This window comes from Acartia tonsa, chromosome 1 (genome assembly GCF_053477335.1).
Source record: "Acartia tonsa isolate MP-2025a chromosome 1, ASM5347733v1, whole genome shotgun sequence".
In the NCBI taxonomy this organism is placed as follows: Eukaryota; Metazoa; Arthropoda; class Copepoda; order Calanoida; family Acartiidae; genus Acartia; species Acartia tonsa.
This window is the reverse complement of record NC_137260.1, coordinates 43,607,635-43,679,723: the sequence shown is the minus strand read 5'-3', so window position 1 is coordinate 43,679,723 and position 72,089 is coordinate 43,607,635. Positions and strand designations below refer to the sequence as shown.

The following is a 72,089-nucleotide window of genomic DNA, read 5'->3' as shown; positions in this document are numbered from 1 at the left end:
AAATTTTGGGGTTCTTTTATCTAAAATTATAACACAATTTGCATGTTTATTTAATGGGTTTGAAAATCCTGCCTTCTTTATTAAAGCCATAAAAACAAAAATGTACATATGTATTGTTTATAAATTACTAAGTCATAAAATAAGATTTTGGGGTTCTTTTATCTAAAATTATAACACAATTTGCATGTTTATTTAATGGGTTTGAAAATCCTGCCTTCTTTATTAAAGCCATAAAAACAAAAATGTACATATGTAATGTTAAGAAATTACAAAGCCATAAAATAAGAATTTGGGGTTCTTTTCTCCAAAATTATGACAAAATTTGCCTGTTTATTTATTGGTTTTTTAATCACGCCTTCTATATTAAAGTCATAAAAACAAAAATGTCAATAAGTATTGTTTATGAATTAATAAGTCATAAAATAAGAATTTGGGGTTCTTTTATCCAAAATTATGACAAAATTTGCCTGTTTATTTAATGGGGTTTTAATCACGCCTTCTATATTAAAGTCTTGCATAAAACCCAAAATGTACATATGTAATGTTAAGAAATTACAAAGCCATAAAATAAGAATTTGGGGTTCTTTTCTCCAAAATTATGACAAAATTTGCCTGTTTATTTAATGGGGTTTTAATCACGCCTTCTATATTAAAGTCATAAAAACAAAATGATGTAAGTATTGTTTTAGAATTGATATGTTGTAAAATAGGAATTTTCTAACCAAAGAAATAATAATTACAGCACAATGGTTAAATATTTCTATCAGGTTATATTTACCTGAAATATATACATATATATTTGAGGTAAATAAGGTATACAACATTTCGGGGAAAAAAAACAAGGTAGAAGTGGGAAACTTGGACTGTGAATTACAGATACATCTTATTCGCTCAAAAATCTTAGGTATTTGTTATTGAATTTTTTTCATAGTTTTAAACCAACTCTGAATATTTTTTTTTATTATATATATTAATGATACAGAAAAGTTATAGCGAAAAAAGTAACGAAATAAAGCCATATTTTTGGCCGGTATTTTGTCGAGCATAGCCTTGTTTTATAAAAGCTATGCTTCTAAATACTATACAACCGTTGACCGACGTCCATTTAATCACTTTATCCCCCTCCCTGCTAGCCCTGATTTTATCAAAGTGGGCGGGTTTGTTTACAAACAAAGTGATAGAGGTTTGAGATTTGGTATTTCAATGGATATAGAATATATGGATATTATGACAGCAGAAAAATTGTCCTCAATTTAAGTTCCTAACATGGACATCGCTAATTGGTCAGTCTTTCATCCAGTAGAAGGGAAGGGGATAGGTAAAAGGTGATGTATGGGCGACCGTTATTTTAGGTAGCTACAAGTTTTATTTCATTGGAGTACATTATAAACTGGTGTGACATCCAAATAATAATAAATCCATTGTATTACATCTTTTGTTTTATCTATAATTAACACAATATTAATTAAGTTGGTATTTTAAAATGGCGAAGGTTTTCTATATTTGTATTCTGAACGTTAAGAAATCAAAATTAATTTGTTCTTTTTTATTGGCGGATTTAAAATCAAAGATAGCTTGAAATAAATGAGCTATTTAATAAAATGTTAAAATAAAAAGGGTTGCAATAACTCTATCTTACTAACTTTTTTCTTCTTTTTATTATGACAAGCAGTTTCGCCCGAAACTCATAGGGGCTCTGAATTCAAAGGGTAAGAAAAGGGCAGATATATATATATATAGCATGAAACCATCCCAAAGTTTAAATCTAAAAATGGACACAAACACATAGAAGCAAAAATACAAAACAAACACACACACATAAAGACGAACGCTCACGTTTCATAGAGTAACTCATATGACTGATTCAGTGTTTATTTCAAAATAATTTTCTTGGTTTCAAAAATCTTAACCAAGAAAAGAATTTGTTCTGCATTAAAATATTTCATAATTCTAAAACAATTCTATCAATAACCCTTGTTTAGATTTTTAAAAAACAATAAAATTTCATATGGTTTTCAACATGAGGCTATTTATAGAAATAATTTTTCTTGGATGGAATTGTTAATTTTGCACGCTCGTATTTCTTCAAACTATTATTTATGGATTTAACATTCTTGATTTCATTAATTTCAGGATTAAAAGAAATGGTAAAATAATCAACAAAAGTGTAACCTTACAAAATGTCTGAAAAATCAGCCATTTAATGTCATAAAAATGATTTTAGTGGTTTTCTTTCTCTCTTCTCCTCTCGTCTCCCACATTTTTATGACGTCACATGGCTGATTTTTTAGACACTTTGTAAAGTTACATTAAAAGTTATTTTATAACTATTGTTGCTAGTTGTTAGCTGCAGTATTTAGAAGCTAAGCTACACAATAATTCACTTTGTCAGTACGTCCCTCCGTCTGTAACGCTATGGGGAAATTGTGATTTTCTCAGCTGCTATTTAAGATATACTGTTATTTTTTTTTTGTAAAGATACCCCTTAGCAACGATCATCTAGTAAACAACTTGCTACGTGATTTTTTTTTATTTGCTACTTTTAGATGTTGTCATCCTTGTTATTTATGCAATGAACTAGCTCGAGGAGAAAAAGACTAACTTGTGAATCTTTGTTAAACCTGTTTATGGGACAAGACATTCTTATAATCACACATTTTAACTAAAGTTTTTGAGCTATTCAGTATGAAGTGGGGCTTGCCAAAAACCAAACTTCTTTTGTTTTTAGAATTCCACCAACCCATCCGTACAATCCTGTATAATCCGGACCATAAACGTATAATTTTAATACATTCTTTGATTAAAGAATGGTTTATTGACAACACTCTATAAAAGTCACACGCCTGGCACAAATAAATTCTCCCCCAACCGTATAAATTAAATTATTTATCTTAAAATGTTTAATTATTCATGCTTGATTTAGCAAATATTTGTATTTTATACATATATTAAGATTATTTTAAGAAAGAAATTAAAGTTACAATGAACAAAATGTTGAAGTTTATTTATTTTCTGATAGTTACTTTTGTTTTAAATTTATGTTAAAACTTAAAGGAAAAAGGTTCAATTGGCATCAATCCCCGTAAAATAGCTTAAACCCTATTTGGATTTTCTGAAAAATTTTTATTGAAAGATTTTTGGGAAGACTTACATATGTTTATAAATACATTTTAAATATATTTTTAATTGAAATATAATATTTTTGTGATCTATACTTCATACAAAAAAGATAGACAGACAAACGGACAAAGTCGGCTATAAAGAGGCATTGTTATTAGTAATCATAAAAGCAAAAATATTTTTGTACGTTAATATTATTATAAATTATTATGCACGTTTGAAAACCATTGGTCAATTCAAACATGCATAAATGACAAATGCAAATGACGTACGGACGGACCGACCCTAAAAGTATAAAAGCTTCGCTATAAAAGTTATTAAACACATGTAAATATATACATTCTTATCTATAATTACATCTAAAACCTATAAAAATAACGCCTAAATCCTTTAACATTGGTTGTCATAGTTGGGGGCGGGTAAATCATTGATGGGCGTGGCTAAAGAAAACAATTGACCGCTAAGTTGTGCCCCTCCCCCTTCCCCTCTTCACATAATAATTATAAGCTAATATGAAATATACTTAATCTGACATATAGGTTTTTTAAGGGGGGAGGGGTTATTTATAGCTCTTAATTAAACTATTTGAATATTACAACAGGCGCTATGTAACAGATATAAAGATGGATTATGATATGGATATTATTTTTATACTTTACACATATTTGCTTAATTTAATTCGTCTGAAATAGACACCTGAATATTAGGAAAATGGATTTATTATTACGAGGATCTTACACCAGATTATCATGTACTCTAATAAAGTGAAACTTGTAGCTGGCTAAAATAACGATCTAAGGCCACCCAATCCTTTTACCCCATCCCCTCCCCTTCTACTGGATGATTTAAATAAATGATGTCAATGTTAGCAACCTAAATTGACGACAAATTTTCCGCTGTCATAATATCCACGCATTTTCTAATATCCATTATTAGGAAGGCCTAATAAAAAATGACGTCATACAATACAAATGACCAATGTTAGGCCAGTATACATTTTATTATTGGTAAATATCACTATTCAATATATACTGGCCTATCATTGGCCATTTGTTTTGTATGAAGTCATTTTTATTAGGCATGCACTATAAGCTGCTTCGTATTGAAATACTCTAGACATGTAATCAAACATTTTGCCAAAGTCAAGCTGCAAGTAGTGTTTTTTAAAGATCTACGAGATTAATTGCACTTTTAAGGAAAGCTTTATAGATGTCTTGGTGTGGTTTTAGGCTATATTTATGACCTCCCCCACCCTCTCCTAAATATTAGTTGTGAAGCAACTGGTGGTTTATATTGACCTTAAAACATATAGGAGATTTTGATTTAACATTTCATGGTTCAGTATTTAACATTTAGACACATAACTTTTCCGGATATTTGGTGAAATATTTTATTTTCAAAAGTTTTTAATTCCCCTCATTCGTTGAATAATCCCCTTTTCTATAAACTCAACAAAAGTTTTCAAAGATTTGAGTTCTTTTTTCATGAAAGCTTTATTAAGGTTCTACGACAAATTACAAACTTTCCCGATTTTGTATTACTTTTGAGGAACATGATTCCAGTTACGTCATATTTTTCTTCCCGAAAAAGGGAAGGGGGAAAGAAGAAAAAAGGGAAGGGGGGAAGAAAAAAGAGATGGGAGAAAAGGGGGTTTTCCCCATCTCTTTTGAAGAGATTTTCTTCCCCCCTTCCCTTTTTCGGGAAAGAAAAATATGACGTAACTGGATTCATGTTCCTCAAAAGTAATACAAAATCGGGAAAGTTTGTAATGTGTCAGGTTCTGCGAAAATAATTCTAATATTTGGTTTTTGATTCTTCTCATTTTGATATTAAAAATTAATGTTTTTTTTCTTTTAATACAAGAAAAGGGAGGGAGAAGGAAGTTACCATGTGAAGAAAATGTATTTTTCCGATTGTTTAGATATTGATATAGTTTTGAGGAAATATATTCCCAGAAACATAAGATAGAACACTTATCAAACTTGATTTTATATCTACGCAATATTTTCTATCTTTACACAGTTTTAAAATAAACTGTTATGAAAGCAAAGATTTTCTATATTTACGGGTTGTCAATATTTACATCTGTAACTGTTAAGACAAGGGCTCGGCATTAAATTAGAAACTGTTTGAATGCTGTGATATTTCTGAAAAGAAGGATTGTCATATTTAGGTCAGGTTTAGACTTCCAGCTCAATTTTAAAATTGTAAAAGGTTTATTTCCCTGAGGCTAATAGGCGACCGAAGCATGGCTGCCGAGCCCTGGTTTACACTGATCGTGAATAATGGAGATGTCTTTCAATATAAGACCTATTATAATCTTTATTAGGGCTCAGAAACTTAGCCACGGACCCCTCTCAGCTGTAAGCAAACAAGCCTTTCAGCAAGCCACAGCCACCAAATTTCAAAATTGCCACACCCAGCCATAACCACCCTGAGTCGGCATCAACATAATCATTTAGCTTTAGCTACAACCAGCAGCCAGCACCCTCAGATAGTACCTTTATAGCAGATTTGTCGCTTCCATACTCTAATCTACTATAGTTTTGACTGAGGCTTCCTAAAAATAAAAAATACTTCGACAATTCTACATATATCTTGTATAACTGAAAGGAATAATAGTTATATCGTATCGTATTATAGACAGCTTTCCGCAGATATTGAAATGAAAAATTATAAGTTTAAAATCAGTTTTATTAGCCCCGGGAGTCCGAAAAATATGATTGAAGCCATATTGGAAGTGTTTATATATATTTTGCAGAAAAGACAGGAGGTAATTTAATTGAATTAATCTTAACCCCTTTCTCCAACTTAATAATTGTCATTTTTTAATACAAAACTTTTAGTATAACACTTTTTTTCCATTGAACTATCTCTTTATCACGGAATAACATAAATAGGGTGAACTTTTAGATGATATTTAGCGAGCACTTAACATTTAAGAATCTTGCATCTACCTACAACATACAACATTGTTTACTAACAAATATATTTTAACAAACTGATATTTGTCTACTTTATATATTTTTAGATTTAATTGAGGAAAAATTATACTTAATCTTCTATGTATTTCAAAAATAGCTGTTATTCAAAAATTACATAAAATTTGTTTATGATTAAATGTTCAGTAAATAAAAGTTTAAATTCCTTATGGAAATTTCAGTAACACAGTTTCTGTAAGCGTATGTGTTGGTATGTGTGTATGCTTGTATCAGCCTGTATAGGTTTTTGTATTATTGGGTATGCTTACAGGACTAAATGGTAGAAGGCAGTGGTAAGCGATTGTACGTAAGGAGGAAGGGGACATTGGTCTGTTTATTACACTAGTCCTCAAAGTTATATAAAAATTTATTTTATTTTTTGGCTCAATAACTTTTGGGACTTTAACTGAATTTTGATTGGTTGGTTCATTAAGATTAGAGTCCAAAGTTTTAAGGGGTAATTTTGTTTATCATCAATTCATCTGCCATTGGCTTATCCCTTTAACCCTGGATAGTACGACTTTGTGACGGTTATATATAGCAATTGCATAATACCATAGTTAAAGAGAAGCTTTAAAAGATGCATACAAAAAAACTTCCTATGATGGAGTGTCGGATTTATGGACATACCCTAGTTTTAGAACAGCTGTACTGTACTGACAGGCATTGTAGAAGGTTTTAGTAGCGAAGATACTCTATAATTCCCTTTCCTGGCAGTCCGTAATGATACGTGATATATAAAGTCATTTTGTAGGCTACTATTTAAGATAAACTGCAGATTTTTTTCAAGAAAATACCAAAGAGCCTCCAGTATTAAATTTACTTATTCCGTTCGACTGTCGGCCATGCTACAAAATAAATTTATTTGTATATAATAGAAGGTTCCCTGATTTTTTATTATATCTTAACCTTCTCTATTTGTTTTTTTTTCTTCTTTTACGCATATTTTGATCACTGAATATCTGCTCTATAACTCATTATATCCGTTTGTACATCTATATTTTGTTTGCCTAGCTACTTGTCATCCTTGTTCTTATGTTTTTTTTATTTATATAATTTTATTTGTCTTAGATGTGTTTAGGATTTGTCTAAAATTTCATCGTAAAAATCAAGGTCACTAAAATTTGGGTTGACATTTAGGATTGAGCAGAAAAAAAGGTTTTTTTCTCGCAAATTCCGACGAAAAAAATTTTGTAAGATAATTTGCCAAATCTGTAATTTATTGTCAGATTATTATAAGCTGCATCTACATTTTAATTTCTTTATAAAAATAATTTGCAAAATAAAATAGACTAAAACTATCCCGGGACCTGTCGAAAGATTTCAAATAATTGAGAACTTAATCAGTTCAATAATTATCCTTACAGAAATAGAAAACCGTACTACTTCATAATAGGTTATGTAATATCAATATATAAAAAAGACAACTGAAATGATCGTTTGCATATTTATATAGGTTTACATTCAATGTCAGAAAATCATGAATCAATAATGTTCATAACCTGAGGTTTATTTCCATATTGATTTTAAAAACCTTTGCTTAATGCTTTGTAGTTTATAGTTTCTGCCCTTATACAATAAACAATTAAATGTCATTAAATTAAGTATGGAAGAAAAATTGCAAATTGTATTGCAAATATAAAGCATACCTCAAGCTGTTTAAAACTGCATTTAAAAACTAAAACCAGGTCATGAATAGTTATTTATTGCATCATATTATAGACAACTTTCCGCGGATATTAAAATGATAAATATAAGATTGAAAGCAGTTTTTTTTCAAGAGGTGGAAGGACCAGTCTATCAAAACTGGTTTTTATTTTATGATTTGCATTTTAATATTCGTGGAAAATTTCTGTAATACGATGCTATACATGAATTTTTAGTTTAGCTGAGAACCGGTTCTAATCCAGCGGATATGTATGGGTTTCGAAGTCATACTGGAAAAATAAATGTACTGTTGATACTGCTAGTAAGTATACAAGGACTATTAAATCCATAATTAGCGATAAAGTTAATTATTTGAAAATCTCGCAACCTTTAATCCTAAAATAAATAAAAACGTATGATTTAGGGTCCATACAAATAGATAAGCTACTACTACAGTATTTTCAACAACAAAAAAGTAACTTTATATATGTAAATTGCTTCAAATCCGATTTATTTCCGCTTTGAAAATTCCTGTCTCGTATCGTATTATAGACTGCTTTCCACACATGGTAAAATAAATAGTTAATTGCTAATTTATTTGGATAAATATCTATTCTTTAAAGCAGAAAAATGTACATTATTAAAATAAGTTTATAGTGAACAAAATACATTGCAATGTTATCCTATTTATTTTGCATTTAGCTTTCATGTTAAGGTATTTGAAGTGGCTATAGCACTTGTACATCCAGCAAAAGTACACTAGATGTATTTTTCATGTCATAAAAGAATATAATTACTTATTGACATAATTAATAAAAACAAACCACATTTTTTCAAATATACTTTTTTATGTAAAAATGGGTGTACATTTGACAGGTCTATAGATTAGGTTTATTATGTATTATTGACATTAGAAATAATCTATTTGATGTACATTTGCCAGAAGTTTTAATACCTTTTTCCCAGGGATCTTAAGGGATAAGACAATGGCCTATTAATTGCTGTACAATCCCAATAATCATAAACAAAATTACCCCTTCTGTAGTGGTTGAAACGTTTGACTCAACTATATGAACCAACAATTGAAACTAAAAAGAAGTCCTTTAGGTTGTTAAGCCAACGAATTAAGGAAACGTTAGTATATAAGACTTTGGGGACTAGTGTAATAAACAGCCCTATTTCCCCTCCCTCCCTACTTTTTTTCCAAAATAAATCAGTTTGCCATAAATACATCCTTACTTTCCAAATTACACTGGCAAAAATACATCTACTGTACTTTTTCAAATTGTCCCAATGGCAGTCCTCCAATTTTACAATCTTATAGATTATTTATTTGATTGTTAAAACTTTTGTCAATTATACAACTAAAATTGATAAAAGCACCAATACTTTTAAAATTGCAAAAATACATCTACTAACTTTTGACGGTTGTCCGAATGGTAGCCCCCCTATTTGGACTATCTTAGGGGAAATAATAGGGAAATTAAACAATAGTAAGTATTAACAAGGACAATTGCATACATTAGTAAAACAATATCAATATGAAAACTTGAAAAGAATTTCACAAGCATTTAACTACACTATTGCATAGAAAGTAATTTTTTTTTTCAAATCATTTTACTTATTTTTGACATAATTTTTGTTTTCATCGATTTTCTTTTCATCAATTTCACCTTTAAAAAATGCAGTACACAACTACCTACAGGCAGACACAAAATACTTTTTTAAAGTTTTGCTACTTTTAAAAATCTCCTTTAGTCATCGTAAGCTATTCCCATTTCCTCTAAAACTGGGCTATCCGCCCACCTCTCCCTCCAGACAACTAAATTAACGATGTGTTCTCTAACAAATATCTGTAAGAGGGCCATACAATCAGGATTTTTGCATAAGAATGATTAACAGTAACAGTATTGGATGTTTTCATTGGAGGATTTTTATGATATTATTGCAACATTGAAAAACATGGAAAAACACCGAAAACAATTAAAAAACATTTTAACATTTGAAGATATTTAATTTTTGGTTTGTAGATTTCTTTTTCAAAATAATTTTTTTAAATCACTAACATTTTCTTGTCTGTTTGAAAATGATAACAAATTTAAATTAATTAATGATCAAATCCATTATAATGTTTGAATAAAAGGGTAAAAATCAATATGTTGTAATATTTATAAAGAAACCTATTATTATTCAAATCAATTTAAATAGTTGAAAATATGTATCTTTCCTTCAGTATATTGTCAATTTTTTCCAAGTTGAATGGATAAGTACATGTAAGACAAATTTATTTACATCCTCTAAAATGATTCATTTCTACACAGAGAAACAATTTATTATTTTTTGATAAATGGCGCAAACATAAATTTTTATCCTTCCTTAACCTATTCCTTTATCCCTGAGATGTCCCTGTTTATCCGGCGATACGTTTGTTATGTGTGTGTACTATTATACCTGGAGCGTGAAATACTAAAGATGACCGGGCAGGTAGCTTATTTCGTCCAGGCTAGCCAGTGAGATTAAAGAGTTGCAAGGTGCTATATACATATATCTACTAGCGACTACGTCCCTAGCAAAGGGCTAGGAGTGAGCTAGAAAAATAGCTTAAAACCATGCCAAGACTAAAATCTATAAAAAAAAATAGCTTCCCTAAAACAAAGAATCCAGTCGGTTCAGTGGTTATTTAGATCTTAAGACAAAAACTCTTACTACTTTATATAATAGAAGTATAATAGGAATGAAAGCTTAAAAACATACAACGACTTATTTTATCTAAAAATGACCAGCCTAAAACCATCCTGGGACCTATAAGAAGCTTCATTATAAAGGTTATTGAGATCTTAAGCGTCAGACAAAAAAACTCTTACTAATTTATATAAAGGATATACTATATCTATATTATTATTCATTCACAAGCTGTGACACAATTGTTTTTATTTTTAATTTTAAGAATAGTTAACTTGGGTAAAGAAAAACCTCATTTAATGGTCGAAATATTTAATCTACTTTTTCTTTTATGTAAAAAATTCGATAATGATTTTCTTTTTTATCTGTTGTGAGTTTTCTAGTGTGTTTCTTTTACCTATGAAGTTATTTGAACTGGCAAGTTAACTTCGGCGGGGATAAGTCAAGGCTTTCTATGTCCATGGGGGGAGAATTAATATGTTGGGGGGTGCTCTAGGGGGGCGCAGGGGAATGCTCCATGGGGCATGTAAGTGCATGCATATGTTCACATAGCCCACAAACTTATTATTATTTCTTTTTCTCCAGTCTTAGTCTGACTTTTAGAGTTCGCGGGCTAAAAAACTAATATACATTTATATATATTTAGCATATGCTTTTCACAGCTGTAAGATAATTAGTTTCTGTTACTGTAATTTTTCTTTTAGTTTACTAATAGACAGACACAAGGTCAATGTTAAGCCACCGCAAGCTTTGACAGATTTTTCAACTTGAGACAAAGTGAATTTCTAACAAATATAATTATAACATTGTAAGTGAAAAATAAACAGTAATGTCGAGTTTCTTTTGATAATTGTGATTCTTGTTTGCGTTGTTAGTGCTGTAAAATATTATGTAAAAGTAATTAAAGTGACCGCTTCAGTTTATTTAGTGAATTTACATGCCTAAGCTGGATGTACGTATCTCTTAGCTGTGACAATATGATTTTTTTCTTCTAGTTGTTTTCTGTTTGAAATAATGCATTATGCCCTAACACTGCCGCATTTGGTAATTAACTAAACTTTTTTTCATTTTCTCAAATTTTTTCTTTCTTTAAACTCTAAATCCTTACAATATTTAAAGTACAGGGAAAACTTAATTAAGAAATATCTCAGAACATTAAAATATTGACTAAAATTCAATTTCTAAACTAAAAAAAATTATATTAACGTTATAATCAAATTAAAATTGTAAAATATGTTTTCTTGAATTTAAACAGTTTATTTTATAAATTTATTAACTTCCCCTAGTTTTTTTTTAAATTGATTTTGTTTGACTTTTTAAATTTAAACTTAAATTAAATCGTTCCCTTGCCCTAATTATATTTATCTCAAAATCAAATCACACAAAAATTTGATGAAATTGGTGAAAATATTTTTATTTCAAGTGAAGAAAATGTACAGTGAATATATCTATTGTGCCAGCAGTAAACAGCTGAGTAGCTGGTACGGCGGCTCTACGCAGCTGGAGATAGATCATAATGATGAGCCGACAGCGGCCGATCATGGTGATGTTCTGTACACTATAGGTAATTATAATTTTTCCATTTCGACATAGAAACTGATTAATATCGGATGGAGTAGAACTGGTTCTAAGCCATACTGAAAAACCATGTACCGTATTGTATTCAAGAAACTATTCCACGATTAATAAATAAAAACATAAAATATGCTTTCGTCCTTTTCGAGCCAACAAAATTAAGGTTATGATTTTACATTTTACTATACGCGGAAATCTTTCCATAATACGATAATATAATTCTATCTATTTATGTAAACAGGCTTTGAACCAAAATGTAGTTTTTAATTTTTTAGTAATTCATTTGATATATGCTTTAAATTTAATAATTGTAAAACTTGATAACTTTATAAAAAAAAAAAAACATAAAAAACACCACAGTTGTTGACAATTTGACATTAACAAAGTATTTGATTAATGGATGGAACATTGTGTATTTTACGTGTCCCCAAAGTTTTATAATCACGTTTTCCAAATTCCTTGACTTAACAACGTTGGGGACTTTTATTGAATTTTGATTGCTTGATTCACTAAGTTTAGTGTCCAAACGTTTCAACTACTAATGGTAATCTACAGAAAGGGTAATTTTGTTTAGCATTATTGCAGATTTACATCAATTTATCGGCTATTGTCATATCCCTTTAGATCACTGAGTACATCCTACACCTAATAAATTCAATGCCATAAGGAACGTTTCTCTCAACCCCTCTTGATGGACACTGCATTTGTTATAATTTGAAGCAATGACATAGCAAATGTGGAATTTTCTTGTGTGGATTTACCATTTATAAACCAAATTCTTACCATACATCTCTTTAAAAAAAATCTATTTTTATCAATAGAAAGATACTAAATTTGCAAGAAATTTTTAACCAGTGACGTACATACAAAAATTTATTTTTATTAGAGCAGCTACTTTATAAGTAGAGTCTGTTATAAGTATATAAAAAAATGTCTACTTGTCGAACTTAAAAACTTAACGTAGTTATCTTCCTAAAATAAAATGTAATTGTTACAATTGTGCATCTTTTTTACCAACATCCATAATTTTGTGAAATTTTATCATTTTATATATAAACAATTGACTCTTCCCTTAGCATCTACGGTGATGGTATAAGCAGTAAAATAACGTGAAACCATCAAAAGAATTTAATTTTAAAGAAAATAGGAAGAAAATATCCCAAGAATATTGTGTAGCTTCCCTAAAATGAAAAACTCAATCGGATCGGTTCAATAGTCAAATCTTAAGCTACAGACAAAAAAACCTTACTTCTTAACAAAATGTGATACTTTTCCTTGTTAGTTAGATTTTCAACACAAAAAGAATACGGTCCAAAATCAATTGAGTCTAGGATTTATGTTGACAAAAGAAAAAATCTGTTTTATCTTTCTTTGATTATTTCTTTAATTTAGTGTTGAAAAGTTCTCAATATAAAAGATGTTAATGGAAAAATTTCAACAATTTTTCTGATTATTTTTGAAGCGAAACTTCTTTTTAGCTTTTAATTTCAAAAATTGAAGAAAGCGGTAGAGTCAGGGATCTTAAGGGGTAATACAATTGAAGATAAAATGATGTATACCTCTAACTATATAAACAAAATAATATTTTTGCATATCATAGTTTTTCCTGACGAATGAAAGAACGTGTTTATAAAACTTTGGGGACCAGTATAGTTTACAGTCCAAATAAAATTATCTATGTATACAACAAGGCAAAATTCATTTTAATTAAACTATTTTTTAATTGTCTTCATATCGTTGATAGTAATGATCATATGAAGGTAAATATGTCGATGATATAAGCGCTATTGTTATTGTTATTAATTCATCATAGCAATTATCATAATCATTCTTGTTTAGTTTGTCTGGGATATAAAAATACAACACAATAGTGTGAAAAGAGTCTAATATCAAATTCATTCCAATTATTTTCACAACAATGATTCTTGCACTATATAATGTACTTTTATCAAGAAAAAGAGGTTAATAAAAATGCACTGGAAACAAAAATGCGCGAGAAAAAAAAGTATTTAAATATATGAGTTTTTTAGATCATTCAATTTTGCTCCTATTGAGACTGTGATGACAGCCGTTGGGCAACTAGCATCATTCAAAGTTATTTTGTCCAGGGATAAGGGATAGGAAACCTGGCCATTAATTAGGTCCCGGCCTAGATTCTAAAAGGATATTGCAACTATTATTAATTACTATCAAACTGGCGGACGCTCCCAAGTAGCTATCGCTCTAAACCAATAAGAATCGGTCTGTTTTTGTCAACCAATCACCAATTGGGGGAAGTTTTAGAAGCAGACAATTCTAGGAAAAAAAAATGATTCGTCTGCTATTAAAAAATAAATATAAATGGTGTTAGATCACATTAGCTTAATCATTAAATCTGCTTAGAGTTAAACATTAAAAAAGGGCCATATAGAAAAAAACAAAAATAACGGGATTATTTTTTAGGAAGTGCGTAGCTAAGAATATTCAATTGGCAGTTTATAAATGAAGTGTTGTATTTCAAATTTTAAAAATTCTATACGGAATGGATAAAACACATTAACCTTAATTTTTGTACTATTAGTCAATTTGTACACAGTACAAATCTATAATTACATAATAGTATCCATAGAAGTTGATAGAATGTTACCCATTGCTTATTTATTAATTTATTCATTTTCGATTTTAATTAGCAATGATATTTTCAAATAAAATGTTTACTCATGGATAAAATTAAAAATAACACAACCTAAAATCTGTCAGCGACAAACCCAATGATAGCTTTCTGAAAAATTCAAATTACTAGAGTAAAAGATAAAAAAAATTATGGGAGAAAAAAATATCAAAACATAATTTTAACAAACGCCATTTATATATTGGGTAAAAAAGATATATTTTTACTTATGGCTAGCTACCTGAATTTATTCTATTATCTTCTTTGAACTTATTTAGCTATTTCATTATTCTAGTTGATAGTTGTCAATACTAACTACTGCAGCATCCCGAAACTGGTTTTTTAGGCCTAGTTGGAAAATAGGCCTGGAATAATATTTTCTTACGTTTCCCATCCCTTATCCCTGATTTTGTCAAATAAATTACCTTGAAATTTGGTCTTGATTCTTTATTATTTCAAAGGACTAAAAACTCAAAAACTTAAAATATTTTTTTCTTATATAAAACTCTTTGGGTTAATAAGGAAAATAAGATATTCATTATTAATTTCAGACAAGGGTAGGTGGGATAAATCAGGCAATACTTATGTTCAATTAGTGAGGTTTTATGATTACTTAATCTTCCTCAAATTATTTTTTTTTCAGTATGGCATAGAAACTTTTTAATATCCGCTGGTTTAAAACCAGTTCTACAGGGTGCGCCACATAAATCCGGACTTTTTTAAAACGACCATAGCACCAAAACTACTTGACCAATCAGGACGTTTGACCCTACTATAAAAATCTTAGGTAATGACCTTTTTGCCAATGAAAATCTTTGGACGGTGGAGGACGTGTACGCCAAGCTGGCCGCGCTTATGTTCAACAAGGCAGATTCGAATTGCGCAAATAAATTACCGTGGATCTATGACTTGGGCCTACTAAATCTAACCTCAGCCCATCTGTAGGTGAGATGGACTAATGAAACTTGCTGGAGATACTATCAGATACACACAAAGACACTAGAAAAGACTAGTGCTCTCTTTCTCAGCTTACTTGGCTGTAGTACTCCGACAAAGTGGATCTTTGTAGATCTTAAGATGTCAAAAACGTCAAAAATCTTTAAAAATTTCTCGGTTCTTGACTTCAGGGGCCCATATGGAATCTTGAAACTCGTTTTAGACTATGTATTGCGCTGATAACCCAATTTTAATCTTCGTGCCATTTTTAAAAAGGTATAAAACGTTGTTCTAGCTTAACTGTGGCCCAAATGAGAGCCGCCGTGTCAAAGGTTAGCTTTAAAGATGGGTTAATTTGGATCCTGCTGTTACTCACTCTTTAAGGAGATGTGGCCTCCCAGCAGCCCCGATGTTAATCCAATGGACTTTTGGGCCTGGAGCGCCATTAGAGCATGAACCAATAGACGCGCCCATACCAAAAAGACCTCTCTCATTGCTCCTGTCATGGAGAACTTCGCCTGCTTGAACAGGGACATGGTGACTAGGGTCGGCGGGCGGTTCAGGGGGCGGGTATAGGCGGTGATTGAGGCTGGTGGCGATTTTATTAAATAATCTAATAGTCATATACCTAGGCTGCTTCCCAGTTTTTAAAATTCAATAAAATCTTTAAAATTGGCGATTTTATGTTTATTTGTTTAAAAATAAGAAAAAGTCCGGATTTATGTGGTGCACCCTGTACTTGGGTCTTCGTTCCCTCTGGGCCAACAAAACTGAAATTAATCTTATATTTTTTTTCATTTACAATTTAGGTAAATCTGACACAATAGGAAGATACATGGTGGCTAAACGTGATATAAACCCGGGAGAAGTCATATTCACTGATCAACCAGCAGTTATAGGTCAGTATTATCTCTCCAGTATGGCTTTTGAACCGATTAATATCCGCTGGATTAGAACCGGTTCTCGGTCATACTGATAAAATATGTATAGCATCGAATTATAGAAAATTTTCTACGAATATTAAAATAAAAGTAGTTATAAACCTTTCCAGGACCTATAACAAACTTCACTGTAAAGAAAAAACATATCATACCTGCAGTTGAGACGAGTTATTAGGTTACAACTGAAAATAAAATTGTCAAGACATTGATGTAGAAAATACTATAAATAAATTTTGAGAATATTTTTATTTCTAGGTCCAGATAACAATGCCAAACCAATGTGCCTTGTCTGTTGGAGGTTAGTACAATAGAAACTAATAAATAACTTGATTTTGTTATATAAATTTGGTATGGTTGAAAAATAGTCTAAAACCAAACCCCGACTTTTTATAAAAAGTAAAATAGCCTATAACCATCCTAGGACCTATTTATGAAATTGATAGGTTATACACATGTGTAGACTATTATATATAAATACTAGCGGCTACGCTCCCTAGAGGCCTCTAGGGGCACTTGAGGAGGGGGGAGTCGAATTTGATAACCCAATTTCTTATTTTAGATTTTAAAATAAAAAATAAAATAAAAAATTTTTCGTGGGGGGAAATTTTTTTCTTTTTTTGGGGGGTGGGCCTCCCCCTCATTTTTGATTTTAGTTAAAAAATAAAAAAAAAATTTTGGTGGGGGTATTTTTCATTTTTTGGGGCGGTTGGGGGTGTCCCCCCCCCCCCTCAAGAAAATAGTTATAAACCTTCCCGGGACCTATGAGAAGCTACCCTGTTAAGGAGAACCCGATCGGTTCAGCGGTTAACGAGATCCTTCGGTACAAAAACACAGACAAACAAACAGACATTCTGTTACTTTAATATAAGGATATATTTAGGAAAGTGATAAGATACTACACATGTGTATACTATAATATATAAATATATATTTAGGAAAGTGACAGGATACTAAAAACATGTGGTGTAGACTATTATATATAAATATATATTTAGGAAAGTAACAGGATACTACACATGTGTAGACTATTATTTTATAGTAAAACAATGTTTTTTACTTTAATTTTATTTATCTTTAATATAAAGTTTCATGCTTTCGCAATCTTTAGAAAGACTATGTAGACTATTATATATAAATATATATTTAGGAAAGTGACAGGATACTACACATGTGTAGACTATTATATATAAATATATATTTAGGAAAGTGACAGGATACTACACATGTGTAGATTGTGGCTGGCCATTATGTGGGGACAAATGTAGAGAAACTAAAAGTCACCAGCGAGAATGTATTTTCTTCCAAGTAAGAATTTAGATTTAGAATTATTTGGCTTCAACTTCAAGGCCTTCAAGGAACATTTGACATAACAGTTAGGGCGGATGTTAACCCTCCACTTTCAACTTTAATTTAAAGATATAAAGTAAAAAAGAAACTAACTAGGGTCGGTGTCATTATTTTCTATGAGAGATTACTCTTGGGGGAGGGGTGGAGAAAAACCTTCCCTGGCCTCTACAAAAAGGTTCACTGTAAAGGAAAAACATAAAGGTTCAGTGGTGAGTGAGATCCTTTGCAACAGAAAAACTATTCTTTTTTATATATTAGGATTACATCAACAACGACAAAAAGAAGAAAAAAATAGGGCGGGAGGGAATTTTCCTTAAGGGTCTTATCTCCAATAGGGAAAGTTGTACCCACTTTAAACACCTCAATGACCAATGAAAACTTTCTTGAAGATTGTGTAGGGTTCGATCCAGCCGTTTAGGAGATATTGGTGGACATACAGACATCCTTTATTGTGTGTTTATCAGGAATCATCAGGAATCAGAATATAGCAGGCCTCAGGAACTTGGGCGGCTTCGCCATCTCGTCCAAGGCAGGGACCAAACTCATGCTTCGTTCTTGTCCACAGCCCCTTTGCTTTGTTTCCACTGATCTTGGCTAGCAATTGTGTGTCTAAAGTAGCAACTCCTCAAAATTCCTCAAAAATGTCCAGAATTAAGCTTTGGAATAGGAAAAATACATTAAAATCTTCAAATAATATCTATGAATTCTTACAAAACACAATCATTCTAAAAGTTTTTAGAAAACTTATTTTATTTGAATAAAAGTTATGAAGTATCAAATTAGATCAAAAACTTCCACAAATCTTATTTTCAATACCATGTTCATTTATATAATCAAAATTTGTATCTTACTAGCAATAGAAATATGGTTTTTTAGTACCTCTGATATCCTGTTATAGTTTATTTGAACAAATTTAGTTTAAATGTATGTAGATACTAAATGAAGAGAAATAGAGAGGGGGGGGGGGCAATGGACTATCAATGAAATTTCTTTAAAAACTATTTTCTTTCTTTTGTAGCTGGTGTAAAGATATAAAGAGAATAATATTCTCCAAACTGTCCAACTTTAATGTAACAAAGGATACTTATAAGTTCATCTTAAGTTACTGTATAGTTTTTTGTGCTAAAATTGATTCATTGGTTTCTAGAATCTTCACAAATTTGCAGCAAGGTATAAATCAAATTTCTTAATAAATTAATCGATTTTACTTATAAACTCCACCCTAGCCATTACCTTAACCTGTGTATATATATAATGACTGTTTTCTAGGTGGGTTGCAATACTATATATGCTTTTTCTAGTGGAAGTACCATCTCCAAACTTGTAAACCTCTCCTGAACCATATAGGTCCAGTGGCTAGCGAAATCTTAAGGTTATAAAAAGCATGAAAAATACTGAAATAAAACTATGTCTCTTCTTCCGCTTAATGCAACCTATAACAATTACTTGTATGTTGCACTAGAGTTTCATGTACTATAATAAAGCGGTACTTACAACTGACTAAAATAACGATACCATTTTCACCCACCTTTACCACACCCCCTCTCCCCTACTATTGGATGAACGAAATATAAATAAGGTCTATTTTAGGAACCTTTCAACATATCCACGTATATTATATTTATTTCTGTAACACTTTTGTTTTGTTACTTTCAAAGAGAAACTTTGTTTGTCTGCAAGTAAAAAAAACTTGGAAAAGTTTTCAAATGATCTGTTTATACGTGTCTGCCAGTTGTGGGGTAGTTGTCAAGCATAAGCACGTAATCGGGAGCGTAATAATAAAGAAAGTTGGGTACCTATTGCTGCTACGTCAGACTCGTGACATTAAAAGTTTTCAGCCTTGATTAACTTAAGGAATAAGACAATAGTCGAAAGATTGTTGTATATCTCCAATATTGCCTCTTCTGCAGATTCCTTTATTAGTGAAAAAGTTTTGACATGGCTAGTTTGAAGTTTTTAAGCCATTGAATTAAGAACGTGTATTAAACTTTGGGTACATTGGGTACATTGGGTACATTGGGTACCAGTATAATTTCGCTCTCTTATCTATATTACATTATCTACAGACTAAATTAAACGACACATTATCTAGAATCACAGAGTAGCTTCAAAATTAAAACTCGATAAAAGTTAGATAGGATCAGAAAGTTTAGTTTCGCGAGTAGCACTTGATTTTGGTTAACTATAGACATAACATTCACGCCCCTCCCCCCACCCCCTCCCCCCACCCCCCCCCCCCCACCCCACCAACCTTGTGAATTTTTTAGCCAAATTTCTAAATATGCTAAAATGGAATATTCTGTTTGTATTTCTAACTCAAATATTAATTTAGGAAAGAAAGAAGAAAGTGAAGATCACTGGTTTTGGAAAACCAAACAGGTTAAACAAAATTTAGATTTTATACGTACGAGATAAAATAGATTCAGATTAGCTGCAATATCAAAACCTATTAAAATAAAAGGTAGACAACATCCATAAAACGAAGCTTGAGAAATAAAAAAAGCCAGCAAACAAATAAAATAAATATAGAGTAACACAGCATTTAATATTTTATATTATTTAGAACTTTGAAGTTTAAATTTTTTTTGTTCGAAATCTTAATATGTGTGCTTAGAATAAGGATAAACATTTTATGACTTAATATAAGGGATGCCCAATGGTCCTAGGAATCCATATTCCAAAGTAAAAAAGGTGATCGTATTATATAAAATAATGTTTTTAAAGAGCCAATAATCACTATGTTTAAGATGGACGTGTGCATTTTTTGCCATTAATTTTTAAATTGTACACAACTAATACAAAAATTACCTTGCAAAGGACGACAGGAAAATAAATTACTGAATAGAACTATTTATTACAGACAGACTAACGTAAGGATGGACGTACCGAACCAAAATGTAAAGAGCTTTGCTTTTCGGAACATTTAAAATCAATTAAAGAACAGCTATACTGCATACTTCGCTGTTTTTCTTGCGTAAATGATATATCAAACGGATTTTTAAGCATCAGCACTTTTTATCACTAGCTAGTAGCCAGCTTAAAAAGAACCTGACAATTCTATTTTTACACTAAAGAACTGCTTAACACAGATTGATTAGACATATGAAACCTATTTACGTAAGACAGGATGCTTGATAGGGTATCACCACTCACCTCACCCAACCCTTCCTTTTTTTTGAAGATTGAAAATGAAAATGGGCGGGGGTTGACTCTCAAGGGGTTCTATAGGGCGAGTCCGCTAGTTAATAATATTTTAAGTAAATTTGTGCATCTATTGACGCGGTCGTTCTTGTATAAACTTAATTCAAAAAGAAAATGTGCCACTTTGTGAGAGTACAGATAAATCTAGATATCTGGAAAATTTACGCAAATTTGATAATCAGAACTAATGCACGTTTTATAGGGTGGGATAAGGGCAGATATCAAGCAAATTAAATTGTGTAATACTAGCTGATTCGCCACAAGTATCTAGGGACTCGCAGGGGGAAGGAAATAGCCCAAAACCACCCCGAGGATTAAAATTTTATTTTTTATGAGATGCTTCCCTATAATGGAGAACTAAATCAGTGGTAGACAAGATGGAAAGACTAAAAACCTTACTACTTTTTCAATTAAAAATTATATCTTATTAAACCATATAATTAATTAATCTGGGTTTTAGGAAAGAAATTTTAAGAGAGCATAAGAATTTAAATTACAGAATTATATATTACACGATTGAAATCGTTTAAAATCTGTCTGTTTTTGCTATACTGACTTGCATATAAGTTTTATTCAAACTGTCAAAATTATGCACGTATCAAAGATAATTTTATACAGATAAATAGGCAGGTAGTCCATGATACATATCGAGTAACTTCTCATTATTATCCTTTTATAAAAGTAACATGATGTCTGTCTGTGTGTGTGTAGCAAAGGATCTCGCTGATTCCATATCGTTCTTCTTTAAAGTAAAGCTTCTTACAGATCCAGGGAAGGTTTAAAACTATTTGGAGGGAGGGTGCTGTAATGAAAGTTTACTTTCTTTCGTAACAGAGAAGTCTATCTATCGATTCTAAGTATTTGAAAAGGATTAAAAAAACTTTTAAAGAATAATGATTTTTTCAGCTGTTTTTATTGTATTTTCACAAAAATAAAACGTAGATATAATCCCATGACTGCATTACTTTTATTAATTACAAAAATGCATTTTCATAATTTTAAAATATTTTTACTTTTTCCAGGATTTTTTTTTCCATGGAAAAACTGAAATATTTATTCACTAAAAATATTTGATGTAATTGTCTATTTATTTACAATCCACCTGACTATGATACACTTGTATATTAAAACACAGCCCCAAAATGTTAATTATTATGTTAATTGTGGGACCATAATTAGCATTGCTTACTCTTTATAGCAGAGCATGGAACTGTTTATTCAAAGTGGTCAAAAATATAGCCTTAAACCTTCCAAAGACTTAAATCTGATAATGAAAAAGTCTAAAATCATCTCATGACTATTTAAAGCTTCCTTCCACTGAAGAAATAAATTAATTCAATTTTACAGTTTTAACTCTTCTTTTATCCGTGATTCCTTTCAGCATAATTGGTAAATAATTTTGCTCAGCTAGAGCTAGGTGTCTGAAAGCATTACCGTGTTTTTATATAACTCATAATAACACAGGGTGTTTGCTAGAAAAATGGAATAACCAAAATTAAGACATTCTATTATTTGTGACTTTAATTATTTAGGAAGACCATCCCTCCTCTCCTCCCGGTAACAAATTGTCTTAAAATTCTAAACATAAATGCATTGCATATATAAAGAAAACAATTTTCTATGTGCCATCTATATTAAAAAAAGTTTTTATCTGGGACCTTGTACACAGAGCAGTGGCGTGCACGATATTTGCCAGGGATGTGTGACCCTTAAAAGATTAAGAAAAGAGGGAAGGCAGTCCTTTTATTTGTATTTTAGAAGGGTAGTTAACACCCCCCCCCCCTTTCGTACGCAACTGACACTCTGTTAGTGTTATGTATGTACAGTTTTGAGTAATATTTAAATTTGCATATATTCATAAACTTTATTTTATGTTTATAAAACAAGATTATATAAAGATTAAATGATTTTTTTTCAACGTTTCTTGCAATCTTTAATTACGTCTAACGTCTAAAAGTGGACTGAAATTAAGGGCAAACCGTCAAAAAATACTTACTCGGTAGGTTTGATAGAAATCAATCAATTTGAAATGTTATATTAATTTAAACATGTAAAATTATTTTCAGGACGTATGATGCTGTTCTGCCCTTGAGACTTCTCCTTCTAAAGCTTACAGACAAGGAACACAGCTAAAATTGAAAACAAAATATTATAAATGGTGTCAATTCACATCCGCATAATGTTTTATATTTGCAAAAGACATAAAAGCAAAGAGCCAATATAAAAGACAATGTCGTTAATAAAACTTTGAAACAGCGTATTTAACATTTTTATGTACCCTAGTTCTCTGAATAATGTGCAGTTCTTATGATTTTACAATGTAGTATATTTGCAGAAGTGATGGTTAATTGACAGGGTTAATTTAGCGTTTCTCAAAAAGATTGAAAGTCCCAAAAATAGGGGGTATCGTGAAAGAGACAGTAAAGTTGCATTTACAAGCAGTGGCGTGCGCAGGGTTTTGCTAGGAAGGTGTTTTCTTATCTTTAAAGCAAATTTGTTTGTTTAATTTAAACATGTAGACTTAGACATTACATAATTATTGATTTATATTATACTAGCGATTCGCCTGCAGGGAACCTAGTAGGGGAGGCTATATTGTAAAGAAGAACCATATCGGTTCGGTGGTTAGTAAGATTCCTCAGTTGACAGAAACACAGACAGACAGATAGACATCCTGTTACTTTTATATAAGTATGATGTTTGTCCTAAAACCGAACTAAATTTATTGTTTAATGAAGAACTGTAAATTTTGAATAATTATTAATTTTGAATTTTAATGCTTGTTTTAAATTGAAACTGCTGGTCAGAAAGAGAATAATCAGTTATAGCTAAAGAGTGCGGCTAAAGGTATTTTCTGTTACTACCCTCTTCTTATTTGAGACAGGGAGAGTAATTCATTACTTTTAATCCATCTTCAGTTTTTTTTAATTTTTCTTTATACCTGAGTTTATACATACAACTCCAAAGAAAACATCTTGTTTAGATAAATATCACTGGTGGAATAGGTTGGACACATTTATCTTGTATATCTACCTAGACCCAACTTAATTTGTCCAATTATTGATAGAACTTTATATGAAATTTATGGAAGCGTTGGAAAGTGTTATATGTGACGTAATAAAAATACATTAAAAAGGAGGGATGAGAGAAAAGGAAACCCATAAAAAAGAGATGGATAATTGACGTGTTTTTATGACGTCACACATGACACTTTCCAGCGCTTCAATTTAGGTATCAGTATAATTTACAGTCCAATGCCCCCCCCCCCCCACCCACCCCTCCCTGCATAATTCACTTTCGTTGAACCCAGTTATTGTATTGTCTGTCTCTGTTTGTGTTATTCCTATAATATACAAGGATCTAAAGGGATAAGACAATGAACGAAAAATTACATCACTAATAATAATTAACAATATTACCCCTTTTGTAGATTACAATTAGTGGTAGAAAAGTTTTGACACCCAACCTAACCAATCAAAATTAAATAAAAGTCTCCAAAGTTTTAAGCTAACATTTAAGAAAACATTATTATAAGACTTTGGGGACTTGTGTAAAAAAAAACAGTCCAATATCTCCTCCCTTCCTGTATGATATCTCTATATATACAATACCGTGAGTGTAATTATTACGGTCAATACTTTGCCGTGCGTCATTTTCACGTTTTACGAAGCGCAGCAACTCTACACAGTTTGTCAGTCGGTCGTTAGATCAGAATCACAAAGTGACTATGGTGGTATGTTAAATAAGCTTGACTTCCCGTACGTTTGTTTTAAGTGAAAAATGTAATTTATTCGGCTGCTATAAGCGATAAACGTTACTGGTCAAAGTGTCTCAAAAATCAGCCATGTGACGTCATAAATATGAAGGAGATGAGGAGGAGAAGTGGGAATGAAAACCCCTAAGAAGAAGATGAATAATTTCATTATTTTTATGACGTCACATGGCTGATTTTTTAGAAACTTAGTCCCGTTACAAACATACAATTTTTTTTGTAAAGATTTGCCTGGTTATTATCTATCGTATGTAGGATATCTAATTTCTAAAGGAGAAATGTGTTTTCATAGCTAATTTTAAAGATAGAGGACTGAATTTTATGATAAAAGCTATGATGCTATCAAATCATTAGTGCTTGTTTGTTTGATGTGTAGAGGGAACTTTTACATTATATTTTAAGATTTTTCCCGTCAAAAATGATATATTTATGTCTGTTACTAACAATTTCAATATTACATAGAAATACTAAAATCATTAAAACTCTGACTTTCCACACCTTTAAATATTATTGATTTAATAAAGGTCAATTTGTGTAGCTTTGACTTTACCAAGGCATTTGACTATTATTACATTTAATACATTCCTTTTTATATTGACAATTAGTTCATCTCATTGTGTTTATGTTATTAAAGAGCTCTAAAATGGCATTATTCAATCTTCTCTATTTTTCAGAAAAGCTTAATATTGATCCAAAACATGTGTTTGCCTATTTTCTAGGAGAAAAAAATAAAAGATAAGGTTAGCTTACGCTGAATTACCAAATGATCTTCAAATTGAATATTTGACCTTGTTAAACTAATTTTGGGCATATATTTGATTTTTTTTCTGTTTTACTCACAAAATTTCAACAATTGTATTTAAAATGACCGTAGTACTATTGCAAGAAAGTACACTTAAGATTAAATAGAATCGTCATTATGCAGCTAATATTTTTGCACTGTATAGCCTGCGCAAGATTAGATACTTTATTTAAACAAGGATTTCACAAAAATAAGATAATATTACATATATGTACATATACAAGATTTTTCAGAAACAAAAAAAAATTGTAATTTTATAAAAATTCTTGAGGGAGGCAGTTAACACCTCGACCCTAAAAATGGCTTTAACCCTGCCCAGACCCAATGAAAAGCTGGAACTTCTTTACAATTAACGTCCAAGTCCTGTTTGAAATGTGATTCATATTCTAAAGTAAAAATTCTATGCAGTACACCTAGTTTTTGCTGTTAATTTTAGCAACTCAAAATTTAAATAAGCCTGCAAATTTAGAAAGTCATGAGTTGCCAATTTTTGCTGCAATTTTTTTCCATCCTCAATACTTGTGTTGTGTATATTATTACTTATGATTTTATAAAGCATTACAAGTTTACAAGTCGATATGTTGGTAAGTCAGCCAGCTTGTATTTTAATTAAAGTACGAATTACTCTTCAGTATTTTTCGATTTTAGAAACAAATGTACTGTCAAGTTTGATTCAATCGATAAATATTGATTTGGTAGTATTAGCCGTGATTTAGCAAATTTATTTTATTTGAAATTTTTTAAATATTTGTATATTTAAGTGGCGATTTGTTTTGTGCTGTAACAAAAGGGAAGATAGTAAGAGGGAGGGGGAGAGGAAGTAGGTTGTGGTGAAATTTTTACCCAGATTCCTGGTCCCTTGTACTTGAATAGTAGTAGCTTTTTCATACTTTTATTTAAAAATAAATGAGTAAAATTCATATAAAATATTTCAGACACCTATTGCATTAATTAAATAAATCAACACATAAAATTGGAATATGAAAGAAGTAAGGATTTTAAGTGCATTAAATATGATCCTTAGATCAAATAACTATTTTTAAAAATGAAGCTTTTTTATAGTTAGGGTCCGTAACGGTTAACTCTTTTCGTGGATTAAGACATTTTATAATTGTTCTAATTATTTCAAACATTGCATGCTAATTTGTAAGCGTTGCAACTCTTTAATCGTATATAATAGTTGTTATTCCTTTGTTTTTCCTTCTGATTTTGGAGCTTTTATGGATCTTTTATGGATTTCATAGTTCATCCTTGTTTTTTTTTAATTGTTAAAACTTCGCATTTTATGACACACTTATGCTTATGTGTGTAATTTATGATTTTAGGAGTTGTTTATGCAATTAATGGATACTTTACACTTTTTTGCACATTTAATTTTCCTATTGACATATCTTAAACAAGAATAGACAAGGATGTCAACATTTAGAAGTGCAAAGTAAAAATCGTACAAGACAAGTGTTCTACCTCTCTAGTAATAGTTACAGAGTTGATGAATTTATAAGCTGTTATTTAACTAGCGGTTACGCCGCAAGCATCTAGTAGCTCTGTATTAAGACGGGAAAGCTAAATGACTTAAAACCATTACAGGGCTTTTATCTAAAAATAAATCAATGAAAATCACTGGACCTAAGTGAAGCTTACTTGAAATAGAGAACCCAGCCGGTTTATAAGTTATTGAGATCTAGGACTTCAAAAAAAAACTTAATACTTAATATAATAGGATTATTTAAAGAATCAAATAGTAAATCAATTATATTTACACTGAGCTATCCTTGTCACTACCGTTTAATTAGATAGACAGACCGCTAAACTCTAATGATACTATTGTAGATAAGTTTCGGTTTTTTATGGTAAAAGTGTGAAATGGAAAGTTGCGTAAAAGTGCATTTTATTTTCCTATTTTATTTTCTACAAAACAATCATTTGTTTCTCAATTAGTAAAGGTGTGCTGGGCAAAATTCTGCATTTCTAAATTGGAGCCCTAGCGAACATGCCTTCCGACAAATAATTTATTTTGAAAATGCAGTTGCGATTCTCATCAGGGATCCAAAGGGATAAGACAATGGCCAGTAAAGTAAATTGATGTACAAATCTATGATGAAATACAAAGTTGCACCTTCTGTAGATTACAATTAGTGATTGAAACGTTTGGACACTTCAATTAATGATCCAACCAATAAAAATGCAACAAAAGTCACCAAAGTCCCCAAAAAGCTAATACTTTGGGGACTGGTATAATAAACAGCCCAATGTCAACCACCTCGCTGCGTTCTTGTGCTAAATTTAATATTGAGCAATAAATGGATTTTTAATCATTAACTTGAAAATTTGAAATAAGGCGGGGGGGGGGGGATATTTTTTGTAGACTTTATAAATACTGGATGTTGAGCCATTGTTTTATTTTTTTGTTTAAATAAAATATCTTAAGATTTATGGTGTTTCCTTTTCCTACATCGCAACTTGTCGCCAGCTAAACAATCTTTTCTTTTCTTAAATGTTATTATGCTTGACAGGGGAAACGTTTGCTTTTTCTAATAGTTATTTATCGCATCGTATTATAGAGAGCCTTCTGTGGATATTAATATAGAAAAATTATAAGATTGAAATTAGTTTTAATCCCGAGAGACAAAATTTATTTTAACATCATGTTTTTTATTTTAATATCTTTAGAAAACTAGCTATAATACGATACGATACATGGTTTTTCAGTGTAGCTGAGAACCGGTTCTCATGCAGCGGATATAAATTAGTTTTGAAGCCATACTAGAAATAAGATTTTTTCACAATAGCTTTTTAAAATGTATAATAATAAATATATAGAAAGTCTGGATTAACAATATCTTTAGATTTACCAATTTTAGGAACAATCCTACAATATTATTGTTTTGAAAAGGAACACACTTAACAATTAAATAAAGGTTTTCTTAATTTAAAAAATTAAATTTTATTGGTCAAAAATTTCGTCGCTCGTATTATGGAACTAAATCATATGTGACTAAATATAAGGCTCATTATTAACGAAAAACAAACATTTTTCTGCATGAGGTCTCAGATTTTGATAAAAACTTCCAGCCCCCTTCATTTGGTCATAAAACTAAGGGCTGGGTGATTTTTCATATTGGATAGATTATTTGTATGATAGTCCATCTAGATTACTAAATCTATTTAGTATAAAACAAATCGAGAACATGATAGCACCAGTTTTTTCCAAGAAAAAAATTGAGTAAATATGTAAAAAAGACATTCACGCCTGAAAGAAAGTTAATGAAGCTCATACTACTAGTGACTATTTCATATTTGTAATATAGACTTACATGGAAACATAGATACGATTTTGTGCATTTTTACGTATTTTGGCGCATTTTTCACTTCTTATCCATTATTTTATGCTGGCTCTCTTTTATGGTATTGGACAATGGATCTAACATTCATTCTTTGCGAACTGTAACCAACGCAACTTTTCTTATTTTGGCTATTTTCAAAAACTTTGGATACAAGCGCAGAATGCCGCAAAATAGTTGCTCTTCTAGCAGACAAAGTTATTTGAAAATATTCAATGTAATTATGTAATATCACTGACTGTAATATTTAAAATAAAAAAAAATTCAAGACAAGATTATTTTTTAATTCCTGCTTTTTTATAACAATTACTCACTTTCTCAAATGTATGTAATTAATTACCAACACACAAGACTTATTGAATAGTAACAATAATAGAAAAACAAGAAATTTTACAGTAAAGATTCTCATGTTCTAAAATTTAACTGTGTACGCCTGTAGAGAATATATCGGCTTGTTTGTCTGCTAATGGACCATGTAGAAAACCAGTCAAACTATCAGAAGAAAAGGTTTCAGGTATGTTTACTCCTTAATATCTCTAAAATATCTAGAAAATTGGGTGGTTTCACTCAAACTTATTTCATGGCTACAGATCCCTCAGCCCGGTATTTTATCTTTTAAAATACCGTATTTTTTTCTCTTGATCAGTCTCTCGCTCCGGAGAATCTTCCCCATTTATGGGTTTACTATTTCTTAACTTTACCTAACCTTTTTAAAAACAAGCATAAAAAATACAATCTTTTCAACAAAAAAAAGTTTGTTTCTGGTCCTGAAATATGAGGTAAACTGTCGAATATTGAAGTTCAGTAGTATTTTTGGAAAGCTTTTCTAAGAATTTTTGAACTTAATTTAATCCATGATATTTTGAAAATTATATATATAAAACTTTGTATTTGCGTCTTAATTGTCTACAAGGAAAAGATTTTAAAAGATAATAGGTATTAAACCCAGATTATATTGTAGATTATGCTTATGTATTAGAATTTTGTATTTTTGTTAAATTTTCTCGGAAATAAATATAATTTGGAGCCTTAATTAGGTAAAATATAAGGATAAGAAATTGTTCTTTTGTAACACACCTTGCTTTGCTCCTAGCTTCAATAAGCTCTGTATTCTAAGGTGAAAGGAAAGTCATAAAGGCCTAAAACCAACCCTTCAGACTTTATAAAAATACTCTCGAAACAGAATTTATATGAAGCCCTCTTAAATTGTTTTATAAATTGAAGAGGGGGGGCTATTTTAAAGAAAGGAGTATTCTACCCACCCACTCCTAGAAAATAGCATAAAATTTCCAAAGGACCGATTGTGGTATTTTAGAAAAATATCACTAAAGTGTTTAAAGAAATTAAAAATAACAATAAAAAATAAAGTTTGATAAAGAATGAAACCTTTTAAAATGATTTAAATGTTTGAATATTTGTCTTTGTTTCTGGAGAACTAAATGTAAGAGTTTGCCTCACGCAAAGTGTTAATTACTGAAATATCTCTATTCTCTATTGGAGCTCAAATTACTCAAATTTCCTCAATATTTCAGATAGTAGGGAGTTGCAATCTAAACGGTTAGGCTGCTACTTTAATAACTACTGGGCCTATTGAGTTCTTCATTTTACCAGGATGGTTTTATGCCTATTTAGTTTTAGATTTAAGTCTTTTAATGGTTTTAGTCTATTTTTATGCAAATTATTATATCATCAAATAGAAGACTCTTATAAAGGGTGTGCATAAAAAATGCGGACATTTTTAAAATTTAAATTGCGCGGCTTGTGTTAATAGTAGAAAATTCTTATGCATATCGTTAGAACCGTTATGAACTCTAGTTTTTGAAAATATAAGAATGAATCCTGTGCTACGTATAGTTAGTGAGCTACGTGGTGAAATGTTCCTATTGCCTTAAAACTTAACTTGCGAGTAAATTATCAAATATCAAAGTATAAAAAGATTGAATAAAAAAATTGCAAAACAAGTTTATATTTTATTTTCAAACAATGAATTCAAGAAAAATTTTAAAATTAACTAATTTATTAACAAACTAACAACAAACAAAAAAGTTAACAAACTAACAACAAACAAAGAAGTAATGAATAACTAATAATCATTTTTAAAGATTTGATCTCCATTTTTCTGTATTATGGCCTTTGCTCTTGCTGGTATAGAATGAATAAGCTTTTTGCACAAATCTTTGTCAGCATCAATTTCTTTCCAGGCGGAAATTATTTCCTTTTGTAGATCCTTAAGTGTATTTGTATTTTTAGATGCTATCCTAGCTTTAATAATGGTCCATACATTTTCTATAGGCCAAAAATCTGCCATCTTTGGAGCTTGGATATCAGGAATCCAGGATTGATCCTGGTTTTGAAGCTACACTTTACAGCATCCAATACAACTTTACCTCGATGTATTGTAGCGTCATCGTCTTGCCAGATGGCATCTCTATCTGGATAAAGCTTTTTAATGGCAGGTTTGGCCTTCTTTTTAACCAAGTCTGCGTACATGACACCATTTAAAAAGCTTTAAAAATAGGTTTATTTTTTTTTTCAATACTTTTTTTAATTTTCTGGTTTACTCGCAATTCAAGTTTTAAGGCAATAGGAACATTTCACCACGTAGCTCCCTAACTATACGTAGCACAGGATCCGTTCTTATATTTCCAAAAACTAGAGTTCATAACGGTTCTAACAATATGCATAAGAATTTTCTACTATTAACACAAGCCGCGCAATTTCAATTTTAAAAATGTCCGCATTTTTTTGCACACCCTTTAGGAGCGCAGCTGCAAGTACATTTGAATAGTATTAATTTAATAGTATTTAATGAGTAAAATACAAATATGAACATCCCTAATAAACACTTAGAAAAACGGAAGCCAAATTTTTCATATTTCCTGTTCAGCAGGTCCATACATCATCCACAGTCAAATTAGATATAATTTTTCTGGTATTTAACCTACATATTAAAGTTTACCATGGGTGAGTTATATTGTTGTAATTAGTTTCTTAATCAATTTTCTCGTATTTATTCGAATCCGGTGGATAGGAACCGGTTCTCATCCATACGAAAAAACTATGTCTAGCATCGTATTATATCCAGCTATACTGAGAAATCATGCGTAGCTCAAATTTTCAGAGAATTTTTTACGAATATTGAAATAAAGCTCATAAAATTAATATCAATTTTGTTAGCCCGGGATTTCGGGCCCTCGGGGCTAACAAAAATAGTATTAATCTAATAATTTTCCATTTTAAGTTATTTCCTTGCAGCCAACACTTGCAGTCTTGCATTTCTCTACATGATACTGTTATGCCATTTACTAGATTTAATTTCAAAAGCTGAATCATTTCAAAATTAAAGCATTAAGCGCATTAAATCATTTAATAGATTTTTATTATAGTATTAATAGGCTGTTTTTCATTTCAATAAAAAGTTAAATCATACTTTTGGATATTTTTTACTTTTGAAGTATTCTATATAAAATTAGCTATATGACCCTACAATTCAAATATTTTGTTGCAGGAGATATCAGATTTGATCAGAGTAACCTGGGGCTTTCATAGAGATTTTACCAATGCGGAGGTACCTTTTAGAATTCTTTTACAATTTACTACTTGGATACCTGTGATAGTAAAGTTAAGCATGTTAGAATCGACTTGTCAATTTCAAACATAACATGATGATTCCTGTAATGATTAGGAACATTTTAAATCTTTCGAAGGTGCAATTAGATATTATTTTGAATGTTTTGAAATGCATTACATTTTTTAAAATCCACAAAAATAATGTTTGATAAACTTCTCTTAAACTTGGATTACAACAATTTTCGGTAGGTTTTATGCTGGCAAAAATTATTCTTTTTTTACCAATATAAAAACATATTAACGAAGCTTTTTATAATGCATATTAAAATATATACAGGTCTGTCATTGGTAATTTAGTCTGTGTATTGGCCTATCAGTGGTCAATTGTATTGTATGACGTCATTTTTTATAGGCACTATAAAGAGCTTCAACATTAACAACATGTTCTTGTTAATTTGTAGGTGAAGCATGTTCTTGGAATTTTGTCTGTAAATTCATTTGTTGTTCACGATGGAGAGGAGGATGGCATGGATTTAATAGGTAATTTATTTATTGCTAGCGGATATGCCCCTTTGAGGCCTCTAGGGGCACTCTAGAAAAGAGAGAGAAGGGAAAGTTGACCCCCATTTTCAATTTTAAAAAATTTGTTGGAGATATTTTTTCTTTGGGTGTTTTATCTTGGGAGGGGGATAGGAACCTTCCCTTCAAATAATTATAAACCTTCCCTGGACCTATAAGAAGGTTCACTGTAAAGGAGAAACACCTCGGTCCAGTGGTTAGAGATACAGACAGATCCTTATCCTATTTCCTTTATTCAAAAAAAGATGCTATCATTTTCATGAGCATAAATAAATCGGATAAAGCAATGAACAAAATACATTTGAAATTTTTTAAAATCTTCTAATTTTAGGTCTGTATCCATGGACAAGCTTGATGTCACATGCCTGTATACCAAATGTTAAAATTATAACCAGGTATAAAAATCAAAATATTTTTGTACTCCTAATATTGCTTGTTTATATTTGAAATTAAAATTAAATGGGGTAGTTTTTCGTTTATTTGTTTATTATTTTAGATCAGGGCAGGTCAGGTTATATTAGATACTGAGTAGCCACAAACGGTTAGCCCCTTCAACCCGCTGGGGTTAGAAATAGACATAGAAAAAAAAGAACCCCTTTCTCATATTTTTAATTTATTTTAAAATAGGGGGGGGGGGGAGTATCAACACTTTATGTGAAAGCACTGATTATCTTAATTAATATCATAGCAACTGTGCCCGTAGCATCTAAGGGTTTTGTATTTAAGGGGCTAAAAATTAGCTTAAAACCATCCTTAGACTAAATCTGAAAATGAAATAGACAAATAGGCCTATGTGAAGCTTAATTAAGTAGAGAACCTAATCAGTTAAGTAGTTATTGAGATCTTAAGCTTCAAACAAAAAACCTTACTTTATATAATATCCTATTATTATTCATTTATGTGTAAATGAAATGTTAAGGGATGATTTCTCGTATGTATGTGAGTCTACAGTGACTATAAAAGCTGGAGAAGAAATAGTGACGTCATACCATCACTATTATTTTCATCTTTTTGGCACAATGTACAGGTATGTATAATGTACTGTAGCTTTCAGGGATCTGAAGGGATAAGACGATAGCCAATAAATTGATGTAAATCCCCAAAATTGATAAATAAATTTCTGGAGATTACAATTAGTGGTTGAAACGTTTGAACACTCAACTTAAAGATCCAACCAATCAAAATTCAACAAAAGTTCCCAAAGTTATTAAGTCAACGAATAAGAAACTGTTATCATATAACTTTGGGGACAAGTCTAATAAACCGCCCAATGTTCCATCCCTCCCTGGTAGCGTTTTTTTTTATAGAAGCGAAGCTTCCCTACAATAAGGTAGAAATAGTCATATATTAATTGCTGTTGGTATTCTTATGATATAATTTACAGATGTGCGTTTTACACACTTTCTTTATTAGATATTGATTGGTTGGTTTGAAATTGCACCTCTTAATATAAGCAAAGCTTCTATAGAAGTAGAAAGAAAACTTTAGAAAAACCATGCCTTATATACTATCCTTATTATTTATCTTTTTAAGTTTTAATTTTAAATGGGGAGGAGGTAAAAAGAGTTAAAATAAATTTGCACTGAATTGCCCTTATCCACACTATAAATTCCAAGCACTGGATTAAATTTTTCATTTAGATGATTATATGGTTGTTTAAATAATTCATAGAACCCCGCAATAATGAATATTACCTTCCTTGGTGTATGTATGTAAACCTAATTCAATAACCTCACATACTTGCTATAGTTTTATTTCTCTTCACCAAAAAAAAAAAAATAGAAATAAAGTATTCTACATTTGTATTGGTTTATGTAAAAATGTGTATATTTACACTGGCATACTATACTTGAGAAGCACAGTAATAATATCAAAATTGTAATTTTTAGCAATCTAAGCTTGAAGTAAATTACATATATGATTATAAAACTAACAGGATGTTTATTGTCTGTCTGTGTGTTTGTGTAGGGAAGGATCTTGGTAAACACTGAACTGATATGGTTTTCCTTTACAGGGAACGTTTATAACCATTCTGTCTTAAGTTTTTTTCTTGAGACATAGCCGCTTCTAAAGTTTTCTGTCTGTCCATTAAAATCTAAGTAAATAACTCGACTGAAACGAATTGAGTTCTCAATTTTAAAGGACTTTTATAAAAGACTCACCCCAATGATGTAAAATAGTGGACGCCTACCACACATGGCAGCTGAGACAATCTCAAGTAAAATAGAAAACTTTTATTTCTTCAACAGAATGTGAAACTTGGTTTGTACTTTTAAAAAACTATTAAGTAAGATTAAAAAAACACAAAAAGTTTTTTTGAATAAAAATTAGATTTTCCTTCCTACAAGTTTTTGTTAGGTTTCAATAATATTTGATAGCAAATTTTATTTGTATTTCTGATTTATGAATTCTGATTTTATTATTAACAACTTTTTTTCCTTTTACGATATTAGTTCCAAAGAAAATTTAATTAAGTTAACTTCAGAGAAGTACAATTTACAATTAAATTCATAAAAAGAATATCATTAAAGGTGCCAGCTCATTAGATATATTTTTTGCTGGTAACTGCTTATTTTGTAAAGCAATGTTAGGAACAACTTAGAAGTGTGAAACTATAAAATATATTATAATTTTGTAATTTGCATAAAAACTAAACTTTTGATTAAAATGGAATTTTTAAAATCAATCTTTATTATGTTTACATAAGATTCATCAAACACTTTATTAATGTTAAACTGTTCCTATTCTTGTTAATTCAATGTTATACCTAGACATTGATAAAGTTTATATTTATTTAGAGTTTATTTAAAATATCCTGTCAGAAATTGTAAAGTGCAATATTTTCTAGGAGATCAGATATTCAGAACACCTGGAGTTTTGACTGTATATGCAAACGCTGCAATGATAAAACTGAAAATGGTAAGTTTAGATTTGAATATTTTAACACTTTAAGCTGGGAGAAATTGAAAATTTATACTTTTTGTTTAGGTACCTATGTACACACTACAAACAGAAATAAATAGTAAATATTCATACTTGTTGTTTAGGTACCTATGTATCAGTTATAAACTGTGAGAAATGTAAATATTCAAACTTTTTGTTTAGGTACCTAAATATCAGCTATATACTGTGAGAAATGTAAATATTCATACTTTTTGTTTAGGTACCTAAATATCTGCTATAAACTGTGAGAAATGTAAATATTTATACTTGTTGTTTAGGTACCTATGTATCAGCTATAAACTGTGAGAAATGTAAATATTCATACTTTTTGTTTAGGTACCTAAATATCCGCTATAAACTGTGAAAAATGTAAATATTTATACTTGTTGTTTAGGTACCTATGTATCAGCTATAAACTGTGAGAAATATAAATATTCATACTTTTTGTTTAGGTACCTATATATCAGCTATAAACTGTGAGAAATGTAAATATTCAAACTTTTTGTTTAGGTACCTATATATCAGCTATAAACTGTGAGAAATGTAAATATTCATCCTTTTTTTTTAGGTACCTATGTATCAGCTATAAACTGTGAGAAATGTAAATATTCATACTTGTTGCCTGAAAATTCAATGGATTATGATACCAAGTGGAAATGTTTAGACTGTGATAATACTCTTTTAAATGAGGTAAATTTATAAAGATTATTGACTTTGGACAGCTGTGCTACATTAAAAAAGATTGATTTGAAATATTTGACTGCAGTCTAATTACCATATTACCTATCTTATTATATAAGAGCCAATTGTATAATGTAGAACTAATATTTTTTTCCAATAAGATATTGCTTACCAATGATAAATTTTTTTTCTCATTTTATCAGACTTCACATAATTCTAGCAATGGTTTCAGGCTATTTTATTTGTTTTTATATGCCCCCTGCCCTCATTCTAATAGTTAACCCCAGAATCTGTTGGCACATTCACTAGAACACTAATCAATTGAATTTATTTTCTTGTTAATTTATAGTTTCTTATTCAGTTTTCATTTATAAAGAAATGTTTCGAATTCAAACTTACAAAATATTTACAAAATTATATTTGAAAAAAAGATTATAAAATATAAAAGTTTTTAAATAAGTATATTATAATTTGAAAGGGAGCTTCTATATGATTTATTATTTTTGATTGTTTGATGAGGAATTGAGAGAAGGCATTTTGAATTCTTTTGTCATCTTGGGCCAATTTTTATATAGGTTATTTCTCCTGAAAGGGGGAGGTACCGAAACAGCGTACAGTGTCCAATAAAAAATGACGTCATACAATACAAATAACCAAAAATAGGCCAGTGTACTTGGTAAATACCAATCTTAAATGGTATACTGAGCTGGATCTTTAAATCATTTTAATGGTGATTTAGATCGGGGTGCGCCGAATTTCAGCCAATCACAGCGCGGCATTTTTAAAATGCCGCGCTGTGATTTGGCGCACCCCGATCTGGTTCACCACTAAAATGATTTAAAGATCCAGCTCTGGCCTATCATTGGTCATTTGTATTGTATACCGTCATTTTTTATTGGACACTATACGCTGTTTCGGAGGTACACTCCCCCAAAATAGTTAAAAACCTTCCCAGAACCAATCACAAGCATTAATGTAAAGAAAAGCCATAGTGCTCCCGCGGTGAGCAATATCTCTTGTACAAACACACAGACACACATCCTGCTATTGCTTTCATGTAGGATTTGAATCATCTAGTTTTTTTCTAGGTGATAACTGAGCGGTTAGAAAAATGGGAGACTGAAATAGAGAATGTTGACAAGGAAACAGAACCTGAAAAATATGAAAATTTGCTCAGGAAAGTTTAAACAATTTAATCCAGGGATCTAAAGGGTAAGACAATTGATGTACATCCTCAACGATGATACATAAAATTATTCCGTCTGTAGATTAAAATTAATTGTTGAAACGTTTGAAAACTCAACTTAATAGATCAACCAATCAAAATCCACTTAAGCCCCCAAAGTTGTTAAGCCATCGAATAGGAAAAAGTTTTTATAAAACTTTGGGGACAAGTGCAATAAACAACAGCCCATTGTCCCCTCTCTCCCTGAATTTATTCACTTTTTAGAATTTTTTTGAAGAAAAAAATTCTGGGGTAGTTTTTCATTTGCATGTTTATTACTTTAGGGCTGTTTAGATCAGGTTATTGGGTACCGGGATGCCCCACAGGGTTTTGACTTCGCAGGTATAGGCCCAGCAGGGTTAGGTTCCCCGGCAGGGGGTAGGAATAGGAAAAGAACTACCTCCTCCTTTATTTTTAATATGTTTTAAAAAATACTTTTATGGAAAGCATCTGAAAAGCTAATAGACAAATCCTAGGATTGGTAAATTGGTTTTATTTGAATTGTGACACAACTTTAAATTGAAAACTCCTGTTAATTACATTAACAATGGACATATGGGGAGGAGGAGGTAAGTCGACCCTCCACTTTTGATTTAGGTTTAAAGGACTCCCCATATAAAAAAAGTAATACAGACTTTCTCTGAACCTATAAGAAGCTACACTGTGAAGGAATATGTACAGAGTTTAGCAAGATAATTATCTACACACACACACACACAAAAATACACACAGACAGATATACATCATGATACTTTTAAATGCGAATTATACATCCTTGTTAATTAAAGAATAAATGTTTTCATCAAAAAAAATTCATAATTCAAAGGAAATTCATAATTTTGAAATTAAAGTAAAATAAAAATATCCGTTTTTGAAGAAATATTGACGTATATGTTTAAAATATCGATAATCTAGAGACACACTCTCTAAATCAGCGAATGGGATAACAGTAAAAGAACAATCCTGCCATGATATTGGTTAGAAGTGTCCAGATTTTGGCACAAAAAAAGCCTTTTTCTTCATTCGTTCGCATAATGAGTCAGCTGTAAAAGTTTCTTCGCCCGTATAATGTGAAGTATATGACAAAACATAATAAGTTAGCTATGAATAGTTTAATTTCTTAGGATAAAGTTAGCTTTCTAGAAATTATATCATCGAAAAATTTCATCATTAAATGGATCTCATATAACAAAAAAGGTGTTTGTCTGCTAGAATTTATTTTTAAGTTTACGGATTATGGAGCCAGTTTGACCATCTAGATATATTATATTTATTGATTAAACTGAAGGAGGATGAGATATGTTTTACACGAAAATCATTATCTTATAACTGATGTTAAACGGAGGTTGATAGGTAAAAAGTTTATTTTATTCATTAAAAATTATTTTAAAATTCAAAACAGGGATAATTACATCCAAAATAGCATCCGTCAAGGACGTCCGAGCCTTTTTTTTTGGGGGGGGGGGGGGCGGGGCTTAAAATGGCGCGAATAGTGCATAAATTTTATTAAGGGGTGTCTTAGGGTTTTGGGGCCTATGGCTTCCCAAATTGGGGGTAAAATGATTGTTGAGGAGAGTAGAATCTACTTTTTTTAGGAAAATAACTCCACCTCTCGTCGTCTCTAGCTTCCAGAAAAAATTTCCAAACAGATAGACGGACTTATTAAATAGATATTCATTGATGCTGAGAATATTTACAATTCTATTTTTGTATCCGCGGGCAACCTTCCACAAACTACTGCGCAAACGTATGCATAATCATATTATTATTTTAGATTTGTATGGCCACAAACCCGGTTATGAACTAGAAAAGGTAGGCTTTACTTAATTGTAAAGTAGTTGCGCTTCAAAAATGTATACACGCAATTAAAGGCTTTTAAACCGAATCATCTCTACATTGCGATTTTGTCCATCAGTCTTATCGTAACGGATAGCTCTGATTTTATTTATTTCAAACTTGAAATAATGATTCTTGTAGCAATAAGGTAAAACTTTAAAATCTCAGCAACTCTATAATCATTATCTGAGAAACCATTCGTCTACTTTTAAACATATGGATTATTTTTTATATCTTTATGATGTTTTGAATGATGATACTTATGACGATAAAGCATAAAACTGTAAGCAAAGCATTCGTTTTATGGATTTTATCATCCTTGTTTGTACATGATTTAATGGAGATAAAATGTAAATTAATTGAACATTTCTTTAAATATTCCTTATCTATATTAAAAGTTAAGCTTTTCTTTAATTAGGGCCTCTAGGTCCGTCCGTAAGGAACGTATAGCTCATATTTTTAATTTAGGCATGTTAAAATTGCCCTATTGATTTCTGTAACAGATTTAGAAAAAGTAGCAACTTTATAATACTACAAGAAGTCTTAATGTCCATGTTAAATGTGATGTTTTTAGCTTTTAAAATCAATATGCTATATGACATAATCATCCCATTTACTGAACTGTTTGTATATGGATTCCTATGATCATTAGGAGGCATAATGTTTTAAGCAAAGCATTTATATAATTAAGTCTTCAAATGTAAGTATGTCCATATTAAGTATCTCTTATTTATGTAATTTTGTGATAGATATATGCGAATTTTTTGTTTAGACATATAAATATTTGCTATTGTTCGTTTGTCTGACCTCCTGATATGTTAAGCTTCGCTTCTATAGTTGTTTTAATCCTTATTTTGATATGCGCATTTTTCTTGATATTTCTAGAATTTAAATTGGAAAATTTAACAAATTTCTATTTGTTATATATTTACATAATTTTGTTATACAAGGCTCAAATTATAGTAAATAAGGTTCAAAGGTATTAAAGAACAATTTTAGAAGCAAAGCTACTCTACCTCACATACACTTTGGTTAGTTATTTCTATTTTAAAAACACTACACGTGGAATTAGAAGGTTTAGACAAAAACAAGGATGACAACATCCATAAGTAGCGAAGCACAAAAAATCGTCGATTGGAATACGTACAGGTAGATTTAAAAGGTTTTTACTAAAATCAAGATTAGATTTATTGGATAAAATAAACATAAAACCTTGTTTTATTTTGCATGATGACGATGGTCAAAGTAAATTATATTAAAGATGCTCATAACAATGGGAAAAATTATTTTGATACAGATATCCCATAAAAGTTTGAAAATTGCATCAAAATAAACAAAGATATGGGGAAATATGTAAAACATATAAAAATAGCCAAAAACCTGATAAAAGGCAGTCTGGCCGTCATGGTTGTTTTATTAAAACGACAAAAAATTAATTTTTAAATCCTTAACTTTAAAAATTTGGAAAATCGGACCATATACACTGAAGATATGGAAAAAAGTGTTAAATATATAAAAATAGCCTAAAACCTGCTAAAAAGGCAGTCTGGCTATCATGGTTATTTTGTTTAAAAGACGGGAAATTTAATTTTCATATATATAACTTAAAAATTTTGAAAATCGGACTATAAACACTGAAGATATGGAGAAAAATGTTAAATACATAAAAAACAGCCTAAAACCTGCCAAAAAGACAGTCTGGCCGTCATGGTTGTTTTCATCAAAAGACGGAAAATTTAATTTTGATATCTATAACTGAAAAAAAATTTGAAAATCGAACCATAAACACTGAAGATATGGAGAAAAATGTGAAAAATAAAAAAATAGCCTAAAACCTGCTGAAAAGGCAGTCTGGCCTTCATGGTTGTTCCTTTAAACGACGAGAAATTTAATTTTGATATCTGTAACTGAAAAAATTTTGAAAATCGGACCATAAACACTGAATATATGGAGAAAAATGTGAAAAATATAAAAATAGCCTAAAACCTGCTAAAAATCGGTCCGAACGCCAATGATGTTTTATAGTCAATTGTGCTCCTTAATGATGGGAATGTTGTCAAAAAATTTCAGCATTCTATCTTTTATAGGAGCTGAGTAAATCCCATTTCCCCCATAGCGTTACGGACTGACGGACTGACGGACTGACTGACTGACGGACGGACAAAGTGAATTATAGAGTAGCTTCGCTACTAACAAAGTGAATTATAGAGTAGCTTCGCTACTAAAAAGGAATTAAGGGATTTTGATTTTTTACTTGAAATACTTTTATAAACTTAAACCAATTATTATTATATATTTTTTATTTTTTCTAAAACAAGATTCAAAAGCAAGAGAAATGTGGAATGAAGAAAAAAAGACAGAAAATTATTTTAAAGTGTTGTTATTAAATTGGATTTTAAGGTTTGATGATTAAATAGACACATAAAGTCAAATCCTAACATGGTTCTTCTATTTAACCGAAGAAGTTCTATTGGAAAAAGAAAGAAGAACATGTTTCTGTTGGACATAATTATTCTTATTTTTAGTTGAGTAAAGACAAATTAGAACAGAAAATAGATTACTGCGACCATCTTTTAAATCTAGGTAACATCATTTACCTTTTTATCAGGGATATAAAAGGTTGGGAAAAGGGCCGATGCATTTATGTACATCCCCAATGATAAAACACAAAATTACCCCTTCTGTAGATTAAAGTAAGTTGTTGGAACGCTTGAACAATCAACTTAATGATCCAACAAATCAAAATTCAAAAGTCCCCAAAGTTGTTAAGCCAACAAATAAGAAAACGTTATTATAAAACTTTGGGGACTACAAAAACAAGATGCCAGGTTACGAAAACAGTAAAAGTGTCGAACTATGACGTCAGAAAAAATTAACAATTATCCAATGAGAGGCCGCTATATATTTTACCACAGTGAATACTGGCTTCTTATTGGTTAATTGTTAATTTTTTCTGACGTCATAGTTCGACACTTTTACTGTTTTCCAGGTTACGTTTGTCAGCACTTCTAACCGTAAGATTTAATAGGTCATCTTTTACGTGTGATTTCATTTCACCCTGTTGTTTCAATATCAATCGAGTTTATTTCATATTGTATCAGAAAAATAATATTTTACTTTTCAACACTACCAATTTATTGGCGTTGCTACAAAAGACCAACTCTACAAAAGACCAACACCTACATAAGACCAACACCTATATATTGTTATATAAACATCAAATTTATCATTAAAGTAATACATAATTAATACATGGCCGCAGCGCTCCGCCATCTGGCAGGCCTAGCCGCGGGCGCTCGGCCCACTTGCCTATAACCTAACCTAACCTTAACTAAATATTGTAAAAAAAAAAAAAAAAAAATTTGAAGAAAAAAATCTACCAACCACTTTTTGTAAAATCCTCGAAATTCTAAACTATAAATAACTTAATGTACATTAAACATTTATACATATAGGTAAGGTTATAGGCAAGATGGACGAGCGCCCGCGGATAGGCAGGCAAGGGGGCCGAGCTTTGCGGCCATGACCTTCTAGCATTACGATTTTTTAATGTTGGTCTTTTGTAGGTGTTGGTCTTTTGTAGAGTTGGTCTTTTGTATCAACGCCAATTAATTATCACACATACAGATTGTTTAAGTTTTTAAAACCTTGTTTGAAATTTCTAATGATTTCGAAGCTACTATATAAATCGAAGTATCCGTCTGTCTGAAACATTTTGGGCAAACGTTATTTTTCTAAGCTTCTATTTAAGATTCCATATATCACAGAACATCGACTTCATAAGTTACTTTGTCCGTCTGTCTGTTGTTCATGCTATAAAGGTTATTTTCAAAAGGTTTCTATCATCACGTTCCTTTTTATGACCACTGAACATCTGCTCTTTATGTGATATTCGTTTGTACATCCATTAAATTGTTTGTGCATCGCTACTTATGGATGTTATCATATTTGTTTTTAATTTTAGCCGCCAGACTTTCTCCTGGACAATCAGAAATGAGAGGGTAAGTATATATAAGCACAGTATTCCATAGTTATTTAAAGTAACATGATGTGTGTCTGTCTGCAGCTTAGTGTCCACTAACTACTGAACCGATTTGGATCTCCTTTACAGTAAAATTGTAGGTTCATAGAAGATTTGTATTTACTTTTTTATTAACTAAAATTAAAACTGTTGGGACTCCCCCCATTCTTTCCCAGAAAAGATCCTGGAGGCCTCCATGATTATATTTTTAGATTAATTATATAAGATTATTAATTAAATTTTGGACGTCTTTAACTTTTTACAAATAAAATTAGCAATATTTAAACAAAGATTCAGTAAAATATGTTCTTTGAACTTAATAGTTAATGAATGATTGTCTAAAAAAAATCAAATATCTATTTATTGTTAGTTTTTTTAAAAGCACAAAATTATCAAACATTTGAATGATTTTAAAATTGAATAAATTATTTATTAAAGATATTTGTTGTGGGAAAAGCATGGATGTATTCTTCGTCTTACTCAATGGGATTGGATTAGAATGAAGGTAAAAATAATTTTGAAGCCATTATTAGTAGCGCTGCAACTCTATAACTAGCTTATTCCATTACTAACACGCAAGGGGACAATTTTAAAATTAGTCGCACCTGTTTTGGGCCAAGGCATTCCCCCATATTCTAACTGTCAATGTAGTGCATCGGGCAGAGCAGCAGCAGCAACTCTAAGATCTTTAGTTTCGACGCGTTTTTGAGCCGAGACTCGATTCCATTACCTCCCATTACCTCTTGGAGACAATCTTATCTTAAATAAGTCAAATTACTGGCACGAATTACTGAATTTTGCATAATAGCTTGTAAACCATTCTATAATCTTTTAATTAAATATATGTGGATGTTTAATGATTTTCAAAATATTTCATTTCATTTCCAACTTCTGTTATTTGTTTCTCTTAATACGGGAATTAGTTGCATTTCTAAATATAAACTTATGAAAAAAAAAGGAGAAAATTGTTAATTAAATTTTCCAGAAATCTGATTACGTAGGAGGATTTATGTTTTGATTATCATATTGATATTTTCTATCGCTGGTATATCAAAATAAATGTGTTAGGACATTATGATGGTAATTTTAATATCGAACGCTTTGTTGATATCAAACTTACATTAATTAAGCTACTTTAAAACGTTATGATTTGTGTAGAGAGGGATTTAAGATTTATGTAATCTTTAGTACAATAATAGTAATTTAAAGTATTGCAATATAGACAGCTTACCGCGACTGAAATTAATATTTTGATTTCTATAACTTTTCTTTATCTTTATACAAATCTTGTTCCTTTAATATGACTTGTTATTGTTATATGTATTTTAATTTACATAGTTCTTTAATTAATTTTCTTCCAAAAATGTTCACAGTTTAATGGTTTTTATTCAATCATTAGCCAAATAAATAAAATTTAAAACATTTTAAAGAATATAGAATATTTAGTAGGAAAAAAATCCTTGGTAGTTAGTCGGAAAAAAATCTTGCTGTTTTTGCCTTTATGGATAAATTTTTCTTGGCTTTTTAGTGCACAACAAACCAGTATATCAACAGTCTACGCGCTGTCTGCGAATCTTTGCGCGAAATAATCGCCATTCTCGGGCCCATCAGAGTTGACTCGGTGGAGGGAGGCAACGGCCTGAAGGTAGGACACCTGCCATCCGCTGCCAGTGGCTTCCGGCTGTTTGTGCACTTGTTCTTTCTGGTCGGCAGGAAGGGGGACAAGCCGTTTGTGGTCCAGTGTTGGGTAAACAGAGTGCAGAGATTTTGTGGAAATTTGTCAAATTTTGAATTCTAAAGATATTTGAATGTAAGATAAGAAAAGGAAAATATAAGCATATTTAAATTTGATGATAATTTTTGAATAAATTCAATATTGGCTATTGTGAAAAAAACAGGTATTGGCAGCAGCGCGTCAGCCACGACGAAGCCTCTAATTTAAACCCGTTTGGATGCTTTATTTTTTTAAATGAGGATTTCCATATTGTGTCAGGATTAAACTTCCTGCTGATTTCTATAATTGTAAAACTTTGATTTCTCTGAGGTATACAGCAGCTGGCGTGCGGCTGCCTAGCCATGAAAAAAATCTCTTAAAATTCAAAGTTTCAAAATGTCGGGTTAAATCCTTTGCAACTAAAAATATAAATAAACAGGACAAAAAAGCCATATCTAAAAAAAATGCTTAAAACCAATATATAAACGAAATTCATACATAGATAAATTTGTCTGTATATTTATTTTGTCTACTTTCAGATAAGAATGGTACAAAGCAGACAGAGGACAAAATAATTTTCCTGTATATTTTTATAACATGTTGCAACTGTTACAGTTGGGCAGCTAACAAAACATATTTTATCTTAAATTTCATAACTTTCCCTTCAAAATCCCTTTTAAGCTGTTTTAAAATTTGAATTATAAGAACAGTTGAGTTAGAACCAGAAAAGTGGATCACTTAGAATTCCCCCAAGATTTTAATTTGTTCAAGCCCCTACGGTTGGCTAGATTCCTTCGGGGCTCCCCTAACCCTCATTAGTACAACCTAACCCTAAATAAGCGTTTAAAAATATATTTTTTTTCTTCAAAAAGTTTTTTTTTTGTCTTTTGAGATAAATTGATAATTGTTGAGCTGCCCAACTGTGTCATGACCTGACTAATATTACCTCTGCACCTTATACTCTGTTATCTAACAACTGTGTCATGACCTGACTAATATTTCCCCTGCACCTTATACTCTGTTATCTAACAACTGTGTCATGACCTGACTAATATTTCCCCTGCACCTTATACTCTGTTATCTAACAACTTTGTCTTGACCTGACTAATATTTCCCCTGCACCTTATACTCTGTTATCTAACAACTGTGTCATGACCTGACTAATATTTCCCCTGCACCTTATACTCTGTTATCTAACAACTGTGTCATGACCTGACTAATATTTCTCCTGCACCTTATACTCTGTTATCTAACAACTGTGTCATGACCTGACTAATATCTCCCCTGCGCCTCATACTCTGTTATCTAACAACTGTGTCATGACCTGACTAATATCTCCCCTGCACCTTATACTCTATTATCTAACAACTGTGTCATGACCTGACTAATATTTCCCCTGCACCATATACTCTGTTATCTAACAACTGTGTCATGACCTGACTAATATTTCCCCTGCACCTTATACTCTGTTATCTAACAACTGTGTCATGACCTGACTAATATTTCCTCTGCACCTTATACTCTGTTATCTAACAACTGTGTCATGGCCTGACTAATATTTCCTCTGCACCTTATACTCTGTTATCTAACAACTGTGTCATGACCTGACTAATATTTCCCCTGCACCTTATACTCTGTTATCTAACAACTGTGTCATGACCTGACTAATATTTCCCCTGCACCTTATACTCTGTTATCTAACAACCACACTAACCACTACTCTGCTGTGTGTGTTTTTAAAAATACTAAAAGCTCGCATAAATCCTTTTCCAGTATGGCTTCGAAACCGCTTAATATCTGCTGTATTGGAACCGGTTCACTCCAATACTCTTGTATAGCATCATATTACAGACAATTTTCCACGAATATTAAAATAAAATCATGAAATTGGTACCAATTTCGTTAGCCTAGGCCTTCGGCTTCGCGGAGCTAACAAAATCTTATGATTTTTTCAAATTTCAATATCCGCGGAAAGTTTTCTACAATACAGTGCGATAAATAACTATTCTTGCTTACCTTAACCTACCTGAAGTAAAACTAACAAAATTATTTTTAAATACAAAAACAAACTACGCTTTGAAAACTAAAAGTTTCTTTATACAGTTTTAAAATTTGACAACAAAATTTTGACAAAATAAATAGTCTTATTAACGAAGCTTCTTTGTGACTATTTGGAAAATGAGATTTTTCTGTCAGCTATTAAAAAATACGGCTGAAACGTTTATTTTTTTAAATTTCGAACTTTTTCATATTTTTTTAATTATCTCTCTGCTTCGCTACTATATTGATGTTGTCATCCTTGTTTTATTATTAATTGGTGATTTTGATTTAATTAGAAAGTTTAAGAGGTTAAAAGTCTTATAATAAAGAACCACTTAACATAAATATATATCTCAATAAAACCTATAATGTTTCATACTTGAATTACCACTTAAGTATCATTACAAATTTTAAAAAAAATAAAACACTTTTTATAAACACTAGACATCTTGTAAAAAACTGTGAAAATTAGTAAGTATAAACTAGACATCTTGTAAAAACTTGTAAAATTTAGTCAGTATAAATGACAGTTTAAACATAGAAAGGCAACGTTTAGTAAAGCTTAGATGAAAAAAAACGACTGAATTAGTTTTCTTGTTAATAATTTTCTATTGATTAGCACGTTTTTTATATTTCATTCAAATGAGATATTTTTCTATGCGTTCATTATAAAAAAAATAGTTTGCATTTAGATTGAAATCTTTAGATTAAAAACATCATATTTAAAAATATCGTTACGTGACTTGCTTTTTAGAGAGGCATTTCTTAGAAGTTATGACAATCTTATTCATCTGCCCTACAATGATCATTTTAGATTTATTTTGATTATTATATATTGGCTATACCTCATTCCTGGATTCAAATAACATAGATTTTACATAAGATTACATTCAAAATTTAATTTAATTCTTACAACCAATTTTAATATTTGTATTAAATAGAAAAAAAACAAGAATAGTTATTTCTCGTATCGTATTATAAACGGCTTTCCGCGGATATAGAATGTACAATTATAAGATTAAAACTAGTTTTTTTAGCCCCGTGGTGCCGAAGGCACCGGCCAAAAAAACTAGTTTTAATCTTATGATTGTACATTTCTATATTCGTAGAAAACTGGATATAATACGATGCTAGACATAGTTTTTTCGTATTCATGAGAACCGGTTCCTATCCACCGGATTCAAATGAATACGAGAAACTGATTTATCTAATTAGTGATTTTATTGAAGCTTTACGAAGTGTCTCATGAAATCAGGCATATGGCGTCATAAAAACGAGGGATTATCCATCTCTTTTTTAGGGATTTTCGTTCCCACTTCTCCTCTCATCCCCCATTTTTATGACGTCACATGGCTTATTTTTGAGACACTTTGTAAAGCTTCGATTTTATTATGTTTAAATCATGTGTTAAATTGTATTACTTTCTCATTTTCTCAATTAATATACATATACATTTCTGTTTAAAATTTCAGGCCAAGAACGCACTAGAAGAATTAGAGGAGCAACTCCATAGATTAGAAAAACAAACAAAATATCGTGATACAGTTTTCATACTAAGGTAAATTTATAAGATTTAGCTATATTTTGGATCAAGTGCAGTTCACGGTATAATGATCCTGGTATTGATTACCTACAATCTTTGAGCTTGAAAAAATATGTCTTTAAAGACTGCTAGATGTCCCTTAGCTGAACGTTTATGCCATGCCCGCGCACAGTGTTACGAGGCATGAGAAGGCCTATAAATAATCCTAATTAGACAAGTAAGAAATATCCATTGTTTTTTTTATGTTTAAAAAATGATTTATTACAAATGCAAAATAAGTGCAAGGAGACGCATCAAACAAAGAAATTAATCGCGCAACCTTTCCACATGTTCCATAAAAATTCAGGCGGGAAATTTTAATTCAAAGAGATACATCAAAAATTGTTTTCATTATCTAATATTCATTAAATTATGACATCAAGTATTACATAAAGTCAATTTTTATAACAATTTCTTAATTTTTAATCAAATTTACAATATTAAATTTCATCACATTCAATTTAATTTAGACTAAGATCTTACATCAGATTAGAATGTACCTGAAAAAGTGAAACTTGTAGAATGCTAAAATTAAGATCCTATTATCCACCCCCTTTACCCATCCCCTCCCCTGATGAACGAACTGAATAATAAATTCTATCCATCTTAGCAATTTTTCTCCGTTTATAATATCCACGTATATTCTACATTCATTAACGGTCTATATTTTTTTCAGAGATGTGAGAAATAATTCAAAATTTAACCGAAGATCAATTGCGTTGTGATTCACAAAATCAAGATCTGGAATTTGGAGAAGACAAAACTGATAATTTTATCAACAAAGCTACTCTATAAGCATTATTATATGTTGAATTGTCGGTTTGTTGTGTTGGGATTGGTTTATAGACGTCTACAAGTGGGGGTAAAGGGTTGTTTTCCCCCTCAAACTTTGACAACCCTCATTACCACCCCCCCCCCCAAAAAAAAAAATTTCTTCTATAAAAATACATTAAATTACCCCCCTCAAAATAATAAGCTCTGAAGTCCCTGGAGTGGTAAGAAAATATTATAGCCCTCCAAGACCCGAGAGGTTGAGACTTAATACGCCACAGAAAACTTTGCTGCTGTTTGAATAATTATAGCTTTCAATTACTAATATACAGGAATATGTCAATAAAAGATGAGAAAAATTGAAAAATTCGTCTTCCATTTGCCTATTCCCTTATGATATCCATGGATATTTCGCTAAAGTTCATATATAGCAAAATTTGTATAGATCAGGAATCTTAAGGGATAAGACGATGGATGCTTCACCCTCAAATATGATAACTAAAAATATCTTTCTGTAGGTTAAATTTATTGGTGAAAAAGTTTATTTAATTTCCTGTTTATTAAACTTTGGGGACCAGTATTGTTTACAGTCTAATGTCCCTTTCGTCCTGGAAGTTAATATTTAGCAAGATTCGTAAAAATAGATAGACAATAATACAGAAATAATCCGTAGAGAAAATATTCAAATTGACTGATCTCAAATAAATATTTTCATGATTAGAGTAGGTCTTCATAATAATAATATATCATTTTACATAATAAATGTCAAGGAGTGGGATTTGGCATCTGAGAAAAACTTTATGATAAAAACATAAAAAATATCAGTTTCATTCATACAGACTTATGCTCTAAATTGATAGCAATCACAGTACACTGAAAAAAGTAAAATTTCATAAGAATTATAATTTTTGTCATAAATTAGTTTTTTTTATGTCATATTCTTCCTCTAAATAGTTTAATTAAGAAATGTAATGTAAAATAAATTATATAGATATAGCATAAAATAGCAAAATCTTTAAAAGATTTATTTAGAAAAAGTCATAACTTGTCTTGATTAATTTTTTTGTAAAACTTTGCTCTTTTTTTCTTTTTTAATAGATATTTTAATTTATTACTTTTATGATAAAATTGTGATATTTAAACTGCCGACGATTAAATGCAACTGAAAAATGTTGTTGTTTCTTAATATTTCACAATTCATCATTTGGCTCTTGTCGGCAGCGAGCGACAGCCGCGCGTCAGTTGCCTGTTACAATTATCTAAATCTGTCAAAATATGACATTCCCCTTTTTAGAAAAAAAACTTTTTTTTCTAGAGGTTTTAATTTCAGGCTTAGTCGCGGCTGACGTGCAGCAGCCCCCAGAGGCAAGGTATTTTTGACCTAGAACCATTTTTATAACTTATTTCATCGTCATATTTTATGTATATATTCTAATTATGATTTTTATGATTTTTCAAACATCTTATTACACTGGGAGTGGAGCTAAAGTAATCATACTCTCTCGTAGCTTCTTTTTTATAATCCCTGCAAGTTAAGATGACAACATGTACATGAACCTAATTTTAAAGATATAATTAAAATGGTTGGAGGTATGGAAGAGTGGTTACCAGCTTCACTTTCAGATAAAAAAAGATTTTGACAAAATATTTTAATACACATTGTATATTTTCTTTACAATAAAGAGATTCAAACAAATACTATAAAGGAAGTTCAAAGATTTAAAAAATGTTGTGCATTCCCTTAAAGTGTTTTTCGAGCAGTGAACCTCTCCCCCACTGTTTTTCAAGAACTAAAGTAATAAAAAGGAAAACAACCCCATCTCCATGTATTTTTGATTTTTTTAAAAGTATGAGTGGGGTGGAGGTGTTCTGTTGTCGACAAGGCACTTTGAGGGAAATTGCTAAAATTCTTTATTTTGATAGAGATTACTTTGACTAATGTTTTGCTGATGTCAAAACTGTACAATTTACCAATTTTATAGTAACAATAAAAGTTAATAAAATTTTATTTGAATCTTAATATTCTAGCTAATTCTTTATTTCTTTTTAAAAATATTTTATTTTCTTATAATGTATTGTATGCAATAAATTAATTTTAAACAAATTTTTTTTTATCTAGTTTTATTTTTTTTTTTACAAATTTTACTATTTTACTATTTTAAAAACCAGATGGAAGTCTAAATGATATGGCTATTTCCTTTCACAATTTTTAAAGCATCTAAACATGTTTAAATTTAAGGCTTAGTGTCGGGTGTCGAGCCCTGCCTTCTCCTTTCTTAAGAACCCCCATATGTAAGAGGCTTTATATAACTTGAATAAATAAATATAAATAGTGGTTTTATCTGTATCTGACCTCTGGTATTTACTCAGAGTTTGTGTGTGTGTGTGTGTGTGTGTGTGTGTGTGTGTGTGTGTGAGTGCGAGTGTGTAAATGTATATGCATGCATTTGTATAAATATTTTTATATAAGCATTAATATTGTTGGATATTATTTCTTTTATTACACTTCACTTTTAGACCTTTTCTTTATACTTATATATACTTATAAGATTAGACTTGATTTTAGAGATGCTTTAGTGAGAAAAAAAATTATGCCTTATTTGTTATAGAAAACAGTATTCTAAAAATCAGATATGTTAAATAGGATCAAAAAGTTTAATGAATAGACCTACTGACTTTATGGTTATGATTATAGAGTTGCTATGCCTTCTAAATCGTTCCTAACTGTAACAGGAATCAGCATACAATGTTTGAAATCGATAGTACAATTCAAACATGCCTAAATTAACTAAAAGCTAAGTAATCTTTTTGTATAGCTTTGTTTATTATGAAGAAATACGTCCTTGTTGTTGAAAAAAGTAATATTTCCACATATTGTCACCGTATTGTGTGAGAATAAACATTATTATAATGCCAGAATTAATTCTACCTACACCAAAAATTATTTTTTAGCTCTTTATCCGGACTTAATTATATTTAGGGTAATAGATGTATAACCCTAGATTGTCAATTGATCGGCTAAGGGGGTTCGTAACAACAAGCGACATAGACAGACGGACGTACCTTCACTAGTTATAGATTAGCTACGCTAAATTATCTATTACCATCAACTAATACAGGATTCAGTTTAGATGTACAATAATAATATATAGAATAAAAAAACACATTACATGGATTAGGTATAATGATTGGTAGATTCAATTTGTGTACTAAATAAGCAGGGAGTAAGGCTGGGCAAGAATATTACGTGCATGCCTCCCTGCCCTTTTTTTATCCTGTTTATTTCCCTTGCCCTTCCTCCCTTCTCCATTTCCCTTCCTCATCTGCTTTTAAAAAGGAGGAGGGGAAGAAGGGAGTGAAATAGAGTATGGGAGGGGGGCCGTGTAATTATATTAAAATTACTCTCTGTCTGCTATATTCAAAACTAACACAGCGAGTAGCGGCATTTCTTGCGCTAGTACCCAAACTCAGTCAGAAACTGCTAAATTCTTGCACATTCCCTTTAAGCCTGTACTCAAAGTCTGAGACTCCTAAAAATTGAATATTCGATCCATTGTCCCCTCCCTCTCTCCCTGCTAAATAAGGCATAATTAAACCAATTTATACATATCTGGCCCTATCCTGGAAAATGGGGCCAGGTGAAATACAATTATCCCTTTGACAGGACACAATAGAGATCAAATAATCATTAGTGAAACAGCTGTACAAAATGATCAATTTATATCTACACAATGGCTCCTCTCCTAGCAGAGGGACAGTTAGACGGACAATAGCATTAGATTGCACACATACCTTATTAATCTATCATTCCAGGAAACTATCTTTTATATTTTTCATCTCAAAACAGTCCTAAACAACTTGATATATTTTTATATGTTTTGAAAATAAGAGGTGTGTTTTTTTCATTTACCTTGCTTGGGGCCCTAACCTTGCTGTTGGCCCTAACCCAATACTTATTATGACCTAACAAAAACCAAAATAGAGTAATTAAAAAACAAACAAAAAATTACCACTTCCTCCCTCTTAATGAAATTTTTTATAAATTAGAGGGGGTTGGGGATGACTTTCAGTGCTTCACAAGCACTTTGTGGGGAGGCACCTATTTTTATTTTTGAAGGAAGATTGATATTCAGCTCATGTCCATGTGTTGTTTCCTTGTATCGCTATGTATACTTTTGACCAAGGGCTCGGCAACCGCAAAAACCTCACAAATAAAATTATTCATACATAAACAAAATGGTTCAACTAATGATTATTTAAGTTTGATATTTTTTTTTAAAGCCGCAGCCATTCTTTGCCTTGCAGAGCCTATGCAACTCAAGAGTTTAGTTTAAATGAAAATATTTTTTATACAAAAAAATTCTATTATTAAGAATAAGCTTTCAAGAATAGATTTTTTTAATATTAATTTTAATACTTGATGAAAATTATAGCTCATTTAGCTAAAAATTTGTTTTGCGGGTGATTGCTCCAGTCTGTGCAGTGTGTAGCTGGTGAGTGTAACCAAGCGTGCCAACACAAAAACAACAAAACCAAATTATCAAACTTTTTTTCTACAACTTTAGCTTTTAACCTCGGGATAAAAGTTGTAAATATATACACTAACGAGAATGACAACATCTCAAAAAGAACAGCTAAAAAAGTTTATTAGACTTCTAACTTTGGTGTACACCGAAAAAAAATTGTCCAATGCCAAAAAAAGCGTCTAAAACCATAGATACATTAATTGGGTGCAAAGACAAAAGTGATAGTGTAAGTATTTAGGGGGTGAAGAAGGGGCAGTTTTCAAAAATTGTATTCTAAGGGAAGTTTTGACACTCCTCTAAACCCCTCCGGCACGCCTCCGACACAAATACTTAATAGGGGGACAGATTCATAACTGGCGGTCTTAATAAAGGTATTATGGGAGAGAGGTGGTAAGGAAGTAGTAGGGAATTTCATTAGCAAAGGATAAAGCTCCAATTTCCTAAAGTTAAAAATAAGTCAAGAGAAACAATTGATTGTTATACAGCAATAAAACATATTACTTTATTCATATTGTAAGGAAATTTTCTAGTCATTGTGGTAAAAATGAATATCTGATCGGTTGGCCATGCTCTATTTAGTTATTAATAAACCCAATAAGTCATTGAAAACATAAAATTCTATAATCTTTTTGAGATTTTTCCAGGCTTTTCCGTTCGCCTGAAGCAAAAGCAAAACTTAAACCATCCTTCAGACAAGACTTGTAGATAATTCCTGCCACAATAAAACCAAAATTGAAAGACATAAACATATTTATTTAATTTTCTTACAAGATTGTCATCACAATATGTAGAATAGTTTCTATAATATATAGAACACTGTACAAAGTTATATAACGTCATTTTTCAATTTATATAGGGATTTATAATTTTAAATTATTGAGAACATTCTTATAATAATAATCTTAAAATATTTGAAATTTTGGATAGTTTAAATATTATACTGGTGTAAAATTGGGGTCAACTTATTTTTTTGAGGCGCAAACAAGGAGACAAGAGAAGGGGAAAAGTTTTAGAAAGGTGAATGAAAAAAAGGAAAAAGATACGGTGAAATAAAAAGCCGAGCAAAAATATGCTTACCAGTGTGGCTTCGAAACCGATAAATTTCCACTTTATTAGTACTGGTTCTCCGCCATAATAAAAAAAACATGTATAGCATATAGCATCGTATTACAGACAACTTTCTACAATTTTAAATTAAAAATCGTAAAACTAAAACCAGTTTCGTTAGCACTGGCCTTCGGCCCCTCGGGTCAAACAAAACTGGTTGTAATATTATAATTTTTCTTTTTAATATCCGTAGAAAGCTGTCTATAATACGATGCGATAGATAACTAATAAAAATATATATTGAAAAGGCTAACTAAAAGAGAAGACCAAGTTCAATGAAAGAAATTTTTGAAGTCATTAGATGAAATGTTCAAATCAATGGATTTGTCTTTCAATTAACAAGTCGCTTAAGATTAAAATTAATATCAATGTTTCAAAATAATATAATTTCGATATGTAGGTAATTGTACACATTTAGTTCAAATTCAAGTCACATTAATTTTAATTAGTCATAGTCTTTCTGATAAAGAACTCTAATTAATATAAAAATGATAATTTTTTTGATAATTCAATTACCTAACTTAACAACTTAGAAATGATACAATTATCTAGCATGGTCAAGAGTCAAATGCTTTGGGTATATCAAAAAATTAAGAATCAGTGGGCAAGATTAATTACAGAACAGAATTACAATGATAATTTAACATAAATATGAAACAGTTACATATTTACTTTAAAAATAAGATTATTGTCGTCAGGCATTCAAATAATATTGTAGTTTTAAAAAGTGCGGCAAAAATGTAACAAAAATTACTTACTGCGTTTAGTATAAAATCAGCATCGATCTAAAGGGATAAGACAATGATAGTGGATAAATTGATGTACGTCCTAATGGCGTGCACAATGAATCATCAAAGGGTTGTTAAACCTTGAGGGGGTAGAAAAGAGAAAAGCACGCCATCTCAATTTATTTTTTATGGGTGGTGTTCACATCCTCCTCCTCCTACGTCACGTGTATAGTATGGATGCTACTTATTTGAACCTAACAATTAAGCTTGAATAAATTTGCCCAAAGTTTTCAGGCAACAAATTAGGGTAATGGCCTATAAAACTTTGAATACCAGTATAATTAATTTACAGTCCTTATGTCCCCTCCCCTTAAATGAAAATTATAGATCAGCTCTGTTGTAAGAAATGACATAATTAATCTTGATACTAATTGACAAGATACAAATTTACATCTTTACTTCCACATAGAGACAAGTTTACTTATTGTATGATAATCTTTAACCTTTGAAATTATATCATGCGGCCTTTGAATGAAACTTTCACTTTTTATGTTTATTAAAAATCAAAAGAATCAGAAAAACACAGATAAAGCAATAAAAAATTTTGGGGCTTAAATCCAACTGGATATTCTGATTTCAAGACCCAACTAGCAACATAATTAATTGTTTCAAAATAAATAAACCAAAATTGTAGTTATTTAAATTAATTTTGAAAAAAAAATGTATATTTACCTAAACAAGGGGGCGTGATTCAGCAATTTAGATTTGGATATTTATGGCATAATGTTGGCGTAAAGCTTGTTTGTGCTTTAACTAAAGGGAAGTAGGCACGAAAGAGGGGGGGGGGGAGAAGGATTTTAGGTTGTGGTGAAATTTAAAAATTTTCATTTCAATTGTCAGAATCCTGGTCCTTCGTCCCTGACCTAAACAAAAGAGATGTAAAACTGAAATAGGAAGAAATCAAAAATTAGACTTATAAACTTTAATATAACTTCAGGATTGAAATTTTAAAATTTATGTGTTATCTTTAACCCTTAATTTTATAATGTATTACAATATAAATCACAAATTCTATACATTTATAATAAGTATCAGATACAAAATAAGTAATATGATAATAAGTACTAAATAAGATTTTACATTACACAATATCACAATAAAGTTAAGTTTACAAGATTATTAAGTTGACAGATTGAAAAAAAATCTCTTCTCTTAAAATCATAATCTTATTATTTTCTGCTTTTTCAGGATAATTTAAAGATATGCCGTAAGAGGTACCTGAGGTGGGGGATAAAAGAGTGAGTTTCCTCCGGCTTTTCTTCCCCCTCCATTTATTTTTTCCCAAACATTTCACTTCAACAACAACAACCCCCCCCACCCCATGGAAAGGTTTTTACACACAAAAACAAATTCAGATAATTTATGATAACGATGCATATATTTTACTTGGATATATTGACAGGGGCAAAATTGTTGTCAATTTAGGATGCTAATATGTAACTCATATATTGGTCAATTTTTTCATCCTTTAGGAGGGAAGTGGATGAGGTAAAGGGGGTGTACGGGAGTACTATTATTATACCCAACTGCGAGTATTACTTTTAAGAAGAATGATTGTTTAGTTTTAAAGAAATGATATATATTTCAATCTTCCAACTTACATAAGTTTGATATGGTAACGAATATCACCGAATAGACATTTACACAACCAAATTTTTAGTTACAGGAATTATTAGTAGTATTTTAGTAACAAAGTTACTCATTTGGGCTTCTTTTGGGGATTTAACATTTTTAATTATAAGTAAACTTATACAATAAGAACACTAATTATATTTGTAATAAGGAATTGATTCAATATGTGTTTTAACAATAAATGAGTGCTGCTATTAGATATAATTCTCCTTGTATAAATTTTAAATTAATGAAAAGTAGACTTTCATGTTCATTATTGAGCATTTATAACCACTGTAGGTTAGATTTTTATTGATATGTTGACAGAAAGACATTAGTTATAGAGTAGCTTTGCCAACAAGCATACAAATAATTTAGATCCATTGATGATATGAAGGACGAATTGTCTGTAAATGCTGCTAACATTAAGCTGAGTTATTATTAATATAACTTGAAAGGTACAAATCTGTAAGCAACTGCCAGCAGAGAGAATAGAACCACTGGTATGAGGATGTACAGAAGATACCAGTGGAGGGAAGTGTCAGGTGTTGGTACACAATTCCAGTCCTCAGGTCTTTTCCATACAAGTTCGACACAGTAGTTCTAAAACATGCTAATATTTTAAAGCGTTCAATTAAAGTATGATTTTGTTAATCAGTTGAACCAATTAAAATTTTAACAACTCCAATATTATTTATTGATTTAGAAATACATTTTTCTAACATTTTTAATTCTAAAGCATAGTAAAAGGATATAATTGGGATAGGACAATGGGTAGTCCTTGAAAAACATAAAATATTTTAGAAGTAGAATTACTTACCCTTAGATGAAGAGGCATTGTACTGATTAGTATTTTCTCGATAGAATCATAACTGTTGTCAAAACATACACTTTTCAATTCTAAAATTAAAGGTCAATTAAAGCAAGTGTAAAATTTTATCCTTCTCTCTTAAAAAGCAAATTTTAAATTAATCATGATTACAAGGCACATAGTTTTAGAATCTTTAATTTTTTTTCTCTTGAACCCCAACCCCTACATGGAAATTTTCATTATCCCCATGGAAACAATTGTTTATGTTTAGGAAAAATCAAAAAAAGCCTTAAGCCATCAAATTAAAAAGTTCATGTGATAGGCAAAATCCTATAAAATTAACTAGGCTAGCATAGAAATTAGGGTTTTCTTAGCCTTACATAGATATACAGGAAAATGTAAAACTAAGTCAGGGGCTAGCCTAAAAAATTCTAAAGGATTTGACCAAATGTAATATTTTGCACCATTTACAGAATATTCTTAGCAAGGCTGGAATGATACATAAAGTAATTTTAGATTATCTTTTAAAGAGAAGAGAAATGTGTCCAACCTCCCAACTGCACTGTAAAATCAAAGGTCATTAAGGAGAAGCAAAAACAAAATCAAACATTCATTATCTAATTTCTATTTATGATTTTAACTGCGTAATTGTTGATACAAATGCAAAACAAAACAAGTTGTACTAAGTGAAATATAGATTAGGTCAAATTTTTATATCAACTACGACTATTAGTTCCAGGAAAAGTGCAATAAACAAACTAATTCATTTTTTCATTTTAAGATAAAAGTAGTTATCTGTTTTACCAGAAATCTTAAGGGATAAGACAATGGCCGATTAATTGATGTGCATTCCCAATGATAATAGACAAAATTACCCCTCTGAAGACAATAATATGTGGTTGAAAAGTTTGGACATTCAACTTCATGAACCAACCAATCAAAATTAATTAAAAGTCCCCAAAATTGTTGAGCCAATATTACTTTAAAAGTTTGGGGGCTAGTGTAATTAACAGCCCAATGCCTTCTCCCTCACTGCTGTTATGCTGTAAGACACTTGGGGTCATTTGACTGTAAATTGTCCTGATGCACGTTCTCTCATTTGCGATTTTAAAAACTTTTTTTCTCTTATTAAATCTTGGTTGGTTGGTTATACAAACTTGTAGTGTCTAAACATTTCTAACAATAACTATAGAAGAAAAAATTTTGTTAATCACAATTGGGGGTATACATCAATATATCGTCCATTGTCTAATCCCTTGTTTAATATAAAACTCACCGTGTTTAGAATTTTTAGCACAGGCCAGAAAGTTATTGTAGCTACTAAAAATATAATTAGATATTTTAGATTTTTAGGAATGGTTTCAGAACAATCATTATAAGTGGCAATACCACGACAAAAAGATTTATAATAAAAAAATTCAAAATTATATGATTATCTACAATACAAAGTAGAACGATGTATTTCTGTCTGTCCGTCTGTCCATCCGTTTGTCCCTTAAGATCTTGGTAACCACTGAACCGATCAGATTCTACTCTTCAGGGTATATACCTATAGGTCCTGTGATGGGTTTTAAGCTATATTCTTGAAAGGTGGGACACCCCCCCCCCCAAAAAAAAATGAAAAAGAAGCCTCTTAAAAAAAAAATAAATTACCAACAAATTTGTTGTGGAGAAAGGGTTGTTTCATTATGATTGTAATCTTCTTCTGTAGTATAGGGCATCAGTACATATGTATTTATCATAGTCTGCATGGTCTTAATAAAAGAAACTTTTAATATTTTCATTGAAATTTGATTAGTTGGTTACTAGCAGTGTCATGGATATTATGTGTTTTCAAAAAAGGAAAAATTATGTGTAAATTTGGGGGATAAATTTTGTCTAAGTCGTGTCTGCTACTGTTCTCCGAGAGGTGAGAGAATGTGTAAGACATGGCATACCAAGCCTAATGGCTTCTGTCTTTGTTTATTTTTGAAAATGTGTTGTTGATCATTTTTGAGACAAAATGTATATTGTGCTAATTAAATGCTTTTGGTAGTGGTGTGGGTGCTTTATGATTTCTTAATGAAGGTATGTTAATTTTAACCCTCCCTATGTGCTTATAAATTGTGTGTCCAAGTGTGGTGTTAAACAAAGAGAAATTTTTTGTCAAATTTATTTTATGTATATATTCATTTTTAAAACAAAAATGCTGAAAAACTACCAAACACATTTTTTATATCAGTAAATTTTTTTCGTATGATTTAATTTTAGCTATACAAAAGCCACACTAAAGATTTTTCTTGTTAATGTTAAAGTGTTAAGGAATATAATTTTCTTATTAAAGTATTGAATTAAAAATGTATAATATATAACTAAGCTTCTCATAGGTCCCGGGAAGGTTTATAACTATTTTCTTGGGGGGTGGGATACTCCTAACCCCTCCAAAAAATAAACCCCCCCACCAAAAAAAAAAAATTTTGAATTTTTTCAACTAAAATTAAAAATAAGGGGGTGGCATCCCCTCCAAAAAAAAAAAATTTCCCCCCTCAAAAAATTTTGTTACTTTTTCTTTTAAAATCTAAAATAAGAAATTGAATTATTAAATTCGACTCCTCCTCAAGTGCCCCTAGAGGCCTCTAGGGGCGTAGCCGCTAGTAGCTTAATAAAGCACTTGACTCCTGCAAAAAAATTTCATCCCTCGAATGGCCAAAGCTTTTCTAAGTTATGGTCGTCCAGATGACGTCATAAGAAAATATACGGTAGTTCAGATAACTTTGTATATCCGTGACAAGCAGAGTCCCAACTTTTAAACCAACAATTCAAATCTCTAGAAGGATTCATTCTAATTTATTTATCATTATATGTATATTAACATATTGTCTAATAACTTATTCCTTAAGATCCCTAATAAACATTACATTTGTTAAATAAATTGTACAGAAGAGGGTTTCAAGAATCTAGTTATGTATATTACTTAAAATTTGTTGTACTTGAATAATCTTAAGTATAGAATCAAATGTAAATACCTCGTTGTAGTCATGGCAATGATGCTCAGATATCTCTTTCAAACATCTAGAGTGCTTCAAATATTCTAAAAACAAAAACAAAAACATTTTTAAAATAATGAAATAAAAAACATAAAAATTTAGAGTGCAATATAATCTCCCATCCCCTCACACCCCAATATTTTTTTTAGAAATTGAAAAAAAAGGGTTGTTTATTACCTTAGGTCATGTTAGGTTAAGTTATATTGGGTACAAGGGCCCTCCTGCAGGGGTAAGGCATAGAGGAAAAATTAAACCTCTTACTCCCTTTTTTCTAATTTGTTTAAAAAGATAGGAGGTGGGGTGTTAATACTCAACCGTCACGTTATGTATAACTTATAGATTTCGGTTAATTATAAAATGGTCTATCTGATTATTATAATTTGCAATAAAATAGTAATATACATCAATCAAAGATCAAAGTACCAATCAAGCAACTATTTATTAAAGACTAACCAGATATATGATACTTTTATAGTAGCCACGCCAACCAAAACCATCCTACCTATTCTCGTCTCTGAATTGTTGGTACACAGTTCATTGGCAAATACAGCTGAGGAGGAGCTTGACTCGGTGAAGTTTTGCCGCGACTCTGAGAGTTTAAGATTTGTCATACAATTATATATTTATTTTGATAATTGTGGAAAATTATCTGTAATACGGTGCTATACATAATTTTTCAGTAATGTTGAGAACCAGTTCTAATCCAGCGAATATTAATAGGTTTTCAGTTATCAAACGCTTTAGTTATATCAAAGAAGCAAGGAAATGTACAAGAGGTATGGCTTCTCTATTCATAAGAATTTATTGAATAAATCTTATAGAAAAGGAAACCTAACATAAAAGACGGTTTAGGGATTCTCTTACAACTAACATTTCTAAATGATAATGGAAAATGATACTTGAGGTAATTTGAAATCTTAAAAATGAATTAAGTTTATGTAAAGATTTTATTTTTTATTGTGATACTTTTGGAATTGACTACGATAGAAGGAATTTCTTTTATGTAAAAATTATATTTTTTAATGTAATTTTCGTGCAAAACCCATACAAAATTCAATATAACAGGAAAGATAATCACTTATTACAAAATTATATTCAAATTTGGCTAAATTAAACAAAAATTTGTAAGATTTGTATTCCAACCTGAATTTACGCAGTCAGATTCGTAGTACTCCTGTGATGCAACAATATTTCAATATAAACAAGGATGACAACATCCATAAAAGCGAAGCTCTGAAACGGTAGGACAAACGGACATTAACGCGCGCTTGTTTAATGTCAGAACTGAATAATCAGAATGCGAAGAGTCAAAGCAAAATTGTAAGTAAATTTGTTGAAAAACTGCTTGATACAGGATAATAATTATGGACATACTTACATTTTTAGGACTTGATTATAGAGTTGCTTCGCTTATAATATTGTACTTTGTTGTCCCAGGAATCAGTATACCAAAAATCAGACCAATCGGATAATTAGGTCACATACAAATTTGTTGTTAAAAATGTAAAAAAATCAACATGTTTAAAATGGACGTACGGACATTCTGGTAATGATTTTAGAATTGCTTCTATTTACTTCTTTTAGTTTAACAGTTACTAAGAAGGTATGTATTATCTAAAACGTGCTAAATCTGCTCAGTAACGATAAGGCCGTACGAAGTAATTTAACTGACATTACACTTGTGATGCCATTCGAAATGACATAGAATATAAATAAAGCCTTTTTTTTAACTTGAATATAAAAAGAAAAGATAGCAGTAATTAAGTAAAATTTTAAGATATAAACAGATTTATAGTTACCCAACTTAAAATGAATAAAAAAAAATTTGCTTAAAAAGCAAGTTTATAATTAATTGCGTTTTTCAATTTTTAATCATCCTAATATTTTCCTTAAGAATATTATTTTTTTTATATTTTTAAATTTAATATGATTAGACATTCATAGTTTTACAAATTAAAAATAAAATATACATCAATTTCTTCATTACTTTTTTATTTTCTATACTTCCAAGTCCTTTAAGAGATAAGAAAATGGGCGATAAAAATAGTTTACATCACTAATAACAAAAAAAAACTATATATACTCTGGATTGGTTAAAAAGTGTGGCCATTACTAATTTAGAACCACTCATTTTTTTATCCAGGTTTGTAATTTATATATTTCTTTATATTGTTAACTAGCAGCTACGCCCCAGAGGCCCTTGAGGAGGGGGGAGTCGAATTTGATAACCCAATTTCTTATTTTAGATTTTAAAAGAAAAAGTAAAAAAAAAATATTTTGGGGGATGGAATTTTTTTTTTTTTGGGAGGGGGTGACCGGTCCCTCCCCCCCCCCCCTCCCCATCATTTATAATTTTAAATTTTTTTTGGGGGGGAGGGGTATTTTTCATTTTTGGGGGGTTGGGGGTGTCCCACCCCCCAAGAAAATAGTTATAAACCTTCCCGGGACGTATGAGAAGCTACCCTGTTAAGGAGAACCCGATCGGTTCAGCGGTTAGCGAGATCCTTCGGTACAGACACACAGATACACAAACAGACAAACATCCTGTTACTTTAGTATAAGGATTATTGAAAAGGATAGCGACTGACAATGTATGATAACCAGGGCTCGGCAGCCACGCCTGAGCCCTGGTTATTTGGGTCAGGATTAGACTTATAGCTTATTTTCTAAATTCTTAAAGATTGATTTCCCTGAGGCTTACAGGCTGCTGACGCGCGACTGCCGAGCCCTGGAGATAACAGTCAAATAAATTAACGACTACCAAAAATTTGCATATTTTTCATGAAATATTTTCCTGGGTACATTTCATAGCAGACTTGACGGCACTAAAAAAGAAAATAATTTAGTAAGTTAAATCGAATAATGTGAAACTTTTTTTATTTATAAAGTTATTTCTAAACAACAAAAAAGAAATTTAATTGAATCCTACATGTAATAGGATATCGTTAATAAGTTTTTAAAACAATTGTGTAATAGCATAAAAAGATTAATTTTACAAATTAATCATGGACAAGGGACCAGAATTCTAAAAACAAAAAACAAATCTAAATGAAAATTTTCGGTATAATCCTCTTATGAATCCCCCCACCCTCCTTTGCAAAATAATGATTATGGCCGCAGCGGTTTCCTTGCCATATAACGTACCCTAAAAATTGTAAAAAAAAAAAAAAAAAATAACGGACCGGGAGAGGGAGAGGGGTTGTTTTAAATTTTTTTTTATTTAAAAAAATCCTGAAAGAGAACGACAACAAGTTTTACGCAAGCATTACGCCATACTTATATCCAAATTTTCAGCATTTTCAAATGGAATTAAGTTTTCTTTTTAAAACCTTTATACAACTGTTGCTATAACTTGGCTTATTATCTTTTACTCAAAGATAAAAAGAAAATTTCCATTGTCCTATTCCTACATGCCTGATTAGAAATATATGAATGAATTATTCTATTGCTCTCTTGGGAATGGAGTCTAAACTGGTATTTTAATATTAAATAAGAAAATAAGCGGATGTCGGTCTGTTTGTGTAATATAGCTAACCTATTGAAATTCACTTTTCATTAAGCCTTTTTATAATTGCAGGGGTTTTATTTATTATCCCACCTAATTTGTGCCTCATTAGTTTTAAGCCATATAATTTAAGTCAAGTATAGCAGAGTCGTTACTATTGCAACTTCTTTAGATTTAAGCATGCCTGCTATAAAATCATGGATCTGAAGGGATAAGACAATGGACGATAAATCTCATGTATCATCCCCAATGTTGAAAAACAAATTACACCTGCTGTAGATTAAAACTATTGATGGAAAAATATAGACACTCAATGAAACCTCTATAAAAGTACCCAAAGTTTATAGCAACAAATAAGATAAAATTGATGATAACTTTGGGTGCCTCTGTAATTCACACTCCATTATCCTCTCCCTCTCTGTAAATAATTATATCTTACCTGCCAGGGAAGAGGGGTACATTGGGTGTTTTTTTACACTAGGCACTAAAGTTTTTTTAATAACAACTTTGAGGACATTTATTGAATTTTGATTGGTTTGTTAAAATGTTATCTACAGAAGGGATAATTTTGTGAATAATTATTGGGGATGTACATCAATTTATCGGCATTTGTCTTATCCCTTTAGATCCCTGGTTACCTGCACATCCTATCCAGGTCAAAATCACTTGTAACCATACCAAAATTGTGGTCACTCACTGACTGTTAATTTTTTTTCATTTACATTTCAATTTTCAACTTTGTTGGATTCAAACCTTTTTTTAAATCATTGCTTAAATATGTAGTACTAAAATATGTCGTAAGTAGAAAATGGTCCCAAGAAATACAGACAGGAATTACAATAAAATAATAGATTTGTATACTAGTACTAAAATAGGTTCAAAAATATGTTAGATTTGTGTGCCTATTAAGATAGGTCAATTAAACTAAATATTTTATACAATTAAACCCTTTCAAAATGATAGCAGTTTTCCCTCAATTTCGTATTTCTATATTATTATTCATAGTTTAATATTATATTTATTCTGTGTAAGTTCTGTCAAATATCTACTCAACAGGGTATCCCTCTTTCAGTTCAAGATTTTGAAGTCATGCAGTAAGAGTTTCTTTGAGCAAAGACGCCTAAGCCTTTTTTGTGAGGGGTAAAATTGGGAGATTCAAAAGTGTAAGGGGGGTAATCTAATGTATTTTTGAAAAATTATGACGGGAGTAAAATGAGAGGTTTCAAAATTTAAAGAGGAAAAACATCCCTTTGTTGATAATTAACTAAGATATCATGTTTCTGTAATTAATTACTAGAACAATCTCCCTGTAACTCGTTCAACCCATATTCCTAGATATTAAATACCACTATACACAAGAATTATATTTAGGTTGTTAGATAAGGGTTCTTAGATTGTTTATTACACAAATATCACAATAATGTTTTTATCTATGAAATTATATTTTTTGGAGAATTTTTTTTTAAACCAGCCATCTCATAAAAAATTCTTCCGTCTGCTATATTCAAAACTAACTAGGCGAGTTAGCGGCATTTGATGCACTAGTACCCAAACTCAGTCAGAAACTGCTAAATTCTTGCACATTCCCTTTAAGCCAGTACCCAAAGTCTGAGAATCCTAAAAATTGAATATTCGATTCATTGTCCCCTCCCTTACTCCCTGGGTTTTATTTGTCAACACTGCAAAATATCTTAATTTACGTAGGGAACGGGGTATCAAACTTTTCCTCTTCAAAATTCTAACCAGTGGCGTGCGAACCGAAGGGGGCGTTTGGGGCAATCGCCCCCCCCCCCTAGCGATCAAAACGCCCCCACTGCCCCCCCCCCTAGCCATTGCCCCCCCTGCCCCCCCCCCCTAAATGTTGAAAAATGCCCCATTTTGCCCCCCCCTGGTCAACAAAAATGCCCCTTTTTGCCCCCTACCCTACAAAAAGCAAAACTATCCCAGTTTCCAAAAAAAGATCAAGAAATACCAAAAAAAAAAAAAATTTTGGCCCTTCGCGCCAATCAGACAGCTACTATTCATTTAACCTTACCAAATTTTCTAATTAGTGTAGAAATTAGGTTATAATCTTTTTTCACTGAGCATAACAAGCCAGGTAATAGGAAGTATTTTATTTTGTATGATATAAACTTTTTACTAAAGAAATTTTGTACATCCCCAATGATGATACACAAAATTACCCCTTATATAGATTACAATTAGTTGATGAAATGTATGGAAACTCGACTTAATTAACCAACCAATCAAAATTCCATAAAGAAAACATTTTTTTTTGTAAGGGTATGTACACAAGTCCCCAAAGTTGTTGAGCCAACGAATAAGAAAATTTTATATGAAATATTGGGGACTAGTGTAATAAATAGCCCAAAAACCCCTCCCTCCCTGCATATTTGAAGAAAAAAATTTGCGCTTCGCGCCCTTCCAAATGGTTTCTGCTTTTTATCATATTGTATATTTTGTTTTTATTTCTATAAAAACATGTGTAAACAACAAATATTTAATCAAAAAGTTATTTTATATAAAAAAGAAATAGCGTTGATATTTATCTAAGCCTTTTTCTCAACACTGTATGTCTGTCTGTATAACTATATATATGATGTCATATTATTTTCAGGATAAGTTTATCATTTTTTTTGTGTACATACCCTTACAAAAAACATGTTTTTTTTATGTAAATTTTGAATTTTCATTAAAAACCCTTAAAACTAACTACACTCTATATTCCTAACTTGATAAAATACGCCACTCTTGTTGTCTTTAATTTTTAGTAAATATTTTTAGGTGCGCTTCACACACCGCCCTTATAAATCCTTGGAAACACCACTTAATCAAAAATTAACAGAGTTTTAAAGTGCCATTTAAAGAGGGTAGGATATGTTGATATAACTTTTTAGCTTCTCTATAATCCACTATGGCTGTCAGTACGTAATGCTAAAGGGGAAATATGATTTTTCAACTGCAATTAAAGATAGAAGGCTAAAACTTAATGTTAACATTCTCATCATTATGGAGTATAATTAACTATTAAAAATTCATGGAGGTCGGATGTTTTTTTTTGTGCTTTGCTACTTAAAGATGTTGTCATCCTTGTTGTCATACAATAAAGAAATATTTAAAATCAGTTTTACATATTAGGTTAATTTTTGGTAAATTATTTCCAAAATGAGTGTTTTTATCTCCACCCCCCCAAAATTTTTTCTAATGGGGTTTTTCATCCTTCCTGCTGAGATTTTATAACATCCCCTTCCACCCATAAAAAATGTATTGTGGTGGGGGGGGGGGGGGAAGGTTAAATTATCTTCTGTATTTTTTTTTCGAAGATGCTTTCTAGCTCCCTTCCCTTCGGTCATTGCAGGGTGGGGAGAAGGGATGGGGGAGAAGAGATGGTGGGGGGAAGAGATGGGGGATATAAATGGGAAATAGGGATGGGGAAGAAGGGATAAGGACTAGAAGGCCCATAATCAAATAATCCCACCCCTTAAAACGCCCTTATTTAAAATTAGTATATATAATCAAAATGCCCCCCCCTAAATCAAAGTGCTTCGCACGCCACTGATTCTAACAATATTTTTCTTTTGAACAAACAACTCTTTTATATTTGTTTGAACAAAATCAAGAACATAAATATTTATACTTTTATTAAGAAAACCAAGGGATTCTGAAAAACAGTTCTAAGTTAAATTTTCTCACATACCACTTCGTACCAACACCCCCCCCCCCGGCCCCCCCCCCCCCCCTCCTGCTTTGCCACTTCCCTTTAGTTACAGCCCAAAACAGGTTTTACGCCAACATCAAGTCATACAAATATCCTAATCTTCAGCAATTCCAAATGGAATTAATTTGCTGAATCATGGCCCTTGGAAAAACTAAATAAGGTGTTTCCCTCCCTCAAACTTTAAAACCCCTCGTTTTGACTCCCTAGATTTTTTTCTCTAACCTTAGAAAATCCTCATTTTATCCGCCTAAATATAAAAACTTGGACATCCATGTAAATAATGGTTACTATTGTAGTGAAGCTATTCTATTATAACTTGGATGCTCTTCCTTCAAAAGGTTACTATAACAATCACAGAGTAGATTATTATAAAATAATGCATAAAATATCACTGGCAAATTTATTGTTTAAAGAATTAAACTTTTCTCTTTTTAATTTAAAAATAACTGAATATATTTATTTCATATAAGGTTATGATATTGACATGTTATTGCTGCACTTCTTATGAACATGAGGATTTGAAGAAGAGGTTTTTTTTAAAAACAGAAATATTTAAATGTTCTTTGATGATATTATAAATAAAATATCTTAATAAAAGATTATATTTCTTAATGAAATGAAATGAAATAGTCCTTAACCAGCATGGTATTGCACTCGTAAGATTTCTGAAAATAAAAGAAAGCATCATTTGATAAGAGAAATTATTATTTTCTTGGTTACCACAAAACACAACATATTTACACATCCTTATACTAAAGTAACAGGATATCTGTTTGTCTGTGTGTTTGTACTAAAGGATCTCACTAACCACTGAACCGATTGGGTTCTCTATAACAGGGTAGCTTCGTATAGGTCCTGGGAAGGTTTAAAACTATTTTGAGGGAGGGTACCACGACCCTCCCAAGAGAAATCACAAAAAAATCAAATTTTTTTATGTATAGAGACTTGAACGCAACATAGACAGGTATCATAGAGGCTTGAATGCAACATAGACAGGTAACATATTATTTTTATAAAAGAAAAACATTTAGAGTGCCACTGGAAGCCTCTAGGGGTATGTCTTTATATAAGATTTTATGCAGTTTCCCTTGGCTTGAAATTTGATCACAAACTGTTTTACAAAAATATCAAATATTTATTTATAACACATTTTTTTACAATTGACAAAAATGAATTTTCAGTTTAAGGGAGTAAACCAACCCAAATCGTTTTTTGATGCTTTTGATGTTTCATTTTTCTAAGCATATACGTAAAATTTCCTTTAAAATCTTACAAAACAGAATTATCCTTTTGATTAGTGAAGATAATTAACTTGTTTAAGAATATTTCTTAAGCTAATTAAATTATGGAAGAAAAAATTATGTAAAATTATATAAATTATTAATTTATCATTAATCGTTAATTAAGATAACTAGTTCAAAATTAAATTAGTGGATGAAGTAAAGGAATTAGAGAAGATACTTTTGTAGAGATGATGATGATCTTAAGATGTTTAGAAAGAAACTTACAGAACTTTGAGAACGAAACATGATATTTCAAATAATTTTTAGCTTAAAATGATATTTAATTCCATACATGTATAATTGCAGAGAAGCAGAATAGTTGGTTATTGCATTGTATTATAGACAGCTTTCTTAGGATATTAAAATAAAAACTTATGAGATTAAAACCAGTTTTTTTTCCTGAGGGAATATAAATGATTTTTCAGTATGTCTGAGAACTGGTTCTAATCCTGAGGATGTTAATTGTTTTAAAGCTCTACTTGGAAAAAATAATTACCTCCTGACAGTCCACCTCTGATTCTGATCTTTTTATTTGTATAAATATTATTATCAAACATTGTGAAAAACCCCACATTCTCTAAGATCTGAAAAGTATTTTTTTTAAAATACTTCTGGCATAATTTTAAACTTTTATCTCTTTATACTATCAATCATTTCAATTAAACAGGTAGGGGGGGGGGGGACATTGGGTTGTTTATTACACTAGTCCCCAAAGTTTTATGATAAGATTTTCTTATTTGTTGGCCAACAACTTTGGGGACTTTAATTTAATTTTGATTGGTTTGTTCATTAAACTGAATGACCAAAAGTTTCAAAAACCACCAATTTAATCTACAGAAGGGATAATCACCATTTAGGACATACATCAATGTATCGGCCCTTAAATTCATGCAATTCCAAACTGTTGTTGATCTATCAAATGATATAATTTGCTTGAAGCTCTACTTATTTTCTTATCAGTTGAAATAACTAAAATAGTTTGTACATTATGTAGTTGTATTTCTAGTACCACAAAATCTAATTAACAACCTCTCACTAAATAAATAGAATTTGTTTCACAAACATTAGACAAGTATCATATGTTACATAACTAATTATTTCAGTAGCATTTTTGTGCTAATCGATTGGTTTAACTGTAATTTAAATATTTTATTATCTTATATACAAATATAAAGATTGAAAGGAGGAAAAATAATGTACATTTTTTAAAGGTGTGGTGAATTATTATAATTTTTCCCTAAATGTCAAGACTAAATAAAAATTTCAAACGATGCTTTTAACATTACAAGTTAGTATTATATTTAACTGCATACTTTTTCTTATATCGTACTGATTTAAAGGATTTTTGACATCTGCATTCATTAACAGTCAAATTTTTGCTGCATTTATTTTAAAAGATAATTCACCTGCCCAACTTTTTATATTTATAGAAAATTAGCGAGAATATTTAATCATCGGCATGGATACAAACCCTAATATTATTCTAAGGGGGTTATTTCAACAAAATGGGAGAAATATAACTCTTTCTGTTGATTCAATAAATATTTCCTTTCTAAACAGAGAAATTAAGTATTTTTCTTCTCATTTGCTTCTAAGAGAACTAATTAAACTACATATATAATCCTATAATATAGTAAGCTTTTTTGTCTGTAGGGTCTCGCTAACCGCTAGTATATATACATATATATATATATCAATGGATGTAGAATAATATACGTGACAAAAAATCACATTTCCTCAATAACTGACCAACGGAC

General features: G+C 30.7%; 3 protein-coding genes across 6 annotated transcripts; 2 read left to right on the top strand and 1 right to left on the bottom strand.

The window, feature by feature from the left end:
- The first annotated feature begins 11,857 nt into the window (after positions 1-11,857).
- LOC145322845 (SET domain-containing protein SmydA-8-like) lies at positions 11,858-37,962 on the top strand. 2 transcript variants are annotated; one of them, XM_080165528.1, is made up of 14 exons: positions 11,858-11,994; positions 16,401-16,490; positions 16,788-16,830; positions 17,735-17,837; positions 20,212-20,258; positions 23,147-23,201; positions 29,435-29,509; positions 32,504-32,563; positions 33,027-33,105; positions 33,476-33,539; positions 34,064-34,171; positions 35,993-36,063; positions 36,656-36,777; positions 37,857-37,962. In XM_080165528.1, exons 1-14 carry the CDS (start codon positions 11,862-11,864, stop codon positions 37,953-37,955), a joined length of 1,149 nt encoding a protein of 382 aa, XP_080021654.1. In that variant the 5' UTR covers positions 11,858-11,861; the 3' UTR covers positions 37,956-37,962. The 2 variants fall into 2 exon arrangements, with proteins under 2 accessions (XP_080021654.1, XP_080022323.1); XM_080166197.1 differs by lacking the exons at positions 36,656-36,777; positions 37,857-37,962 and adding an exon at positions 36,366-36,466.
- Positions 37,963-39,018: 1,056 nt separating this feature from the next.
- LOC145320633 (uncharacterized) lies at positions 39,019-50,094 on the top strand. 2 transcript variants are annotated; one of them, XM_080162824.1, is made up of 8 exons: positions 39,019-39,346; positions 39,768-39,805; positions 42,355-42,412; positions 43,794-43,830; positions 44,289-44,355; positions 45,379-45,597; positions 49,077-49,162; positions 49,863-50,094. In XM_080162824.1, the coding sequence occupies exons 1-8, from the start codon at positions 39,286-39,288 to the stop codon at positions 49,909-49,911; spliced, it is 615 nt and encodes a 204-aa protein (XP_080018950.1). In that variant the 5' UTR covers positions 39,019-39,285; the 3' UTR covers positions 49,912-50,094. The 2 variants fall into 2 exon arrangements, with proteins under 2 accessions (XP_080018950.1, XP_080018951.1); XM_080162825.1 differs by having other exon boundaries at positions 39,033-39,346; positions 45,379-45,495.
- Positions 50,095-55,215: 5,121 nt separating this feature from the next.
- On the bottom strand, positions 55,216-70,918 carry LOC145320607 (uncharacterized). 2 transcript variants are annotated; one of them, XM_080162821.1, is made up of 11 exons: positions 70,829-70,918; positions 69,684-69,714; positions 65,970-66,033; positions 64,624-64,651; positions 62,970-63,003; positions 62,329-62,415; positions 61,806-61,870; positions 60,454-60,554; positions 60,077-60,120; positions 58,810-58,889; positions 55,216-58,592 (listed from the first exon to the last, which is right to left on the bottom strand). In XM_080162821.1, exons 1-11 carry the CDS (start codon positions 70,904-70,906, stop codon positions 58,431-58,433), a joined length of 774 nt encoding a protein of 257 aa, XP_080018947.1. In that variant the 5' UTR covers positions 70,907-70,918; the 3' UTR covers positions 55,216-58,430. The 2 variants fall into 2 exon arrangements, with proteins under 2 accessions (XP_080018947.1, XP_080018948.1); XM_080162822.1 differs by having other exon boundaries at positions 65,970-66,031; positions 69,688-69,714.
- Positions 70,919-72,089: the final 1,171 nt, after the last annotated feature.

Excerpts from the sequence above, each read along its gene's own strand:
- LOC145322845 (XM_080165528.1), top strand. The coding sequence starts at position 11,862 with ATGTACAGTGAATATATCTATTGTGCCAGCAGTAAACAGCTGAGTAGC. Across the intron at positions 17,838-20,211 it reads GAGAATGTATTTTCTTCCAA|GAAAGAAAGAAGAAAGTGAA; the intron begins GTAAGAATTTAG and ends ATATTAATTTAG. Across the intron at positions 33,540-34,063 it reads AATGTTAAAATTATAACCAG|GGATGATTTCTCGTATGTAT; the intron begins GTATAAAAATCA and ends TGAAATGTTAAG.
- LOC145320633 (XM_080162824.1), top strand. The coding sequence starts at position 39,286 with ATGAGATATGTTTTACACGAAAATCATTATCTTATAACTGATGTTAAA. Across the intron at positions 45,598-49,076 it reads CGTTTGTGGTCCAGTGTTGG|GCCAAGAACGCACTAGAAGA; the intron begins GTAAACAGAGTG and ends TTAAAATTTCAG. Across the intron at positions 49,163-49,862 it reads GATACAGTTTTCATACTAAG|AGATGTGAGAAATAATTCAA; the intron begins GTAAATTTATAA and ends TATTTTTTTCAG.
- LOC145320607 (XM_080162821.1), bottom strand. The coding sequence starts at position 70,906 with ATGTGGGGTTTTTCACAATGTTTGATAATAATATTTATACAAATAAAA. Across the intron at positions 63,004-64,623 it reads AGTCTGCTATGAAATGTACC|CAGGAGTACTACGAATCTGA; the intron begins CAGGAAAATATT and ends ATTGTTGCATCA. Across the intron at positions 60,555-61,805 it reads ATTGCCATGACTACAACGAG|ACCATGCAGACTATGATAAA; the intron begins GTATTTACATTT and ends TCTTTTATTAAG.